The sequence below is a fragment of the Anguilla anguilla genome, chromosome 11 (genome assembly GCF_013347855.1).
Source record: "Anguilla anguilla isolate fAngAng1 chromosome 11, fAngAng1.pri, whole genome shotgun sequence".
Classification (NCBI taxonomy): Eukaryota; Metazoa; Chordata; class Actinopteri; order Anguilliformes; family Anguillidae; genus Anguilla; species Anguilla anguilla.
The window spans coordinates 1,123,677-1,194,701 of record NC_049211.1 but is presented as its reverse complement, the minus strand read 5'-3'; the positions used below and the strand labels follow the sequence as shown (position 1 = coordinate 1,194,701).

Below are 71,025 nucleotides of genomic sequence, written 5' to 3'. Positions count from 1 at the left end.
GAGAAACACCCATTCAGTATGCATGGTCACCAGCAGGTGGCGCCATTGCAACAATACAGTGGTTTTCATACAACACAAGGAATGATGAGACATTGTTTTGTTTTGAGAAAGTGTTCTTGTTGTTGTCAAATCTGACACATTCTACAGCCTTTTGGAATATAAAGAAAGCAGCGTATACTATCTTCCCTTTCATGTGACCGCTTCCTTTCCATCATGTGACTTTCCCTAGTCATGTGACCTTCCCTTGACATCAGTCAGGTTGCCGTCCATTGGACTAACTTTCAAACTGCAGTTGTGCCCAGTGTGTGGATTGAACCATGCTGCTTTTAAGCGTGTTTATCCAGCGTTTGCAAACTTACGTCTGTGATGTCTCCTGGCTCTCCTTTCTGTCCCTGTTGACAAAAGCAGAAGCACAAAATTGTTACATTTTCAAATCAAAAACATGGAAATCTTTCTCTTCACATGCTAATCCCTCAGAAATGGTAATCATGCAGTTACGTATGAACTGTACTGTTTCTGGATTGTAAATATTATAAAATATAATGAGGTGGTAAATCACAGGAGAGTTTGGTGTCTCATAAGTGTTGCCATGGCTACAGAATGTTAGGTGTAAAGTGAAGCCCAATTATACCTCATCTCTTAGAAAACACAAATTTTTGCAAGTGTTGGCACACAGAAGATTTTCCTACATTTTTACATTTAACCTTTTAACACTGGACTATTTTTGGCATAAAACATTGCTGTCCTTTGCAGCGGTGGGCACTTTTATTATAAACACGATAATTAAACAGTGCATTTAATTCAAAGTCACATGGTGAGAGTAAGAGAGGTAACTAAAGCTCTGCCTCACCTTAGCACCAAGTGGTCCTGAAGTTTCAGAGGGATTTAAAAGGTAGAGGAAAAAGTATGATTAATTTACACATAACATTGGTGATGAACATTTGTCACTTTGCTTTCTGGTGGGGGTGAGGGCAGGGGCAGGAGGGGGGGGGGACCCATAAATCAAAGGCAACTGGTAGAACACAGCTTGTGACCTACACCCGAAACAGGTGGACAGGGGACCCACGGAGCCCATTCGGATTTGGTTAGGAGGGGTGCTGTAACGTTAGGCTTGGCATGGGGGGGGCGGGGGGTTAGGAGGTAGCAACAAAAGTCACTGGAGGTTATTTGTGCCCCCAAAAGGGTGTATTTTGCCTTTTGGGGGCAAAAATAAAAAATAACTGGTGCAGATGGGTAAGTGTTTCTCTCTGTGAAACAGACATCCCAAGGGATCTCTCTGTCTCCATGGAGATAATAAATGCGTTTATTCTGGGCTGTTAGGCAGCCAGTGGCAGTGCAGGGCGCTGCAGGCGAGGGGCTGCGGCCCGCGTTGGATCCTGCTCGGTTCTGATGCGTTGCCGTGTCAACCAGAATGAGGGCATTTCAGCACAAACCCATTTCCTGCACCAGCTGTCTTTCAGCATCAAATATTATCTTCATTTCTGTGCTCAGAACCATTTTAACTGTAGACACTTTTATGACTTTAATTCAGATTTTATGCCATGCCAATGATGTATAATTTTGAAGTGAATGTTATCTCTGATTTACCAGATCTAAATCTGGAAAAATAACAGTAATAATAATTTGTAATCACTGCCTGTATTGCAGAAATTTGACCACATTGTTTTGGAAGATTCACACTTTAAATGCCAATGTCACAAGGGCTGATACAGCTGATTTTGCACTATATTCTTAAAAATGGCCTTTTCATTTCTGTCTATTTTTTCTTCTTCTGTCTGTTAGTCTGGCAGAAGGTAGCCAATTCAAAAATGGCCTGAATGTTTATTTTTGAATTCAGTTAGAAGTGTCTTTTTCCTCCGTTGTTATTTCACCTCTAATTGCATTTGTTAATCGTGCAAAGAAAGACAAAAAAAAAAAAAAACAGCAGCTGTCCAATCACCATGTGAGCCCTGGCTGGGACCGACACACCTGTTCACCTGAGCGTGTGGCAGTTACCCAGGGTGCTTTGCAATGGCCCTGCTGTTTTTTTTTTTTTTTGGTTTTTTTTTGGAGGGGGAGGGGGAAGACAGTAAAATGAGGGTCATTTATTTATGCGAGAGGGGGTAAATAAATAAATGAGCACCCGAGGGGGGGGTCTGCTGGGGGGGGCAGACGGGGCAGCACTCTCCGAATGGGATCTCGGGGTTGGGGCAGTCTCTCTGCTCCTCGCAGATGACCTCGTCGCACAGGACGGTCCCGCTGTCGCACACGCAGATCTGACACGGCTGCGGCTTCCACACGTCCTTATCACTATAGCGCTGGCCATCCTGCACGCAGCCGCCTGCCAGCTCTGCGCACGCCCGCGGGGGAGCGCACACGGGACGGGGCGCGGGTGGGGGGTTTGGGGTCAGGAAATGGGACAGGATGGAGGGAGAGAGGCACAAGTTATCAAGTCTGGACAATACTCCCTTTATTCACTGATTCATTCATTCATTCATTCACTCACTCACTCAGACTGTGCGCACTCACTCACTCAGTGTCTAAGCTCATTCACTCATTCACACAACGCTCACTCCAGTTGAACTCACCAAGTCCCATGAACACAGAAGAATAAAGCAATTTGTATTTAGTAACTACTGTGTCCTTCAATATGCACATGTAAACAGTTCAATAAATCTGTTAATCTGTGACCTTCAGGAACGCGTGACCTCCAGTGCACATCCACGACCACTCTTCAGGCCGACCAAAGATTAAATACAAGCAGCACAGTTTCTGATATTACCTTCAGAAACATGATCGCAACTACCGGTAAAGACGTTTCTCTATTGGATACCTGCAATTTCGACAGTAGACCACAGTGTGGCAGAGAAGATTCATAGATTTTAGCATCAATTGCACAGCATCACTGAAAACACGATTAGCCAGGAGCTTGAATCATTATTTTTATATTATTGCCCTCAAAAATGTTTTACATACAAATCTCCGCACGCGTTTTTTGACACAACAATTTCAGAACACACAGTCGCTCACGTTTCAGAGACGACCTATAAACGTACAGTGCGCATGGGCGTAGGTCCAGTTAATTCCATGGTTCGTTCTACAAAGAAAAGCCCTAGATCCACATCATCAAAGTAGGTACGCTGCTAATAACGGTTGAAGATCAGTTTGTATGACGTTAAGCGCTCGCGGACAGGCGCTATGTTTGCCTTGCAGGCCAGGATAGCGCGTGGTACCCTAATAGACCTGCAAATGCACATGAATGAGGGTCTCTTTCAGAGCCGGTGCAAATTGGCAGCCACTTGCCTTGTGCAAACACGAGAGCTGTATTTCCAGCTGCCCGTAGGGACCCAATGGCTCAGTCAAAGCCCGGTACAAACACAGTGAACAACTGACACTGCGCAACGTTCGTACATGGATTAGAACGAAAATGTAACATTGGTTCTTTGTTCGTTTTTCGTGCACTAGATCAGGACGTGAAAATTACCAATTGAAAACTTAGTTCAAAAATAAAAAGTCATTGATGCTTTAAAAAAAAAATAGATAGGGGTCTATGAAGGGACGTAGAATTCAGGATTGAATATTAAGACATTGTATGACAAAAATTAGGAGAGAACACATAAATCAAACACAGGTGTTCGGATATTACTCTTTAAAGGAATTTGCTGTTGGCACAGTTCCTTGCCATCTCAACTGTAAGTCACCCCCCCCCCCCAAAAAAAAAAAAAAAGTGCCTTTGATGCCAGCCGCTTCGAGCTGCCCTTTGAGCCTGCTAGTCTCGGGATCGCGCGGAACCTGCTCAGAAACAGAGCGCGCTACCTGCAAAAAAAGGAGAGCTCGACGGCTTCGCTCTGAGTCTGAATTCTTGACCCCGGGTGCGACAGCGCACAGTGAGTGTATTGTGCGTTTTTCTAGCAGGTTCGCTTGACTTTTCCCTCATCTCCAACCGCGCTGTGGACCGCGCACCTTCACTCGGGCTTCGAGTCAAATTTATTATTCGGACATTTGAACAGAGTAAAACCGTTAGGTGTTGTTTCTGCAGCAGTAGCATTTTAGTCAGTAAACTTCCTTAAGGGTGGAAAACATTGCCGAGTGTCGACAGCAGATATGGTCAGTTGTTCTCATCAGAGAAATGTCTCGATGTCTTTGCTAACATACTGCGATGGAATGTCAACATTAAACTGGGGTGTGTTGGGGGGGGGGGGGGGGGGGGGTATTTCCGGGCCCCCGAGCCTATCCTTTGTTATTGTTCGTTTTCAGGTAAACTTGTGAAAACAATTTTGGAATGCTAGCCGGCCTGTTCCCACTTTTAATTATGAAATTGAGGGGAGGGGTGAAACCGCTATCAGTAAAAAAACCGCTAATTTTCAAAACTTTGAAATCCTCGACAATGTTCCCGTTTTGACAACCTGTTACTCTGCATAATTCCCCCTGCCGACCGCGCTTCAGGACAACAGGCTCCTCTGTGTGCCATCGCAGGGGCTGCCTGTCTCGCGCAGGTATCTAACACAGCTCGTGCTGTTAGTTGGTCCACTCAATAATTCCTTATTTTCCAACAACATTTTTTACTATTAGTCTCCAAAGAATTCACAAAGTCCCCTATTTTACCTTAAATTTATTCAAAATATGACGAACCCCAGAATTTTAAGTCAGAAATGTGATTATTATTAACCATACGATTAATACTTAGGATTGATAAATACATATAATACAAACACAGAAAATAAATGCTTAATTGAATTAATCTGAAATGCTTCAATTAAAAAGCCCCTTGAGATGCTAACAATTCGAATCGAACAAGTCAAGCACAAATGATCGTAAGCCAACTAACCCACATCACCACTCTCATAGCTTTTCTGCGTTAAGCCCCTCTGTTCAAGTAATAAAAAACGTTTTTCGTGTCATATCTATACAAATACAAACTTGTTCTCAACTTCAAGAGAATGTGAGAGAAAAAATAACGGTCTAATACAAAACAAAAAAAGTTGCAACTTACGGTCATCCTCTTCCTGGCATTTGACAAAGGCTAATAAAAGGACTTGCGTTGCTGCGAGTAGCAGAAGCGTCCTGGAATCCACAAAGCTGAACATGTCTAAATATTAGACATGCAGGACCCTAGGGGGAATCTGAAGAAAAGAGTCCGCGACTGGACACAGAGCTCTGCTTTCAGTGAGTGTGTGTTCCCGGTGACAGCCGAACCATACAGACAACCTTCCGCAAGTCGATGGGGGATCCAGCGCCAGGCCGCCTCAGCTATTCGGTACCCGCCCGCTCCTCCACAAGCGCTGCGGTTTTATGTCCCGTCCTCCGGCGGGTCTTCGTATATTCCTGAGCGCCAGTCCACCCCCAGTCCAGCCCCTACCCCCCAGCCGCCCTGAAACCGGAGCCTCCCATCCCTCCCCTTCTGTCTCGCAAAAGCCATTCTCCCCAGACCCCTCCTTCAATCCAGCCATGAAACGGGGTGCCCAAAAGTGTCCTTCACCCCTCCAACACCCCCCCCCCCCCCCCCCCCTTTGCCTATCGCTATCCACTGCCATACTTCTCTCTCAGTGTCCGACGAGGCGCCTGGAAGACGCTCTTATATTTAAACTGCTAGTTTACTTATGTTTAATTGATAATCATATCATATGTAGTAAAGAAATATTGCTATATTTATTGTTGCCCTGACAAAAATAAAAAGAAACTCACCGGACTTCATAAACTTGTAAATACGCCCGTGGCATTCTTCGCAGATTTGCTACAGGCAGGTAGCTGTGACGTTACTCGGCAGGTTCTTTTTAAGTTATTAAATTAACGTTGAATGGTTGATTTGAGGAACGTTCACCGGCAGGCTCTCCGAAGCTAACGCACGGAGTCTTGCAGTTGGAAAGGTGTTGTGGTGGAAAAAAATATTTAAGCTGTATGGCTTATTATATTTTACATGTTTGGCTACATGTGCGTTTGAATACTATGATTCAGAAGCGGTAAAGCAGAAAATAAGTTGATGACAATGGTGACAACATATCTTGCTAAATCTTCCGACCACTTGGCTACCGTCGGTAATATTCTGTCTCAACGATTCCAGGATGGTGGAACATGAACAGGCGTTTATGATCGCGACTTTTGCCCTTTCCTAACTTTCTGAACATTTTTTTTTCCTAAAGCACATGCGATTTCGTACCACGTTTGCATTTGAAAATGTCTCTATTGGTAAGAAAGGTAACATGTCTCGACGGAGAATTTTGATTCCTCCTGCTAAGAAATACATGAGGGACCGGTCACTGAAATTCTGCTTTTTCTCAGCTCGTGCGTGTAATATTGCTAAGGAAAAACGTTTATATATTGAGCACTGACTTTTAAAGGGAATAGTCTTGAGACAATAGCACTTCAAACTTGTTTAAAAACATGCAAGTCGTTAAAAAACGAACGTTTAAGCTATTGATTGAAAGGTGTCTTTGAATCGAAGTATAGGATTTGCAACTGAAATACCATGAGACATAATGGTCTTGTATTGGCTACTCTATATAAATATATATTCTTTATGAAGGAACGTTACAAACGTGAGTAATAATGGCGCAATGTAAGTGTCTCGGATTTATTTGTGGCATCCATAACTACCAGGCCCCGTTAAGGCCTGTAGGATATGGCCAAAGTTTATGATTATTACACACACGCGAACGCATCCAGTCTCATTATCATTTCTGCGGGGAGGAGTGGCCAGGGGGCATCGCCGCTTGTCTGATTGGTTAAAAAAGTAATGATTGGCATGGGGCTTCGTATGATGAATGTGGAAGCCGGTGTTAATCACCTGGTTTGCCCACAGAGCTGCCACTCACGCAACGGTTGTGAGAATAAAGCCGAGTTCTATATAAATTTGGCGCGCGGATTGTCGTGTTGAGGCCATGGCCCGCGCACAGTTCTTCGCTGGAGAGGACTCGAGGTTTTTTGTGTCAAAGCGTCACGCGCGTATGAGATGCAAGCCACCACAATTTCCTCCTTTAAAAAAATCGCGGGAACCTTTGGTCTAATTTCTTGAGATGGGAGGGGCGTCCTAGAGTTTGCCATGGTCACATCATCAGCTGGACACTTGGTGGACCCTGATGCAGAATTGAAATTTTCATTTGAATGTTCTATGGAGTTTTTTTTTTATTTTATTTAATTTTATGTTTATTTTTGGGCCATGACCACTGGAAATATCATAAGACATTATTTTCATTTTTACATTTTAAGTCAGTGTTTTTTATACAAAGCATTTTTTGGTGGAAGGTCTGGCAGTAATATTATACAGAATATATGTACTAGTACAGTACTCATTGAATTGTTAACCCATTTAAATATCCATCGTCCATCAGTGGCCTATCACAGTGTGATGATGTTACAAGCTTTTGGTCATCCCTCACTAAGATGATATGGCAGAGACGGTGATGTGAGGTGGTCTGCTGGAGATGGTGAGGTAGGCTTTGCTTGGCCCTTAACGCTTGTCTGAGTGAGGCCTCCCTGCCCAGCCTGCGTCTGGCGGGCTGGTGATAGAGAGGATTACGGGCCCAAAAACAAAAACACCGCCGCACGTCTGATCTCCTGCCCCGCCCCTAACCACCCTGCATGCTCAGTCTCGATTGGCCGCAGTTCTGCTCTCTGTGATATCAGCTGAACACCAAACAAAGACCTCCATATACGAGTACGCACACTCATACAGGGCTGTGATATCAACTGAACACCACTACAAACCAATAAAAGACCATATATGGACACACATACATATACAGCTCTTGGCTAACATTTTTTTCCCATTGAAAAATGTATATGCACAACTAATGCATCCCGATTAGTAGCTGTGCTCCAGGTAACACACATCTGTTTGTAGTAGCAAATGCTCCTCCGGTGGGAGCACCATAGACCCCTGCCATAGCACTGTAGACCCCTGCCATAGCACTGTAGGCCCCTGGCATAGCACTGTAGGCCCCTGGCATAGCACTGTGGACCCCTGGCATAGCATTGCAGACCCCTGGCATAGCATTGCAGACCCCTGGCATAGCACTGTAGGCCCCTGCCATAGCACTGTAGGCCCCTGCCATAGCACTGTAGGCCCCTGGAATAGCACTGTAGGGCCCTGGCATAGCACTGTAGGGCCCTGGCATAGCATTGTAGACCCCTGGCATAGCACTGTAGGCCCCTGGCATAGCACTGTAGGCCCCTGCCATAGCACTGTAGGCCCCTGGCATAGCACTGTAGGCCCCTGGCATAGCACTGTAGACCCCTGGCATAGCATTGCAGACCCCTGCCATAGCACTGTAGGCCCCTGGCATAGCACTGTAGACCCCTGGCATAGCACTGTAGGCCCCTGGCATAGCACTGTAGGCCCCTGGCATAGCACTGTAGACCCCTGCCATAGCACTGTAGGCCCCTGCAATGGCACTGTAGACCCCTGGCATAGCACTGTAGACCCCTGCCATAGCACTGTATACCCCTGGCATAGCACTGTAGGCCCCTGCCATAGCACTGTAGGCCCCTGGCATAGCACTGTAGACCCCCGGCATAGCACTGTAGGCCCCTGCAATAGCATTGTAGACCCCTGGCATAGCACTGTAGACCCCTGCCATAGCACTGTATACCCCTGGCATAGCACTGTAGGCCCCTGGCATAGCACTGTAGACCCCTGGCATAGCGCTGTAGGCCCCTGGCATAGCACTGTAGGCCCCTGGCATAGCGCTGTAGACCCCCGGCATAGCACTGTAGACCCCTGGCATAGCACTGTAGGCCCCTGGCATAGCGCTGTAGACCCCTGGCATAGCACTGTAGACCTCTGGCAAATACAGACGACTTGCAGGAGTGGAGTGAAATATTAAGGAATAAGAAATGAATGGTGAAAGGAAGTAAATGATCTGTTTAAATAAGAGAAATGCTGCCTGGTTCTCTCAGTTCTGATGTGATCAGGAGTGGGCAGAGTGTCAGTACAGTGGGGATGAAGAGAGACACACGGGCAGTGCATGGACTGCTGTTGCCAGGCAACGTGTCCATCACACACATCTATCACCAGTTTCTGCGTCGCCATGGTGGTGGATGAGAGAAGGCCAGCTAATGTCACCTATTACTTTTGAAAGTGAAGACTGTTGTGTTCTGTGTGTGCATTCATAAAGTTGTGCTTTCAGTGTGAGAGCGTACTCTCTGTAACAGAAACTTTTACCTGGGATCTTACCTGCCATAAATAAAGCTTGGACCTCGGACCATCCAATATGGTGACCTTTCCTTTTGGTCCTGGTGAGCCGCAGGGTCAGCTGGGTTTTGTTTTCACCTTCATATCAGCAACCAGTTCGGACCCAAAAAACCTGTGGAGGTGAGTTAACTGTGTAACATACGGCTTTAATTCATCAATTAAGTACCGAGTAACTACACCAGCAGACCCTGTGGCCCGCCAGGACCAGGAATGAAGATCAGGGGTCTAAGTCAATGCCTCCTTAGCCACAGTGTCCCCATCACTATCTCTTTTTTGGATCCACAAGCATCTCTTCTTGCAACTCTTCCTGGTGATATTGGGAGAACAAGCTCCTGAGGGCCCCTGCTAGCAAATTTCCTGTGTGTATTTGTGTGTTTGCGTTTTATTGTGTGTGTTTGTGTGTTTGTATTTTATTGCGTGTGTGTGTGTGTGTGGTTAGCTGGGGGTAAGCAGGCCCTAAATTATCACGTATAGAAGCTGGACAGAAATAGATCATCAACAGAAAATGGTGAGGCAAATTAAATTGTTTGTTTCTGGGTCACATGACCGTCAGCAAAGACAGCCCAGGAAGTGAAGCCCTTTGACCCCTCAGCATTCCCTCACTATGACAACGACCCGTTATAGGACCTGAGCTCTCTCACACAAAGAATGACAAAGAGTGATCACGCACAATGACACGGAGACTGCCGGGCTCGGGGGGGGGGGGGGGGGGCTTGTGTCAGACTTCTGGGGGAGAGCTGGGTCTGAGGGTAAAGAAAGGCAAGAGGAGGCGCCCTGAAGCATTCTGGGTAAATTTGAGCTTTTGTCCTGTGTGAACAGACAGCTTCACATCCATTTCTGAATAAAAGATGGTACGTCGTCCCGTGGCTGAAGAGCTGAGGGTAACTGAATACATTTTTAGACAAATATGACTGAGAAGCATTTTTTAATAAAAAAGTAATAGAGATTTTTATTTGGAGGACAGTTTGCACACAGAAAGAGAACTGCTGTACTCCCCCTGAAGTCAGTCACTTTCAGATCCACCTGTTCTGCAGTATCAAGACATGTCACACGCCAGTTCCCCTTCTGTGCAACATTATTCCCCAGATTGGTGTTAAATTTGTCTGATGCAATCATATCAACCCAACCCATGCCTTATGGCTGTCGGATGCAGTGATACTGAATGATTTGGGTTGCATTTCATGCAGTGTGGAGTTCATTTGTTATTGAGAATAAAACAAATGTGTGTGTTTGTGAAGGTGTGTGTGCACGTGTGTGTGTGTGTGTGCGTGTGCGTGCGTGCATGTGAGTGTGTGTGCATGTGTATGTTGTGCCTTTTTGAACTTGCTGTGTGATTAGAAGAGGTGAATAAAAATAACCCAGGTATGCATTGGGGTTCTCTGACAATGACATGGTTAGCCTGCTTTACCAAACACATGGTGGTGGGCGAGGTAACAGGCAGGCTTGGTGAAAAAGCTGTCATTAACTGAGTACACCTGAGAGGGACCTCACCTTTCTGTTTTTTTAAGTTATTTTACACCGGGTGTCCAGGTGCTTAAATGAGCGTATTACACATGCAGGTCAAAAATAAATGAGAAATGCCCTGTACATGACATTATTTCACTCGTTATCGTTGTCAGTTTTTAGCGATGAAACATTTTCAGGTTCCTCTGGCCTTAAGCTCTCTCTGTTCTCAGTGGGATTGTACCTTATGAGCAGGTCCGTAAGCTCTCTCTGTTCTCAGTGAGATTGTACCTTATGAGCAGGTCCGTAAGCTCTCTCTGTTCTCAGTGAGATTGTACCTTATGAGCAGGTCCGTAAGCTCTCTCTGTTCTCAGTGAGATTGTACCTTATGAGCAGGTCCGTAAGCTCTCTCTGTTCTCAGTGAGATTGTACCTTATGAGCAGGTGAGACGATGAAAGATTCATCTGAGCGCAAAGCCCTGTGCTCGCAGGTAGTCTCACAGGTGGGTTCCGTTAAAAGTGACTTTGAGGCTTGTGCTCTTCTTGGCTGTGTCTGGGTGAACTGCTCATTCAGGCCCATTGAGACAACACAGAACATTTTTTTTTCCACGGTTTAGCCGACAGTACTTTGACGAGCTTGGGGTGATATTGTAGTATAATGGGTAAGGAACTGGGCTTGTAACCTGAAGGTCACTGGTTCGATTCCCGGCTTGGGCACTACATTGCTTCAGTATATTTCCAGCTGCATAAATGGATGCAGTGTAAATGTAAATCTTTTGTAAGTCACTCTGGATAAGAGCGTCTGCTAAATGCCTGTAATGTAATGTAATGTAATGAGCGGTGGTGAATGGTGATGTCACAGAGAAGAGAAGGTTTTGAAAGCGGTTCTGAGCGTTGGGGCTGCTGCGTTTCTGGAGTCCGGTCCGCAGCAAACACCCCTGCGCCATAAATGCCTGACCCAGCTGAACAAACGCAGAGGGGTGCGACAATGAGGGACCCCCTCACCCAACCCAAACACCACCCCAAACCTCACATCTGTCACCGGCTTAATGGCATCTGCAGCTTCTCCTAGGAAAACACGGAAGGTAATTAAGAGGGTCCTCTGGGAAAGACCTGTCTTACTCAGTCTGGCCCTCCAGCTCTGCGCTTAGGCATGTCACTGTGTGAGTGTCCAGCTGGGTTGGCCATGGAAGACTGGCTGAGTGACAGTGTAGAATAATGGGAAAGGACCTGGTCTTGTAACCTATTCCCAGGTAGGACACTGCCGTTGTACCCTTGAGCAAGGTACTTAACCTGCATTGCTTCAGTATATATCCAGCTGTATAAATGGATGCAGTGTAAATGCTACGTAAAAAAAAAAAGTTGTGTAAGTTTCTCTGGATAAGAGCTGCTAAATGTCTGTAATGTGATGATGATGTGATTGTGGAAAGTGTTGACAGGGTACGGGGCCTGTGAAGTAAAGCTGATCTCATTGCAGGTGCACTCCCTAAAGCCTGTAGAGCTCCCTAGAGCCCTATAGAGCTCCCTAAAGCCTGTAGAGCTCCCTAGAGGCCCATAGAGCTCCCTAAAGCCTGTAGAGCTCCCTAAAGCCTGTAGAGCTCCCTAAACCCTGTTGAGCTCCCTAGAGCCCCGTAGAGCTCCCTAAAGCCTGTAGAGCTCCCTAGAGCCCTGTAGAGCTCCCTAAAGCCTGTAGAGCTCCCTATAGCCACATAGAGCTCCCTAAAGCCTGTAGAGCTCCCTAGAGCCCCATAGAGCTCCCTAAAGCCTGTAGAGCTCCCTAGAGCCCCGTAGAGCTCCCTAAAGCCTGTAGAGCTCCCTAGAGCCCCGTAGAGCTCCCTAAAGCCTGTAGAGCTCCCTAGAGCCCCATAGAGCTCCCTAAAGCCTGTAGAGCTCCCTAGAGCCCTATAGAGCTCCCTAAACCCTGTTGAGCTCCCTAGAGCCCCGTAGAGCTCCCTAAAGCCTGTAGAGCTCCCTAGAGCCCTGTAGAGCTCCCTAAAGCCTGTAGAGCTCCCTACAGCCCCATAGAGCTCCCTAAAGCCTGTAGAGCTCCCTAGAGCCCCATAGAGCTCCCTAAAGCCTGTAGAGCTCCCTAGAGCCCCGTAGAGCTCCCTAAAGCCTGTAGAGCTCCCTAGAGCCCCGTAGAGCTCCCTAAAGCCTGTAGAGCTCCCTAAGGCCTGTAGAACTCCCTAGAGCCCCGTAGAGCTCCCTAAAGCCAGTAGAGCTCCCTAAAGCCCATAGAGCTCCGTAGACCCTGTGGAGCTCCCTAGAGCCCTGTAGAGCTCCCCAAAGCCTGTAGAACTCCCTAGAGCTCCCTAGAGCCCTGTAGAGCTCCCTAATGCGCCATAGAGCCCCTTAGAACCAGCCACAGGTTCTCCATGGAGAGGCAGAATTCCACTCTTTCAGCCTCCCTCTATCCCCTGCTTCCACACTCCTCCATTTCCCCCGCTAACTCCCTTCATCTCCGAAAACACCCGCTTATAGCCAAACCGTTTGGGCCGAATAGTGGAGAGGAAAAAACAGACTGTTCCTGGTCAGATAGAGCAGGGATAGAGTAAAGGGAAAGAACGGATGTATATCCCTCAGTATATTTTTCTAAAATGCTTTGACAACACGGGATATTTCCTGTCATGCAAATTAAGCCTGTTTGAATCCTGGAGAGAAGGAGGGAGTAGAGAGAGAGACTGCGTGGGAAAGGAGAGAAAGAGGAAGACTGAGAAGAAGAGAAGAATGAACAGAGAGGGAAGGGGGGGTAGAAAGAGGGGGAGGACGGATGGAGAGGTAGAGAAGGAAGTAAAGAGGGGAGAGGTCACCAGAGAGAGGTAGAGAGAGGGAGGAGAGGTGGAGAGGAAGAGGGAAAGGGAGGGGGGGTAGGGAGAGGAGATGGAGAGATGTGGTGAAAGGGGGGGGTGGAGAGAGAAAGAGATGGTGAGAGAGGTAGAGAGACAGGGGTACAGGCTCTGGGTGCTGGTGCCCTAAGAATGGAAGTTGCACTCAGTGGCAGACCGGTGTTAGTGTGTAGTGTGTTAGTATGTAGTGTGTTAGTGTGTTCTGTGTGAGTGTGTTCAGTGTAGCTGTGCTCAGTGTAAGTGTAGCTATGCGGAGCGTAGCTTTGCTCCGTGTAAGTGGCTGGTGTGTGTGCTCTCCTCCTGCCCCACACAATGGTCCTCTGTGTGCAGACCTGAGGAATTCTGCACCAGGGCAGCGGAGGGGGGTGGGGTGGGTGGGGTGGGTGGGTGTAGGGCTTGGTGGGGGGGGGGGGGGTAGATCCTTCCTGACGGAGCCACACCAGGCTCCAGGGGTCTACAAGGTGTCTGGGTTCCAGTGACACTCTGAATGGCCCAAATCACTGCTGCCTGAGAGAGAGAGGGAGAGGGAGAGAGAGAGAGAGAGAGAGCGAGAGAGAGGGAGAGAGAGAGAGAGAGGGAGGGAGAGAGGGAGAGAGAGAGAGGGAGGGAGAGGGAGAGAGAGAGAGCAGGACAGAAAGAGAGAGAGGGAGGGAGAGAGAGAGAGAGAGCAGGGGAGGGAGGGAGAGAGAGAGAGCCGGAGGGAGAGCAATAGATAGAGAGAGGGTTAAATAGAGAGAGAGAGAGAGCAGGACAGAGAGGGAGAGTGAGCAGCAGAGATAGGATTAGATAGAGAGAGTGATAGAAAGTGATTTTTCAGTTACTGACAAAAACAACTGAGAACCACCTTGACGAGGTACAGACTCAGCGAGCACCACTTAGCCATAGAAACTGGCAGGCACAGAAAATCATGGTTGCCAGAAGAAAAAAGATTGTGCAAACAATGCAAAGGCAACCAAATTTAAACTGAAAAACACTTGATGGAATGCACCAAATTTGACCAAATTCGCCAAACATTCTACCAAAAAATGATTCAGAAATGTCCCCAACTCAATGATATACCCAATGACGATAGATTACCCTACCTATTAGGAGAAGAAAAAGGTTGCTGCATACTAGCAGCACAATTTGTGTTCTCTTGCCATACTCTGAGGGACAATGTGTGACCACCTCATGCACACATTTATACACGCGTACAAGCAGACACATAATATTCACTCATGCACACAACACACAGATAGTCAGACACACACACACACCTAACATCACTTACTGATATTGTATATATTTTTATATTTTCTATATAACAAATTCAAATTCTCGGATTCATTGTATATAGTTGTATGTTGTAACCACTGCTTTGGCAACACAAGTAGAGAGAGAGAAGGGGAGGGAGAGAGAGGGATAGCGTGAGAGCAGGAGAGAGAGAGGAATAGAGAGAGATAGAGAGAACAGGAGAGGGAGAGCGAGTGATATGGAGAGTGTATAAAGCATTTGTCTCTATAATTTTCACTCTTTTCTTTTGAGAAGCCCTTTTCTGGGGTAATAGACAGCACCTGTTTGGGGGGGTGGGGTGGGTGGGGGTGCAGGGGGACGGGGGGTGGGGGGGGTGGTGGTGCAGGGGGATGGGGGGGGGGGGGGGGCTGTCTATCACTGTCACTGTTTAGCACTGCTCTTCCCACCTGGTCTGGGCCCCTAGTAGTGCAGTGATCTCCCCACTGTGGGCTGGAGGGACACGCACTGAAATCCCGCCACCACCACGGCTCCCCTGACCCGCTATATCTACCCCTGACCCGCTATAGCTACCCCTGACCCGCTATAGCTACCCCTGACCCGCTATAGCTACCCCTGACCCGCTATAGCTACCCCTGACCCGCTATAGCTACCCCTGACCCACTATTTAGCAGATGCTTTTATCCAAAGGGATGTACAAAAGTGCATATCATGGTCATGGAAAACTACAAAACACAGGTTTATTAAGGTACAATACTCATTTCGTACAGCTATTTCTAGCCAAGAACACAGTTCAGGTCATGCAGTGAATATTATTCTGACCTAATTTATGCCAAGCCAAACTAGTGAGAAGAACAAGCTACAATATTAGGACAAATACAAATTACGAAAAGTGCTGGAATGGGGGTACATCTAACGAGTGTCATGAAAGGGAGGATTTAAAGTGACATGATTCACAAAGTGGTGGCAGTTAGTCCAGGTATAGTCTGAAGAGATGCGTCTTCAGACCACGGTGGAAGATGTGCAATGAGGGTAGGGAGTTTTAATTTTTACCAGTATTTACTTTTGTTCGCGATACTAACTGTTGGGCAAACTTTAGCCTTATTGATGGATTGACAGTGAAAGGGCTGTCTGTGTGCCCTGCGAGATGTGTACTGCAATTCTCCGAGTCACGGTGGATAAGAGCATCTGCTCACTCAATGCAATGCAATGCTGTGTCATGTGATGGCATGCGCTCTGATGAAGGAGCTTTGCCCTGAAACCTGTCACTTCTTATTTTCTTCCTCATTCCCAGGAGAGAGCCGTTCTTAAGTCCTATTACTCCATGAATTTTTATCAGTTTAAACACTTTTGTTGTACTCATTTGTTTTGGGTCACTGTGTCATCGCCCATTCAGGTGACGGGCTCCTACCCCGACAATCTCTATAAAGTTCTGAATTCTTTGTTCCCTCAATGACTGCAAGCTGTTCAGGCCCTGAGGTACCAAAGCAGCCCCAAACCATGATGCTCCCTCCAGCCTGCTTCACTGTTGGGAATACATTACATTACCGACATTTAGCTCTTATCCAGAGCGACTTTCACAAGTAAGTCTGAAGCAATGCAAGTTAAGTACCTTGCTTAAGGGTACAACGATGGTGTCCTACCCAGAAATTGAACCTGCAACCTTTAGGTTGCAAGACCGGTTCCTTATCCATTATACTACACTGCCGCCCCAAGATGAGGTTTTGGTGTTGGTGACCAGTGCTTTTTGCTCCACAGTGTTGTGCATTTCTGCAAAACGGTTCAACTCTTGTCTCTTGTCCATCCATGGAACATCGTCCCAGAACACTGTGGAATGTCTGGGTGGCCTTTTGCAAATGTGAGATGTGCATCGATGTTTGTTTGGAGAGCAGTGGCTTCATCTGTGGTGTCCTCCCATGAATACCCTTCTTGTTTAGTGTTTTTCTTATAGTGGACACATGAACAGAGACTTTAGCAAGTTCTTTACTTTACCGTAGGGTTCTTTTAGACCTCCTTCAGCATTGCATGCTGCACTCTTGCCATCATGTCTGCAGGATGCCCACTCCTAGGGAGAGTAGCAACAGTTCTGAATTTCCTCCATTTGTGGACAACTTGTCTTATTGTGGATTGATGGACACCTGGGCCTTCAGACATACTTTTGTAGCCTTTTCCAGCTTTATACATCTCTACAGTTCTTCTGAAAATAGTTTTTTATCAGGGCATGGTTCACATGAACAGATGTGTCTTGAGAAGAGCAGACTCTGTCAGTAGCCAAACTTTGTGTGGCTTTTTATAGGGCAGGGCACCTCCAATCTCACGCTTTCCAACCTAGACTGTGAATGTTTAAATGATGCATGCGGCATTGACAGGAAGTAGAATTATCTGTTTGTTATTAGTTTAAGCAGATTGTGTCTGTTTATCATTGTGACTTAGATGGAGATCAGACCTCATTTAATGAGTAATTAATTCAGAAATCCAAGTAATTCCAAAAGGGTTCACAAACGTGTTCTTGCAACTGTTTTTATATACATTACATTACATTACATTACATTACTTTACATTACATTACATTACATACACACGCACAGTTCTGGAGTAAATCAAGAGAAGAGTGCTCCCAGGTGGGAATAGGACCCTTCAAGATGAATTCCAAGCAGTAGTGTGAAAAGCTGGAGCTTCTGTCTGTCGGGAGACTGTCAGTGATTCTGCCGTCCAGGAAACGGAAACAGAAAATGGAGGACATGTGGTGACTGACTCAGCCAATCATCACTTATTCCTGAACTGGCTCAGCCAATCATCACTTATTCCTGAACTGGCTCAGATAAGCATCCTTATCCATCTGAGTCTGAGTCTGAGTCTGAGTCTGAGTCTGAGCCTGAGCCTGAGCCTGAGCCTGAGCCTGAGCCTGAGCCTGAGACTGAGTCTGAGTCTGAGTCTGAGTCTGAGTCTGAGCCTGAGCCTGAGTCTGAGTCTGAGTCTGAGTCTGAGCCTGAGCCTGAGCCTGAGCCTGAGCCTGAGTCTGAGTCTGAGTCTGAGCCTGAGCCTGAGCCTGAGCCTGAGCCTGAGCCTGAGTCTGAGTCTGAGTCTGAGCCTGAGCCTGAGCCTGAGCCTGAGTCTGAGTCTGAGTCTGAGCCTGAGCCTGAGCCTGAGCCTGAGCCTGAGCCTGAGCCTGAGCCTGAGCCTGAGACTGAGTCTGAGTCTGAGTCTGAGTCTGAGTCTGAGTCTGAGTCTGAGTCTGAGCCTGAGCCTGAGCCTGAGCCTGAGCCTGAGCCTGAGTCTTACACTGACCAATTGTCTGGACAAGGATGGTGTTATTTCAAAGGCACTAGCAATAGTTTATTTGAACAGTGTAACTGTGAAGTCACTTGTGTGTGTGTGTGTGTGTGTGTAATACAAAGTGCATGTACAATGAATACTTAAAATTAAGACGTGTATGGTCATTCTGAGGATTATCTTGTACAAGCTACCGCTGGAGTCTGTTCCAGTTTTGTTTGTTCGAGGGAGTGATTCCCATGCACTGTTTGCATGTGCATGCAGTGTTTACATTAATAAAAATGTATAGCTGCATATGTAGCCAGCTAACACTGAGGTTTGGAAAAATGTATTTACTAATGTACAGAACTGCAGAAAACCTGAACACAGAAAGTTACCTCTCTCTCTCTCACACACACACACACACACACAGGAAATGCGCTCATATTTTTTGTGACTGTGTGAGATTCAGATCAGTGGGCCGTGGGCTCAGGGGTGCTGGTGCACTGGATAGCACACGTCTCTCTGTGTGCCAGGTTTCCCAGGGAAAAAGCGCCCCCTTGTGGATAACCTGTGGCACAGCCATAGGATCTGACCCAGCTAGTACATTGTAATGTAGATAGAAAAATACAAAATACAAGAAGGCAGAGACCTGGGCTCTGTGAGCATCCCCTTGTAGCTCAGGGGTGTTATTCTTTATCTTCACAGGCCCAGTTTGAGTGGCAGTGCAGTGCAGCTTCAGACACCAGCAGCACTGTGGGAAAGAGGAGCCAGAAGAGACAAAGCAGGACTTAGAGGACTGGGGGACTGGGGGGCTGGGGGACTAAGACTGGGGGGGGGTGGGTGAGGCTGGGGTTCAGAGGGACAAGACACAGAGCAAGAACCCGAGTCTGACTCCACTTTCATGCCTGAGTGTATACATGTGTCTGTGTTTGTGTGTGTGCGTGCATGTGCGTGTGTGTGTGTGTGTGTGCATGTGCGTGTGTGTGTGTGTGTGTGCGTTTGACATGGGCCTCATAGAGGTACTGTCAGGGGACCCGATGGCTGCAGAACTGAAACAGGGGGAGTGCGCCACCTACTGACAGGTAGAGAGACAGCAACTCTATGAATCCATAAAGACTCACTGAAAAAAAGACACTGTTTGTCTTTGCCCCCTATTCTAGAGTACACAAATGTAAAAAGAAAAAAGGTATTATTTTATTTTAGAAGGGTAAATTCACACAGTAAAGTAACAGTCTCAGCAGCTGTTTAATTTTCACTGACGATAACAAATATGCCTGAACTGAATTGAAAGCACACCTTTAAATTACATATCCAGAGTAAGAGCTTAGTCAGGTGCAGTATGTGTGACTGATGCAGTAGAAGGTCAGAGAGCATGTTGTCTCTTTCCAGATAATCATCCATTTCCCGCTCACTGTTCCAAACACAAAGAGGCGTGTCCAAATGCCCCTACGTAGCTCAAGCCCTTGAGCTGTCATGCCAGAGGGTGCGGACATGTGTACCTCTATCAGAGACAATGAGGCTTTCCCCAAAACTGCCAAACGATATGGGATATTCACAGCGCCAGGTTTCGGGGCACCTATCTATCCTGAATCTGTGACTGACAGGTGTCAGTCAGGGTTAGAACCTGAATGGAAAAGCAGCTGTACATGCAGCTGTACCACAGCACATGTGACCTAGCCAGCCTGTGCAAGAGACCAGCTGGAAGTTAAGCTTTCTCCTGGTAATTTTGCTGGAAATTATGATCAGCGCATGGACACCACCAGGGGGCGCTCTGTCACTGCATTTAACATTAACCACTGTCCTGACCCACTGTTGACCTCTCGTCCTGAGGGTGTCAGTGCTGACTTATCTCTGTGTGTGTGTGTGTGTGTGTGTGTGTGTGTGTGTGTGTGCGTGCTTGTGTGCCTGCGTGTGTGTGTGTGTGTTAGTAGAATGAGGAGACATAAATGGAAATTAGCAAAAGGCAAATTCCGTACAGATATTAGGAAGAATTTTTTCATGCAGAGAGTGGTCAATGTGTGGAATAGCCTGCCAGGTCACGTAGTAAAGGCAGAAATTCCGTGGATTTTCAAGACTAGGCTTGATATGGTGTTACGTACTATCTAGTCTCTGGGTAATCAGTGCACTAATTTAGCAGGAAAATGGCGAGCATTGTTGACCTGTTATGTCATGTCATGTCATGTTAACTCAGCTTAGGAAGTTTTATCACTTCTGAACAGCCTTCGTATTGCCATGTAAACTGATGCAAGAAGCAGCGGAGTTGCTGGAGCCTAAACTTGGTCTCAGGGGTGAACCCTGTGCAGGTACACTGCTCAAACACCCCCACACAGAGGCTGCTGGCAGCGACACGGTGCTTGTTTGATTACTGTGCGTCTGCAGTGGCCTCTGACTCGATGCGAAACGTGTCCGATCAAAATACAGCAGCTCGCCGAAATCCGGCTGAAACCGGCGCAAGCTGGTGGACCAATCATATCTGGATTCTATTACTGTTGCCTAGCAACCTAAAAATCACCAGACATTTAGTGGGCCCATTTGTATGTGTGAGAGAGTGGATTTCAGCAAGACATATTTATTTTAATATGGATTTTATAGGTTTTTAATGTATTTAATTGATGTTTTTCCTTTGTCACATTCTGTTTTAATTGTGTTGTTCATGTTTATCTATTTTTTTACATGTTATCTGAATGGTTTCAAATGCCAATAACATGAAGCCCTTTGTATTGAAAAGCACTATATGTAAAGTCCCTTATTGGTCTATTTAACTGACCAGAAGACCGACACTTTTGTGAGAGAAACTGTGAGGTGAGCGCCGTCACAGAAAAGCATCCTGGGAGATAAAGGGCTGAGCTCCTGCCCCCTAACCCCCCACCCAAATCACACACCTATGCAGAGGGAGAGGTGTGAGATGCCATCTGTTTGTGGCACAGTCCTGCTCTTGTTCCTGCCGCTCAGCTCGAGACTCCGAACAGTTACAGAACGCGGCCGCTCTGGCCGTTCCCTCACAGCATCGCAGGTCTTTACCCCAAACACGAGATTTTCCTCTTTAGGAAGTCAAATGTAATTTGTTTGTCCAGACGGGGGGGATTTGGTTTCTGTGTCCGAGGTCCTGTGAGGAATGTGACTGCTGCACCTATTAGCCCTATTAGCTGTTAGCCCTATTAGCCCCTGCATGCCCCTGTCCCTGTTTTGGGCCCCCCAAACCTTCAAAGGGACCTGTGCTCTGCACCTCTGCTCATTTTTTGGGGAACGGGACTGTAAACCACCCCCCCCCACACCCCACCCCACCTGGTGAGAAAGGCCGGGGCACTGGGGGGTGGGCGGGTCAGTTTTTGGTTTGAAATCAGTCTCAATCCATCATGCCTGTCAGTCAGCGGCTGTTCCCTCACACCCCATCCTGGGCCATTATACTGTACTCTCACTTAAATTAGGGCAGAGCTCCTCCCCCGCCCCCCCCCCCCCCCCCCCCCGGGATTTGAGTCTACAGAAACAGAGAGCAAGTTATTCTTCAGGGAGTCTGTCCACACGCCCGTACTTTACATCTAACTCTTATAAACTCTTACCTGTTTCTTATCCGGTTCACTCCTCCTGACACCCCGAGGCATTAGCGTTCCAGTTAGCTCGTTCTGGCTGAGTAAACTGTGCAAATGCTCTGTTTGCAGAGGAGATGGTACGCTGGCGTAGCTCAGCGTCAGAGTTCAGACTGCCTGGGACTGAGGGGAAGGGGCGACTCCCTGTCCTCAAACGTCCTTAAAACAACACATTTTGGGCAGCCCCCCACTTCTCTGACCATCTGGTTTGCCGCAGCCTGTTTCACAAGTCCTCCAGTGAGCTGAAACTTTGGCCCTGAGAGATTAGGATGGTTTGTAAATCAATCAAACTCAATCAAACTTTATTTGTACTGCACATTTCATACAACCTTTGCAACTCAGTGGGCTTTACACAAAAAAAGGGGGAAGGGATAAAACCAAAATTAGATTACTTAGTGATGGCAACAACAGCAAGAGGCAAAAACGGCAAACAAGGTCAGATAACAACTTAGTAAAGAAGGATACTAATGAGTGGATTTAAAGAAAATAAAATCAAGGGAGTAAAAAAAATTAGTGATGCTGTCGAGTGATATTGGCAATAGAAGCAATAATAGTAATAATAAAAAAGTGTAAAATGTAAATAAATAAATAAACGCTAGGTAAAAGCTCTGCCAAAAAAGTGTGTCTTCAGGTTCTTTTTAAAAATCTGTGCAGATTCAGAGACCCATAAAACACATACACGCCCTGCTCCCCACTGAGCTGGCCCAGGGGAGTCTGCACCGAGCTGGCCCAGGGGAGTCTGCACCGAGCTGGCCCAGGGGAGGGGCAGACCGAGCTGGCCCAGGGGAGGGGCAGACCGAGCTGGCCCAGGGGAGGGGCACCGAGCTGGCCCAGGGGAGTCTGCACCGAGCTGGCCCCGGGGAGTCTGCACCGAGCTGGCCCAGGGGAGTCCGCACCGAGCTGGCCCAGGGGAGGGGCAGACCAAGCTGGCCCAGGGGAGTCTGCACTGAGCTGGCCCAGGGGAGAGGCACGGAGCTGGCCCAGGGGAGTCTGCACCGAGCTGGCCCAGGGGAGTCTGCACCGAGCTGGCCCAGGGGAGAGGCACCGAGCTGGCCCAGGGGAGTCTGCACCGAGCTGGCCCAGGGGGGTCTGCACCGAGCTGGCCCAGGGGAGAGGCACCGAGCTGGCCCAGGGAAGTCTGAACCGAGCTGGCCCAGGGGGGTCTGCACCGAGCTGGCCCCGGGGAGTCTGCACCGAGCTGGCCCAGGGGAGTCTGCACCGAGCTGGCCCCGGGGAGGGGCACCGAGCTGGCCCAGGGGAGTCTGCACCGAGCTGGCCCAGGGGGGTCTGCACCGAGCTAGCCCAGGGGGGTCTGCACCCAGCTGGCCCAGGGGAGGGGCAGACCGAGCTGGCCCAGGGGAGGGGCACCGAGCTGGCCCTGGGGAGACTGCACTGAGCTAGCCCAGGGGAGTCTGCACCGAGCTGGCCCAGGGGAGTCTGCACCGAGCTGGCCCAGGGGAGGGGCACGTGGTCATTTCAGGCACCCCCGCGCTCTGGGCTCAGGATGTCCGGCTGATTCAGGATCCTGCCTGAAGCCTCAGGAGTCCTTAGGGTCTGGAGTCACAGCCCTGGAGCGGAGGCTGGTTTTGGGGCCGGAGTCACAGCCCTGGGGCGGAGGCTCATCTTCACAGAGAGAGAGGATGTCGGTTTCCTTTCTCTCCGCATCCACTGACTGTTTTCTCCTCACCTTTTTGTAGAGCTCTGCAACTTCACTCAATAAGTTTGGGATCATAGACTTCCAGCCTGGGTTTGCTGCAGCTGGGGAGCACACAAGCCTGCAGCCCTCCTATCGTCACAGTGGTAGAGCAGGGAGAGCACTCTTTCATTAAACTTACCCTGGTGCGTGTGTGTGTGCATGAGAGGGAGAGACAGAGTGTGTGTGTGCATGAGAGGGAGAGACAGAGTGTGTGTGTGCATGAGAGGGAGAGACAGAGTGTGTGTGTGTGCACGCATGTGCATGAGAGAGAGGGAGAGATGTGTGCGAGAGTGCGTGAGAGAGCCAATGTGTGTGTGTGTGTGTGTGTTTGAATGAACGTGTCTGTATGAGAGTGTGTTTGTGTGTGTGAGAGAGAGACTGTGTGTGTCAGTGTGTGTGTGTGAATGTGTGTGTGTGTGTGTGTGTGTGAGAGAGAGAGAGAGTGTGTGTCTGTGTGTGAGTGCGTGCGCGCACGCATTTCTTCTGTGAATAAATATACTGACTTTTTAGCGGTTGTTATTGTCAGTCCTGCCACAAGATGTCACTGTAAACACGAAATTGGCTATCTTTCAGCACAGGCCTGCTGAGGCAAGACTGTAAGTTCGCCGACATTCGAAGTAAAGGCCAAGCCGTATTTCGCTGTCAGAGTCGAGTTTACTGTAATTGCTTAAATATAAAAGTCGGGGAAACGTAGGCGCCTAGTTTACAGATCAGAGTGTTCTGTTCATCTCAGTTTTGTCTGCCCCCGCGTGCATACACGCTGCGTAAACTTTTGGTTGCTCAAACGATTGGCATCCCTCTCATTTTTCAAGTATTTGACGCCACTACTCGTCGATTGCCTATTCTCAGCTTGCGAAAGACTAGCATCCGAAATATGAGACATCTAAGGACATCATTCTGTATGACATCTTGGATCAAATAACTAGGCCATGGTTTCTTAAATGTGGTCGTCCGCCACCTTCACCCCCCGTGTATGCTCGTTTTGGTTCCAGCTAGTCTCTTAACCAGTGAAAAGACTATTTGAAAACTATTTCATTCCTGTTTTAACAGAACTTTGGTTTCATCAGTTATGTCTCAATTCCCGTTCTCCACTAATGTCTCGCTTTCTCCGTTCAGACGTTCACGCATCGAGAATTTAGGCTGACCGTTCTGTTTTAAATACTTAGTCTATTCGTTGGACTTATCAAAACGTCGACGCAGAAGGTGTCCGAAAACATATGCCGAAATGGAAGGAATTCCAAGCGCACCGCTCCAGGCGTTTCAATGGACTGTGAAGACAGAGAACGTTAAAGGCACCTGACTTTTAACAGACTACACGTATCTCATGCAATACAGGTATATCGGCTAGAGTGTATGCACATGAAAACGCATAGCCCTACATGCTAAAGTATGGTGTAATCCGATAACAACCTACAGACTAGGCCTAGGCTACTTTATGCAGTGGTGGACAAAGTACACAACCCCATTACTTGAGTATAGATACCCCTGGTCAAATATTACTCCACTACAAGTGAAAGTTGTTCAGTCAAATTTTTACTTGAGTTAAAGTATTGGAGTACTTGCTTTTAAAAATACTTAAGTATTCAAAAGTACATTTTATTTTTAATGTCAATGCACTGTTGTATTGTTTCTACGATGCATTTACAGAAGCTCATTTACAGATGCATTTTTACTGTTATTAGATAGCAACACATGATAGACGGGTTAAACTGGGAGGTGGGTGGACCCTGAGATCCGGTGGGAGGTGGGTGAAAAAAGGTACAAACCAATGGATGTCTCAGTTCAAAATAGTTGTATCTTTAATGTATTGTGCACACAATTGTAATTAAGGAAAACAATGTTTTAAAAAGAATGTATGCTGTTGATGCAAGCTTTTACACAATATATTTCAAGTTTATTGAGTGTCATTAATGCTGAGAATTTTTTTTTACCCACGAAAATAATCGGTCATCCTCCTCTTGTCCTCACTTTTTCCTCCTTTATCCATCTTTCTTAAACTGGTGAGGCGCAAAACTTTCCTTTAAACCTTTCATTGATCTCAGACTGTTTTCAGTGATTAACAAGCATGCAAACATCTGACTAACCAAATGGAAAGAGACACCGCTTCTTCGCACTGTGTTAGGGAGATTAAATCCGTTTTAATCGCTAAGCAGTGGCGGAATCTTCCCCTGATTTTCCTTGTGTATCAATACAATTAATTCACAAAATAGGCTACTCAATACTATCATATATAGCCAGCGCTCCCCAAATAGGCAGTTTTAGCGAGTAGCCTAGGCCGTATAGCCTATATTTATTTTCATTTGCAGTACGAAATTGTGCACATTTTCAATCAACATTATTTGCGGATACACTTCTTTCTCCGCACTCGTATTCATGGCAAATATCTGCAATGCGTAGGCTAGATTGTAAACACAAGTGAAGTGCAGGTTTTGTTTTTGTTGGTTATTCTGAGAGCTAACACAGTAGATAACAGACTGGTGTATCTTATTTGTTAAGTGTAGACTACTTGGTGATTGAAACGGATTTTAACGGATAATTTGAATTTATGATTTAATCCCCCTAACACGGTATGAAGACGCGTGTTAGGCTACTTGTAATTTGATTAATCCGATCGTTGGCACGCTTGATTATAAAGGAAAATTACTAATGAAAACAGGTTGAGATCAATGATTAGTTTAAAGTAAAGTTTTGCGCCCCACCAATTTTCAGCTCACCAGACGCCGCTGAATAAAACGTTATGTATGTGGGAAATATTCAATCCTAGCTTAGCTGCTGACCAGCAACCTGCTGATTTTGCTCAAGCAATCAAAGTTGCCGTTAATAACAGCCGGCGTTCGCGGGGGCTGTTTATTCATCTCTCTTTAAAATGTTGCATAGATGAAATTACATGTTAATGAAACTACCTACTGCGTCCGCTTCCAATCAATCAAGACAATCAACGATATTTTTTTTCTGTGCTTAACGACTGTTCCTCCTAAGTTTTTTTTTTTTTTCTTCGGATTTTTGATCGGTTGAGCGAGTAACTGCCTAGAGGGAACACATGGACTGGAGCCTAAATGGACTGGATTGTCATAGTTATTTGTAAAACTGCCGGTCAAAATTATTTATTTATTTACCAAAGGTGGGTGGACGCCGTCCACCCCCAATTTAACCCCTGATGATAGATAGCATACCTGAAATGTGAAACAGTTGGATGACCCTGCGCTCATATTCCATAAAATTTCATCTGACCAATCTTAGCATAAAAACTGCAACCACTACAACAGTGGTGTCAAACTCGTGCCATGGAGGGCCGTGTGTATGCAGGTTTTCATTCCAGCCTCAGATCTTGATTATATAATTAGTTACATTATTTGCTGAATTAGGGATGCAGGTTTGTGCACAATGGTGACCCGACGTCTATGGTGACCCGCATTGTCTAAATAAAAATTTTCTTATATTCTGTGCTTCAATGCAGTTAAACACATATGGCTGAATGAGTAATTGGACTCAATTAAGGCAGCATTAATTGGTTGGAATGAAAACCTGCATACACACGGCCCTCCATGGCACGAGTTTGACACCACTGCACTACAAGCTCAGACAACTTCATAATTAGCAAACGGGCTACACAGCGTGTGGCCAATCGCATTTTAGAAAATAAAAAAATATTCAACTGTTGACTTCAAAGCTATGCTTCAAAGTAACGAGTAACGACAACCTTCATAGAAATGAAGTGGAGTCAAAACTACAATATTTATCTTTCAAATGTAGTGGAGTAAAAGTCATAAGTTTCCAAAAAAAATAAATACTCAAGTAAATGTACTTCGTTACTGTCCACCCCTGACTTTATGTATTGCACAAACTGCACTGGACGTAAGTGAAGTAAAACTGAAATCCACACTGCAAGTGACGCATCGTGTTGCCCAGTTTTCTTAAGGTCCTGCCGACACGGCGGCGGTGTGGTGAAACTTAAACTGAAGGCAACTGCTCTTGCTTAGAATAAACCCTAAAATAAAAACCTGAGACGGTAGTACGTTGTTTAAGGCTGTATTTTGTAGGCGAATATACCGACATATAAAATATAAGACCCGCCAGTGGAAACCCTCGCGTGCACAAGTGATGCTTTATTTAGCGTATCACTGGCGTAACTGCATGAACTCTAGGAAATATAGGAACTATAGGAAATACTGTAGTGCTGCCGTTATAACAGTTCTAAATGCGTATAATATAGAAAACAGATGAGCAAACGAATAACTGATGATAAGCTTATTAATAGTAGCTTGACGCGAGTAGCAGCAAACACAACACAACCCACGTGCTCGTTTTATGCATTTAGCGTACTCCCTCCCGCTCTTAAAATAACTCCGACCCCCACCACCCCGCCCCCCCCCCCCCCCCCCCCGCCGATAACGCCCAGTCATTCATTGGCCTATTCCGCCCCCCGGCAGTAGCCGAAACCAGCCAGCCACCTCCCACAGTAGACTGCACGTAGCCTACGCGGTCATTCGTCACCGTAGCTGCCGCATATCTCGCAGTCTTGTTTTATTTTTGAACCATTGCTGTGACGCCTGTCCACACGCGTGCTCGGGTAACTCTCTACCAACGCCTGCGCTGCTTGAACCGGAGCAACACCTGTAACGGACGGGATCTCCTCGCAACTGAACGGTGGTTCTAAGATTGGCTAAGCGGGCCGGTCTCATTGAAAAGGTTGTCCTGTCACATCGACCGCTGCGCGTCTACAATGCATTGTCTGAGAACCCTGAGTGGGGCAAATGCGAGAGTTCTGCGGCTACTGGCGAAAAATGGTGCCGAAAAACCCTTGCTCGGGGGCAACAGCTGCGTCTTGGACCGGATGTGGACCCTTAATCAGCGCCTCTGTTGGGGCATCGCGTCGCAGAAACCGAAGTCCTACGTAGAACCCACGGCCATGGACTGCAAGTAAGACCAAACTGTGCCGATGTACTGTAATTCATGTTTTGGACCGTTGTTCGGGTTTCGGTGCTGTACTATAGGCAAGGACCAGTCACTGTAACCATATGGGTGTGGTATCGAATTCCAGGCGGACCGAGTTGTACTCACCCAGCAAGTTTTAGCCTAACCTGCAACACATGTAAAACGTTGGAAATGTATCTAAAACGCAGCCAGGGTAAGGGAATTCATGTAAGACAGTCTGCTAAACCAAGAAATAATGTAGGATTTATGCCAGACCTGCAGATGTCACAAATGACTAAGCTGCAACTTGCATGCCATCGAGATATTTCACAGATGGCAAACATCATCTTAATGATAATTTTCTTACAGATGCGTACGTACATATTTACATGTACACAACTGAATATTTTATTTGTTTGGTCCAGCAGATATGGAAAAAAAATCATACATGCTTCTTTAAAAAATTGATCAAATACGAAACCTAAAAAATAGTAGGCCTTGCCTTTAAATACACAGTATGCCTGGAGCATTAATTGCACATCTGTTAAATTTCTGGAGGGTGGGGCTCATTAATGAACCATAACCTGTTGGAATAAGTTTCTTCTCTGCTGTTGCAGTCAGGTGGAGGTTTTTTCGGTGACCTTACAGTAGCTTACCTGAAAAAATGTCACTTCGACTGTATAAGACTGTAAAGTTATCCTTATAAATCTGCAAGACATAGAGCAATTTTTCCCTGAATTATTGAATTGTCAATCCAAAAGGGCATGTGAGAATGTCTGTGGCATTCTTGAGAGAGAGACCTGCCCTCACCCTCCATTTGCATATCCAAATCCCCCACCCCTCACAAAAAAAGAAAAACACCCCCATGAATAATACCCAACCCCCACACTCAAACATACCTCCACCTCACCTTCACAGACAGCACCCCCAGTACATTACCCATCATGCATCGTTTCAAAACACTCAAATTCTGTGTTAATGTGCGCGGAGACGTGACCCCTAAAGACCCGCGGGCCGTGTGTGACCCCCGGCCCACGCTTTGCCCAAATCAGAGACCTCACCCTCACTGCCCTGCAGCACTACCGTGGCCTCCTGCATGTTGGTCTACAGACACACACCCCCCCCCCACAGAAAAGATCACCCCCGAACCCAAACATGCTTGTTTTCAATAAACATGACAATAGTCTTAATGACTCACATGCCATGGAGAGGTGCAACCCCTCCCCCCCCCCCTCCCCAGGATCCACACGGGCCAGTTCTACTGTACTGGTCACAGCTCCATGCAGGCTCCTGCACTGCAGATCCCCACTCCTCTTAGGGATGGGGCCTGGTGTAAGCATGAGAGTGTGTGAGCGTGTGTGTGTGTGAGCGTGTGTGTGTGTGAGCGTGTGTGTGTGTGAGTGGGCATGTTTTACTATCTTTTTGAGAACCAAATGTCCCCACAAGGATAGAAAGATGAGGAAAAGTATGCAAGGTGGGGACCTTTTGCTGGTCCCCACAAGTTCAAGAGGCTGCTTTAGGGTTAGGGTTAGTGTTACAATTAGGTTAAGGTTAGGGTTAAGGTTAGGCATGTAGTGGTTGGGGTTAGGGTTAGGGTTAGAGGTTACAGAATGAATGTAAGTCAATGGGAAGTCCTCACAAGTATAGCAATACAAACGTGTGTGTGTGTGTGTGTATGTGCATGTGTGTATGTGCGTGTGTATGCGGTTCATTGAACAGACTCTCTGTGTGTTCTGTCAGGCCACTGTCCAGTCTGGAGGACATGCTTTTTTACACCATCACAGAGGGAGAGGAGAGGATCCCCGTCTCTCGCTTCATCTCTGTAAGTACCGAGAGAGAGAACCGGCACGCGGAGAACCCGGGGGAACCCTGGAGAACCCTGGGGAACCCAACACCCACCCTCACCCACACACTCTGACCTCAGGCCACGCCTACATTCTCACGCCTCTGCCAATGAGAAGAGAGCAAACTGAGCAGCACTGAGCGTTTCACCAGGCCCCTCCCACCCAGCAGGCCCCTCCCACTCAGAAACTGCTTGTACAGTGTCACGTGGGGACATTTTCTCTTGGGCCTGCTCAGCTCAGACATGGCATTTCCCCCGTAAGCTGTGGTCTGGCAATGGGAGTTTAAAAGGGAAGAAATGGTAGGCACATTGACAGGTCCTGTAATGACCTCTTAATGTCAGTCCTGAAGTGGCTCTGTCGGTGGGAGTGAGTTGTACAGAGTGAAATATTTTTGCAGGCAGAAGAGGGCGAGGCGTCAGTCAGTATTTAACCTGCCTTCAGACCATTTCTGCCCCCTCAGGGACTCTTTGTGTGGAGCAGCCAGTCTTGGTTTCACCCTCCCCCACGTAGGTCATTATCTCTACTCTAACAGGGCATCGATCTATTATTTCCCACTTTCTGTGTCCAAATAAAGATGGTGTAATTAGAGAGGGGGTGGAGAGTAAAACAGTCATCCAGAATGTTTACATTAATTTTAAAGAACTGCGTGGCTGTCTGAAAAAAGAGCTGTAGAAAAAAGAGTTTGGCCTCTGCATATTTTGGATTTGTTCATAAATAGTTGAAGTAGCTGTTGAGGCAGTGTTGGTGGCCATTTTAGTGAGGTCTAATGACCCTGGCTATTTAGTGTCGGCCATTTTAATGAGGTCTAATGACCACAGTTCTCTCCTAGTGGTCATTCCCTCCATTGTCCACATGCTTAGGGCCTGGTATTACAGTAGAGCAAATACCCGAGGGCAGCGGTAACCAAGCCTGCTTCTGGAGATCTACCATCCTGTAGGTTTGCATTTCAACCCTAATTTGGCACACCTGACTCTTATAATAAGCAGCATGACAAGATCCCCAGCTGTTGAATGAGGTGAGTCTTGTTAGGTTTGCCTGTAATGTAGTGTTTGGAATGAAAACCTACAGGATCTCCAGGAACAGGTTTTGTTAGTATTCATGATGAATGGGGCTGAAACAGCTGAGGTGAACTGAGTTCTGCAGTCTGATGTAATTATGAGAACTACAGGACCCATAACACCCTGCTCACACTACAGGACCCATAATGCACTGCTCACACTACAGGACCCATAAAACCCTGCTCACACTACAGGACCCATAACACCCTGCTCACACTACAGGACCCATAACACACTGTTCACGCTACAGGACCCATAACACCCTACTCACACTACAGGACCCATAACACCCTGCTCACACTACAGGACCCCTAACACCCTGCTCACACTACAGAACCCATAACACACTGCTCACACTACAGAACCCATAACACACTGCTCACACTGAAGAACCCACAACACACTGCTCACACTAAAGAACCCATAACACACCTCTCACACTACAGGACCCATAACACACTGCTCACACCACAGGATCCATAACACCTTGCTCACACTACAGGGCCCATAACACACAGATAACAATACAGGACCCATAACACACTGCTCACAATACAGGACCCATAACACCCTGCTCACACTACAGGACCCATAACACCCTGCTCACACTACAGGACCCATAACACACTGCTCACAATACAGGACCCATAACACCCTGCTCACACTACAGGGCCCATAACACACTGCTCACACTACAGTACCCATAACACACTGCTCACACTACAGGACCCATAACACCCTGCTTAAAGTGCTCTGAACCAAGCATCATGGGCCTGACCAGTGATTGGCCACTGAGTGAGATTTTGTGAAGTTAATAAAAGATGAAGCTAAAATGAGTTGTCAATCACTGACTAGTTTGAACCAATGAGAAGGACTTGGTCTCACTAGTAAAGTGCTGTGATTGGTTGTCTTAACTACTGCTTGTATTTTTTCCATAGATTGCGTTGTTGCCGTTCTCGCTGTGTTAGTGTTAATCAGTTTAACCTTCAGGGTCCAAGTTGAACTATGCGGTTGTTCCCTGCACTTGGACCGGTACTTCTCTCTAGGGGTTTCGTCATACTTGTTCCTGGTTATGGTTATACACTTTGTTGTACGTCGCTCTGGATAAGAGCGTCTGCCAAATGCCTGTAATGTAATGTAATGTAATGGTTGAAATCAGTCACAGACAGAATAAAGGAGCTCTGCTTAAAGTTCGTTTTCCTAAACGTTCTTCCTTCTTCAGATCTTCAGAGTTTGCTTTAGCGGGAATAAAAGCCTTTCTTGTTTGTGTGGAAAGCATTAAACCATGAATAGTTAATTGCATGTTGTAATGCCCAAGGCTATTTTTTTAAAATGTACTTTTATTTCAGCGAGTTTAACCACTAGACTTTAAAACTGAAATGTAGCTTGAATTTTTACTAACCATCTGTTCGACTGGGTGCTTTTAATTTTTAGTCAGGGATTTATATTTGATTAAGGGACTCTCCCTCTGTGCATGAGACTTGCTCACCTGTTGTTTTGACGTGAGCATCTCTCTGTCAGGGCGTGGGGGTGTGGGGGTACAGGGAACAGGGGGCTGTGGGTTTGGTCTGTCGGGGTGTGGGGGTACAGGGAACAGGGGGCTGTGAGTTTGCTCTGTGGGGGATACAGGAAATAGGGGGCTGTGGGTTTGATCTGTGGGGGTGTGGGGTACAGGGAACAGGGGGCTGTGGGTTTGGTCTGTGGGGGTGTGGGGGTACAGGGGGCTGTGGGTTTACTCTGTGGGGGTGTGGGGGTACAGGGGGCTGTGGGTTTGGTCTGTCGGGGCATGGGGGTGTGGGGTACAGGGAAAGGGGGCTGTGGGTGTGGTCTGTCGGGGCGTGGGGGTGTGGAGTACAGGGAAAGGGGGGCTCTGGTTTGCTCTGTGGGGGTACAGGGAACAGGGGGCTGTGGGTTTGGTCTGTCGGGGCGTGGGGGTGTGGGGTACAGGGAAAGGGGGGCTGTGGGTTTGGTCTGTCGGGGCGTGGGGGTGTGGGGTACAGGGGGCTGTGGGTTTGGTCTGTCGGGGCGTGGGGGTGTGGGGTACAGGGAAAGGGGGCTGTGGGTTTGGTCTGTCGGGGCGTGGGGGTGTGGGGTACAGGGAAAGGGGGCTGTGGGTTTGGTCTGTGGGGGTGTGGGGTACAGGGAAAGGGGGCTGTGGGTTTGGTCTGTCGGGGCGTGGGGGTGTGGGGTACAGGGAAAGGGGGGCTGTGGGTTTGGTCTGTCGGGGCGTGGGGGTGTGGGGTACAGGGAAAGGGGGCTGTGGGTTTGGTCTGTCGGGGCGTGGGGGTGTGGGGTACAGGGGGCTGTGGGTTTGGTCTGTCGGGGCGTGGGGGTGTGGGGTACAGGGAAAGGGGGCTGTGGGTTTGGTCTGTCGGGGCGTGGGGGTGTGGGGTACAGGGAAAGGGGGCTGTGGGTTTGGTCTGTCGGGGCGTGGGGGTGTGGGGTACAGGGAAAGGGGGCTGTGGGTTTGGTCTGTCGGGGCGTGGGGGTGTGGGGTACAGGGAAAGGGGGGCTGTGGGTTTGGTCTGTCGGGGCGTGGTGGTGTGGGGTACAGGGAAAGGGGGGCTCTGGTTTGTGAGGCCGCAGACTGAGCTGTGAACACTGCGGCTTCTGGGGGGTGGGGGGGGTGGGGGGGGGGGTGGGGGGGGGGGGGGGGGGGGGGGGGACGTTTGAGAGGGTCTTCAAAGCGGGCCGATGTCTGAAGTGTGGAGGCAGCGACAGACTCACACTGACATAATGAGCACAGGGCCCTATACAGAATGTGTGTGTGCGTGTGTGTGTGTGTGTGTATGTTTATGAGTTTGTGTGTGTGTGTATGTATGTATACAATTGCGTGTGTGTGTGTATGTGTGAGTGAGTGTGTGTGTGTGTGTGTATGTGTGATTATGTGTGCGTGTGAGATTTTCCATAGGCAGAACTGTCCCCTTGTGACACTCAACACTGATGCCCCCCCTCCCCCCCCCTCCCCCAAATGCCCTCACACCCTGTCCTGCAGCTGTCACTGTGCTGCCACAGAGAGATGGGGGAGCAGAGCTGTCATGTGAACACACACACACACACATACACACGTACACACATACACACACACACACACACACACACGCACACACACACTCATACACACACACACACACACACACTCACACACACACTCACGCACACATGCACACACACACACACTCACACGCACACACTCATACACACACACACACACACACACACACACACACTCATGCACACACGCACACACTCACACGCACACGCACACATGCACACGCACACACTCACACACGCTTTCTCACATACATACACACACACACACGCTCTCTCTCTCACACACACACACACACACACACACACGCACACACAGTCCAGGAAGGCTCCTACCCAAACATTTTTTAACATTTATTTTGTTGTAGCTTAAAATACGCCTGAATTGGAAATCTGGAGGACAGTCATTAGTACTCACAACTTCCCCTTTGATAGACAGCCCTCTAAGCGGACTTGCGCTATGGGCAAATACGATAAACCTCCTGAAACATACAGGGACCGGGGTGAGTGTTTACGGTCCACGCTGGTCTATTTTTGGACGTTTGACATGTTGTTAAGTTATGTATCTTTGTGACACTAGCGTGTTAGTTAGCCAGGAGCACGGGTGCCGGCGTGTGGAAAAAGGTTCACACGAGGAGCCGCACGGTGTCAGGGAAATGTGACGTTTATAAATGGATCCACATGCGTGGGTCGATGCTTGGGCTTGGAGACAGGCCGCTGGGGATTTTACAGCTGATCGCTGCGTTTAATCTGTGGAGTTCTGACATTTCTGTATGACTGCATTAAATCTTAAATAGTACAAACTTTGTTCTGCAGCTACTTTTAAAATTGACAACCACCATAAAGACTAACATAACATAATATAGACTAACATAGACTAACATAACATAATATAGTGACGAAACAGGCCATTCAGCCCAACGATGCTCGCCATTTTTCTCACTAAATTAGTGCTCGGATTACCAATATACTAGATAGTATCTAACACTGTATCAAGCCCTCTATCAAGCCTACCAAAATCAGAAGATGTTCCCCCACCTAAATACTGTAGCGTCAGACTAAAACATCACAACAAACGTGTATGTAAATACAAGACGTGTCGTAACGTGAATTGACAACGGGATAACTCCTGTGAGGGCGGCTGTGTATGATTGGCTGATGATCACCATGGAGACTGGAGAGTCTAACCTACCCATCATGCTCCTGCTCAGGCGCTGAAGAGTACAGGGCTGCTGACCTCTGACCCCCGGCTGACGGACTGCATGCATCATCTGCGGCGGTCTGTCCAGGATTCCGCTGGGGGGGCCATGATGGACCGGGACCTCTTCAGGAAGTCAGTTCTGCTTTCCTTTCGTCCATTCCTCCCTGTCAGTCTGTCTCTCATTCTCTGCCCTCGTCTAGCTACTGTGTGTGTGCGGGCGTGTGTGTGTGTGTGTGCGTGTGATGGAAGGGTATGGGTGTGTGTATGTGTGTGCGTGTGCGCGTGTGTGTGTGTGTGTGCGTGTGCGTGTGCGTGTGCGTGATGGAAGGGTATGGGTGTGTGTGTGTGTGTGTGTGTGCGTGATGGAAGGGTGTGTGTGTGTGTGTGCGTGATGGAAGGGTATGGGTGTGTGTGTGTGTGTGTGTGGAAGGGGGGAGGGGGGGGGGGGTGTATGTGTGGGTGTGTGTGTAGGGAAGGGGGATGTGTGTGTGTGTATGTGTGTGGGGGGTGTGTGTGTGTTTGTGTATAAACACCGTCAGGTGTACACTGTCACTGTGAGAAGGCACATTCAGTTCATGCTTCTTCTATTTACATCATCTTTCAGGCTGAATTACAGTCAGTGGCACTGAGTCAGTACTGCTGTATGCTCAGAGTCAGTACTGCTGTAGGGCACAGAGTCAGTGCTGCTGTAGGGCACAGAGTTTGTACTACTATAGGCACAGAGTCAGTACTGCTGTAGGCATGGAGTCAGTGCTGCTGTAGGGCACAGCGTCAGTACTGCTATAGGGCACAGAGTCAGTACTGCTATAGGCACAGAGTCAGCACTGCTGTAGGGCACAGCGTCAGTACTGCTGTAGGGCACGGAGTCAGTACTGCTGTAGGGCACAGCGTCAGTACTGCTATAGGGCACAGAGTCAGTACTGCTGTAGGGCACAGAGTCAGTACTGCTATAGGCACAGCGTCAGTACTGCTGTAGAGCACAGAGTCAGTATTGTTATAGGAACAGAGTCAGTACTGCTGTAGGGCACATCGTCAGTACTGCTGTAGAGCACAGAGTCAGTACTGCTATAGGCACAGGGTCAGTACTGCTGTAGAGCACAGAGTCAGTACTGTTATAGGAACAGAGTCAGTACTGCTGTAGGGCACAGCGTCAGTACTGCTGTAGGCACAGAGTCAGTGCAGCTATAGGGCATAGTGTTCTGTGTGTTACCTGTCACAGGTGATTCACATTGTTTCGATGATGGGTACTGGGTAGTGACACAGTGCTTCACAGTGCATGTTACCTGCGTTAGGAGTGTTACCTGTGTTGTGGGTGTATTAGGAGTTTTATCAGGTGTGTTACCAGATGTACCTGTATTGCAGGTGTGTGGGCAGTAACCTCGTCCTCCTGACCCAAGCCTTCAAGAAGCAGTTCATCATCCCAGACTTTGAGGCCTTCACTTCCAACATCAATCAGCTGTACGACCAGGCTGAGAGACAGGGGGGGGGGCAGGTGAGTTTGCCCCGCCCCCGACATGCTCTCTGCCAGGGTCTCATTCATCTTGTCCGTTCTCCCAACAGAGGGGTCCTGTTTTTAACTAAAGCCACTTAGGGGTTTACAGCATGAATATTATAGCACTAAAAATGTAGCCCATTCAACCACCACCTCTCTATCTCTCTCTCTCTCTTAATAATTCAGTTATTCACACAGGGATTCTTGACACAAACGTTTAGCCAATGTTTCCCGGCTACACAAGAAAATATGGCTGACCCCGTCTCTACAGCATACCAATGAACAGAAAATAGAATTGTTTGATTGTTAAGAATGTCTCTCCCTCCTACAGGTAGCGGACTATATTCCTCAGCTGGCGAAGTTTAGTCCCTCTCTATGGGGCGTATCACTGTGTACAGTGGATGGACAGCGGTAAGAGAGTAAATCTATTATAACACGTACAAGCATACAATGACTATCACGGGATGAATGCCTACTCGATTCTGATGCGCTTATATATCGCGTACAGGCAGAGTAGAAAGCTTTATCACTTTGCAGGCAAGTTCCGTATTAATAATACTCGCAAGCATCGCGGCTATTTCAGTCGGATCGCCCATAATTCACCGCCGTTCCTTCTAATTAGTTTGAACGCGATTCCAAATTCTAAAAACAAACGGACACGGCAGCGCATCGGTATCTCTGTGGAAATCACATCTCAACGCAGCTGAGGGAGCCTTTGCAGTTTGTAAAAGCAGCAGGATTCGTTTGGCCAGTTTACGTCATATGATTACGAGAGTGAACAAAACTTAAAACCGATTCCTACTCTTTGTGCGTGGTAGCTAACCGTCACGAAGCAATTAATCGGTGATTATGACATGTATGCGGAATTCTAAAAAGATTTCTTTGGAAATGGCTTAACTAGGAGGAATCTTTAACTTATATTTAAAATATATATTTTTAATGTTTTGGGCACCATGTGTATTACCAGTGGTGGAAGAAAAGAAAATATACCTGAATATGATTTTCTAAATGAATGAATATAGTGACAAATTCCCCCCATAATGGGTCTTAATGAGGAGTTTAACAATAATATTGATATGGAAAAAAAAATTAAGCCAGCTGTTTAAGGGTGGTATAAAAAAGGTGCAAAAACAGTTGCAAATTCATCAAAAACCTCTCTCTCTCTCCATGCTCAGGCACTCTGTGGGCGATACCAAGGTGCCGTTCTGCCTGCAGTCCTGTGTGAAGCCTCTAGGGTACGCTGTGGCTGTGCACGAGGCCGGCACTGAGCATGTGCACCGCTACATCGGCAAGGAGCCCAGCGGCTTCAAGTTCAACAAGCTGTCACTCAACGAGGAAGGTGTGTGAGGCCACGCCCATTGTCCCGCCCACACCCATTCACTCTCGCACTCTGCACATTCACCTGCTCACTCCACACATTCACCCTCTCCACACATTCATCCTCTCACTCCACACATTCACCCTCTCCACACATTCATCCTCTCACTCCACACATTCACTCTCTCCACACATTCATCCTCTCACTCCACACATTCACCCTCTCCACACATTCATCCTCTCACTCCACACATTCATCCTCTCACTCCACACATTCACTCTCTCACTCCACACATTCACCTTCTCCACACATTCATCCTCTCACTCCACACATTCACCCTCTCCACATTCATCCTCTCACTCCACACATTCACCCTCACCACATTCACCCTCTCCACACATTCACCCTCTCTCTCCACACATTCACCCTCTCCACACATTCACCTGCTCACTCCACACATTCACCCTCTCCACATTCACCCTCTCCACACATTCACCTGCTCACTCCACACATTCACCCTCTCCACATTCACCCTCTCACTCCACACATTCACCCTCTCCACACATTCACTCTCTCACTTCACACATTCACCCTCTCCACATTCACCCTCTCACTCCACACATTCACCCTGACCACATTCACCCTCTCCACACATTCACCCTCTCTCTCCACACATTCACCCTCTCCACACATTCACCTGCTCACTTCACACATTCACCCTCTCCACATTCACCCTCTCACTCCACACATTCACCCTCTCCACATTCACCTGCTCACTCTACACATTCACCCGCTCACTCCACACATTCACCCTCTCTCTCCACACATTCACCCTCTCACTCCACACACATTCATCTTCTCCACACATTCACCCTCTCACTCCACACATTCACCCCCTCACTCCACACATCCATCCTCTCACTCCACACATTCACCCTCTCACTCTAACAGAAGCTGTCTGTGTGTAGGTATTGGGCTGTAGTTTCACTCCTGATTCTCCCCGTTTCTCTGCAGAAAAGCCACATAACCCCATGGTCAATGCAGGTGCCATCGTCGTCAGCTCTCTCATCAAGGTAAAGCACAAAACACCTGAAAACACTGCTCTGAGCATGCATCATTATGTGTGTGTGTGTGTGTTTGCGTGTGTGCGTGTGTGCCTGCGTGCGTGTGTGTGTGTGTGTTTGCGTGTTGTGTGTGTGCTGGCAAGTGATGCCAGATTTGTAGGTTAAATAAACATGCAACCTGCGTCACCGGCTGCTGGTTGACCTGGAGGCCAGACATGGATGCGAGTCGCGTTTTCGGGGGATTTTTGGGGGTCTTCTGTAAACTGTCAGCAAAAACATCCACATCAGCCGCCACTGAGGCAGAGACTGACTCCAGATTACAAGAAAATTAAAACTGAGAATGACTCTCATGCACAGAATTAGGTATTTAGAGCACTATTGCCATTGAGAATGACTCTCAGGTTCAGAATGAGGTTTTTAGGGCACTATTGTCATTGAGAATGACTCAGGTTCACAATTAGGTATGTAGGGCACTATCCTCAGTGTTTATTTGCAGAGCACACATAAAATCAATCATTAATTCATCTGGATTTCTTGCCTTTGAACGCAAAACACACTATTTGTGCCAAAAAATGATCTTTCAAGGCAGCTGCTCTGTGATTGGTGGAGAGCTCCTCTCCGGTTTCTTTGCAAAAGGTGGCATAATGTTGTTCCTACCGCTGTGTGTATTATCCTTGCATTAAGCCTTGCGTTGGATGCTTTCACACACGAGAGCAGTTAATCACTGATAAACAGAATGGAGTGACAGTGAAGCAGTTTGAGCAGATTTAGTCTCTCCCCTCGGCCTTTTCACAGTTCAGTCCTCAGTCTAGGTCAGGTGACCACATCAGGTCAGTCCACTCGCACCCTCAGCCAAACCTCAATATCCACACGGCAACCTGCCAGCCGCCTCACCCCACACAGGTTCGTTTGTGTTTAATGTTGTGACCTGGTTCCTGACTGGCTGTTTATTGGCTGCTTCCTGTGCGTGTCACAGGGGGAGGGGGGGGGGGCATGTGAGACGGAGTGGGTGTGTGTGTGCGGGCGTGTCGTCAGCCAGCCGATTGGACTCTTGCGGGAGGTGTGTGTGGAATTTCATCAGTAAAACATGCACAGAGGTCAGCAGAGAGAGAGGGAGAGAGGGAGAGAGAGAGAGACAGAGAGCGAGAGCGGTAGAGGGTGAGAGAGAAGGAGAGAGAGATAGAGAGCGAGAGCGGTAGAGGGTGAGAGAGAAGGAGAGAGAGACAGAGAGCAAGAGCGGTGGAGGGTGAGAGAGAAGGAGAGAGGAAATAAAGATGACATGTCTCAAGCAGGCAATATGAGGTCAGGTTTAATCTGTTGCAATCTGTGGTAATGCATTGCATTACAGTTATTTGGCTGGTGTTTCTTACCCAGAGCGACACACAGTACTGGAGAACGTCAGCAATACAAATATGCAGCATCGCCAAGAAGGCGCAATAAGTCTAATATTAACCTAACAAACAACAATTTGTATTTCAACAGCCGGAGGCTGATAACCTTTACACAGCTACGCCTGTAATCATTAATCTTGTAACGGCCCAGAATTTCTTTTTCCACATTAATGGGAGTCAGTGTAGGTCATGTTCCCCAAGAGCAGTCTGTGACCCTGTCGTAGCCTGTCCTTAGATTTGACTCTCGGGGGAATGGGCAGAATCATCCGCGTAACAGCGGGAAGGACGTAGATACTGTGTCTGATAGTGTGGGCTGACAGTGGGAAGGACGTAGATACTGTGTCTGATAGTGTGGGCTGACAGCGGGAAGGACGTAGATACTGTGTCTGATAGTGTGGGCTGACAGTGGGAAGGACGTAGATACTGTGTCTGATAGTGTGGGCTGACAGCGGGAAGGACGTAGATACTGTGTCTGATAGTGTGGGCTGACAGTGGGAAGGACGTAGATACTGTGTCTGATAGTGTGGGCTGACAGCGGGAAGGACGTAGATACTGTGTCTGATAGTGTGGGCTGACAGCGGGAAGGACGTAGATACTGTGTCTGATAGTGTGGGCTGACAGCGGGAAGGACGTAGATACTGTGTCTGATAGTGTGGGCTGACAGCGGGAAGGACGTAGATACTGTGTCTGATAGGGTGGGCTGACAGCGGGAAGGACGTAGATACTGTGTCTGATAGTGTGGGCTGACAGTGGGAAGGACGTAGATACTGTGTCTGATAGTGTGGGCTGACAGTGGGAAGGACGTAGATACTGTGTCTGATAGTGTGGGCTGACAGCGGGAAGGACGTAGATACTGTGTCTGATAGTGTGGGCTGACAGCGGGAAGGACGTAGATACTGTGTCTGATAGTGTGGGCTGACAGCGGGAAGGACGTAGATACTGTGTCTGATAGTGTGGGCTGACAGCGGGAAGGACGTAGATACTGTGTCTGATAGTGTGGGCTGACAGTGGGAAGGACGTAGATACTGTGTCTGATAGGGTGGGCTGACAGCGGGAAGGACGTAGATACTGTGTCTGATAGGGTGGGAAGGCCTAGCATTACCGGAGTCCCATGTTTACATGTATCTAACATAACATGATACTTAATCTGATTGTTAATATTACAAAATGGCCAGAATATGTGAAACCTTTTTTTTTTTTTTTTACTGTAACAAAAGATCCACGATGGCTTATTAAATGAAAGCTCTTATTTTATTTGTTCATTTTCTTTGAGGGGACTCTACCACAGACTCTGTGTCCTACACAGCTCTTTATTAAACTGAAAACATTTCAGAATCTGTCCACATTGATTCAGTGAGTTTTTGACATCAGATAAACCGAAGTCTGTTTGGCAGTTGGGGACGTGCATTCACAGGGGGACTGATTGACCGTAGACGGTCTTGGTTGAACGGACTGGGACGGAAATTGGGGTTGAGGTTTTAGACCCTGAAGACTCCCCTAGGGAACCTCAGGGGTTTTTAAAAAGCCAAGACACAACCCGGACATTATAACCCCAGTGAGATGCTCACTCCAGCCACATTCAACATGACCTCTGACCTTTCAGGAGAATATAAGCCCCAGCAGTTGGGGAAGCATGTGTGTTTGGCAGGGTCGTTATGACCCATCTGTGATCTTAGAGGACACTGAAACCCAATCATGACTTGAGGCCTAGGACACCCTGAATGCGGCTTCATATTACCATCCCGGGACAAATTCATTAATAACTAAACCGCCCCAGCCAATGAAAGACCTCACCACGGCATCTGCAGCACTTAAATGAGACTACATTGCCATCTTGTGGCAGAAGGGTTTATTGCACCTTATTGCTGTTCACACTCGATCGCTTAAATCAGGGATTGACGAAATGGGAAATTGGAAGAGTGTATTTTAGAACATTTGGTTTCTTATGATAAAATATTGTAATTATTTGTAAATTAATATATTTGATTTTAAGATAAAACCAACCTTGTCTTTAGTCATTCTTGTAAATCTTATTGTTATTTTTCACTATGTTTACCCCTGATATTGATTGATAGTATATGACATCACATCTTAGATGTACATCTGTTTACTCATGAGTTAAATAGTCGCTGCAGGGCCTGCTGTACTGATGTTGGGGTCCCCAATCAGAGGGGTGCTACTCTAGGGGGCTTTGAGAAAGGCTTGGAACCCTTAACCTTTTTCTGTTCTTTTACTTCCAGCCTGGATCCAATAAAGCAGAGAAGTTTGACCTTGTGAGTATTTCTTTAAAGTCCTAACGATCATAAGTCTCTTGTGCTAAACCCCCTTCTCAATCTTTGCCTGATATGGTGTTTCTTTTTTGTTTTTTTGCTATTACGCTGGCATTCATTTGGAAATGGTATGTCCCTGAATTATGGTAGAATTACATTTTACATTCAGCATGTTTGAGTGTAGTGATTCCACACACACAGAACCTGTATCATTAGTTTAATGGACCTGTGACTGGACACATTGGGACCCATTTTAGGTTTGCTAGACCCAACCGGAATTTCTACACACAGGATCGACTGATGGCTACAGCCATATCGTTCTGAGGATTAATAAAGAAAGGATACCTCTCACATGAGCGGTTCTCTGGGCATCAGATTCACTGTCACCTCTCTGTTCACAGATGATGGACTTCCTCAAAGGCATGGCCGGCGGAGAGTATGTGGGCTTCAGCAATGCAACGTGAGTCTCCCAGAGCATGGACAGCTGCACTGTGGTACAGCAGAGAAGTGTGGTACAGCAGCAGTGTGGTACAGCAGAGAAGTGTGGTACAGCAGCAGTGTGGTACAGCAGAGAAGTGTGGTACAGCAGCAGCGTGGTACAGCAGAGAAGTGTGGTACAGCAGCAGTGTGGTGCAGCAGTGTGGTACAGCAGAGCAGCAGTGTGGTACAGTACAGCAGCAGTGTGCTATAGCAGAGCTGCAGTGTGGTACAGTACAGCAGCAGTGTGGTACAGCGGAGCAGTGTGGTACAGCAGAGCAGTGTGGTACAGCAGCAGTGTGGTTCAGTAGGGAGCAGTGTGATATATTAGAACAGCAGTGTGATACAGCAGAGCAGCAGTGTGGTATAGCAGAGCAGCAGTGTGGTACAGTACAGCAGCAGTGTGGTACAGCAGAGCAGCAGTGTGGTACAGCAGAACAGTGTGGTACAGCAGAGCAGCAATGTGGTGCAGCCATGGTGTGGCACAGCAGAGCAGCCATGTGGTACAGTAGAGCAGTAGTGTGGTACAGGAGAGCAGTGTGGTACAGCAGCAGTGTGGTTCAGTAGGGAGCAGTGTGGTATAGCAGAGCAGCAGTGTGGTATAGCAGAGCAGATGTGAGGTACAGTAGAGCAGCAGTGTGGTACAGCAGAGCAGCAGTGAGGTACAGTAGAGCAGCAGTGTGGTACAGCAGAGCAGCAGTGTGGTATAGCAGAGCAGCAGTGTGGTACAGTAGGGAGCAGTGTGGTTCAGTAGGGAGCAGTGTGGTACAGTAGAGCAGTGTGGTACAGCAGCAGTGTGGTATAGTAGGGAGCAGTGTGGTATATTAGGACACTCATATGAACATAAGGTCACATCTGTGTGGTTTGACAGGTTCCAGTCAGAGAAAGAAACTGGGGACAGGAATTTTGCCATTGGATACTACCTCAAAGAGAAACGTGTGAGTTGAGACTTCTTCTTTTGCTTCTTTTTCTTCTTCTTTCGTTTTTGGATGTTGTCATCCAGAGCACTGTGGTATTATTATTATTATGACTAGTATTATTTTAGCCCGTGCATGTCTCTTATATCTCTCTCTCTCTCTCTCTCTCTCTCTCTCTCATATCTCTCTTTCTCTCCTGCAGTGCTTTCCCCGAGGAGCAGATATGATTGCTGCGCTGGACTTCTATTTCCAGGTACCCTGCAGATCTCTGTGCTCCTGCACACCTGGACAGGACTATGTTTGACTGTGTTTCTGGGCACACCTGAGCTCACCTGTGCTGTTCCTCTACCTGCAGCTCTGCTCCATAGAAACCACCTGTGAGTCGGGCAGTGTCATGGCCGCCACCCTGGCCAATGGGGGTATCTGTCCAATCACAGGCGAGCGCGTGCTGAGCGGAGAGGCCGTGCGTAACACGCTCAGCCTCATGCACTCCTGCGGCATGTACGACTTCTCCGGCCAGTTCGCCTTTCACGTGAGTTACACACACTATACACACACACTATACACGCACTATACACACACACACTATACACACACTATACACGCACTATACACACACACACACTATACACACACACACACACACACTATACACATGTACGACTTCTCCGGCCAGTTCGCCTTCCACGTGAGTTACACACACTATACACACACTATACACACACACTACACACACACACACACACACACACACACACTATACACATGTACGACTTCTCCGGCCAGTTCGCCTTCCACGTGAGTTACACACACTATACACGCACTATACACGCACTATACACACACACTACACACACACTATACACGCACTATACACACACACTATACACGCACTATACACACACACTACACACACACTATACACGCACTATACACACACACTATACACGCACTATACACACACACACTATACACGCACTATACACACACACTACACACACACTATACACGCACTATACACACACACTATACACGCACTATACACACACACTATACACGCACTATACACACACACTATACACGCACTATACACGCACACTACACACACACTATACACGCACACTACACACACACTATACACACACTATACACGCACTATACACACACACACTACACACACACTATACACGCACTATACACACACTATACACGCACTATACACACACACTATACACGCACTATACACACACACTATACACGCACTATACACGCACAATACACACACACTATACACACACTATACACACACACTACACACACACTATACACGCACACTATACACGCACTATACACACACACTACACACACACTATACACGCACTATACACACACACTACACACACACTATACACGCACTATACACACACACTATACACGCACTATACACGCACACTACACACACACTATACACGCACTATACACGCACACTACACACACACTACACACACACTATACATGCACACTACACACACACTATACACGCACTATACACACACACAATACACGTTATACACACACACACGCACAGGCACACGCACACAGTATACACACACGCACTATACACACACTATACACACACACTACACACGCACTATACACACACACTATACACGCACTATACACACACACACTACACACACACTATACACACACTATACATGCACTATACACACACACACACACACACTATACACATGTACGACTTCTCCGGCCAGTTCGCCTTCCACGTGAGTTACACACACTACACACACACTATACACGCACTATACACACACACTACACACACACTATACACGCACTATACACACACACTATACACGCACACTATACACGCACTATACACACACACTATACACGCACTATACACACACACTACACACACACTATACACGCACTATACATGCACACTACACACACACTACACACACATTATACACGCACACTACACACACACTATACACGCACTATACACGCACACTACACACACACTATACACGCACTATACACACACTATACACGCACACTACGCACACACTACACACACACTATACACGCACTATACACACACACAATACACGTTATACACACACACACGCACAGGCACACGCACACACTATACACACACGCACTACACACACACTATACACGCACTATACACGCACACTACACACACACTATACACGCACTATACACGCACACTACACACACACACTATACACGCACTATACACACACACAATACACACGCACAGGCACACGCGCACACGCACACACTATACACACACGCACTATACACACACTATACACACACACTACACACGCACTATACACACACACTATACACGCACTATACACACACACTACACACACACTATACACGCACTATACACACACACACACTATACACGCACTATACACACACACTATACACGCACTATACACACACACACACACACACACACACACACACACACTATACACATGTATGACTTCTCCGGCCAGTTCGCCTTCAACGTGAGTTACACACACACACACACACACACACAGTACACACACCGACACACTATACACACACGCACATGCTCTCACACGCACACACACGTGTGCGCACAAACACATGCACACATATACACACTCTCACACATACACAAACACACATGCTTTCTCGCGCATACAAACACACATACACTCACACATGCACATCAGTCAACCAAATATACTTGCACCATGGAAACGCACACACTTAAAAGCTTTCATGTCTCTCTCTCGCTCCCCCCTTACCCCCCTCTCTCACTCTCTCAGGTGGGCTTACCTGCAAAGTCTGGAGTTTCAGGTGCAGTGTTACTGGTGGTTCCCAACATCATGGGGTTAATGTGTTGGTCGCCCCCTCTGGACAAGGTTGGGAATAGCATCCGGGGGATTCACTTCTGCCAGGTAGGCATGAGACTGAAGCAATCACCTCCTCCCAGAAAAGCTGCAGTTTGCCATCGGTCCTGGTTCCAGTTTTAAAGACCATTAAGAACATAAGAATGGGTGGAGCAGTGGCAGAATGGTTAGGGAACTGGACTTGTAACTGAGGTTGAAGGTTTGATTACTGGGTGGGGTGCTGCCAGTGTGCCCTTGAGAAAGATACTTAACCTGCAGTTCTTTGGTAAATGTGCAGCTGTATAATTGGATCATGTATAAAGATTGTAATCTGTGTAAATCTCTCTGGATAACAGCAACTACAAGAATATCTAGTTTTGCTTCCTCTACTCAATAGCTAACCCTAACCCTAACACTCCAAATTTCAATCAAAAGTTTAGACAAAAGATTCAGAATGTTTCATTTTCTTAATGGGGATGTGAGTGTTTGGTCAGGTGTTCCAGGTTGTAGAGTGAGGGGAAGAATATGGGGATTATTAGCGATGTTCGCGCAGCTCATTCTGGCAGTAAAGCTGTGCTCCTGGTGTAAACCTCTGCTGTAGAACAGAGGGAAATATACTGTGGGGTGCTGGGGTGCTGTGAGTCTAAGTGCCAGTTTGTGTGTTAAATCGGAAGCTGACCTGGGTTCTCTGGTGTAATTTGTCTGAATCTCAGGAGTTGGTGTCCCTATTCAACTTCCACAACTATGACAACCTGAGACACTTCGCCAAAAAACTGGACCCGCGCAGGCCGGCCGGGGATGACAGGGTAAGACTGATGCACACACATGCAAGATTCACACACGCTTGTATCTCATGCACATCTATGCAAGCTTCATGTATCTTAGCTTCACTTATATGTGTTTGCCTCCCAGACACACACAAGGAAAGCTCTGAAAAGCTACAAGAACTGTGAAATATCTGTTGATTTAAATGCAGGGTTCTTTGTTTAACGCATTCACTCCCTCTTTCAGAACATATCTGTGATCAACGTGATGTTTGCGGCCTACAGCGGGGACGTCTCAGCCCTCAGGAGGTACGATGGCCATCCGTAACTGAGCTCAGATTGACAAACAGGCCGAACCAGGCCTGAGACCAGACCCAGAGCAGCCAAACCAGGCCCAGAGCAGCCAAACCAGGCCCAGAGCAGCCAAACCAGACCCAGAGCAGCCAAACCAGGCCCAGAGCAGCCAAACCAGACCCAGAGCAGCCAAACCAGGCCCAGAGCAGCCAAACCAGACCCAGAGCAGCCAAACCAGACCCAGAGCAGCCAAACCAGATCCAGAGCAGCCAAACCAGGCCCAGAGCAGCCAAACCAGACCCAGAGCAGCCAAACCAGGCCCAGAGCAGCCAAACCAGACCCAGAGCAGCCAAACCAGGCCCAGAGCAGCCAAACCAGACCCAGAGCAGCCAAACCAGGCCCAGAGCAGCCAAACCAGACCCAGAGCAGCCAAACCAGGCCCAGAGCAGCCAAACCAGACCCAGAGCAGCCAAACCAGGCCCAGAGCAGCCAAACCAGATCCAGAGCAGCCAAACCAGACCCAGAGCAGCCAAACCAGGCACAGAGCAGCCAAACCAGGCACAGAGCAGCCAAACCAGACCCAGAGCAGCCAAACCAGACCCAGAGCAGCCAAACCAGACCCAGAGCAGCCAAACCAGGCACTGAGCAGCCAAACCAGACCCAGAGCAGCCAAACCAGGCCCAGAGCAGCCAAACCAGGTCCAGAGCAGCCAAACCAGACCCAGAGCAGCCAACCCAGGCACAGAGCAGCCAACCCAGGCACAGAGCAGCCAAACCAGACCCAGAGCAGCCAAACCAGACCCAGAGCAGCCAAACCAGGCCCAGAGCAGCCAAACCAGACCCAGAGCAGCCAAACCAGACCCAGGGCAGCCAAACCAGGCCCAGAGCAGCCAAACCAGACCCAAAGCAGCCAACCCAGGCACAGAGCAGCCAAACCAGGCACAGAGCAGCCAGACCAGACCCAGAACAGCCAAACCAGATCCAGAGCAGCCAAACCAGACCCAGAGCAGCCAAACCAGACCCAGAACAGCCAAACCAGGCTCAGAGCAGCCAAACCTGATAAACTAAGCCAGGCCAATCAGGAAGAGAATGATGGGCTCACAGAATTAAGACGAACATATTTAACCCAACAACCCAATATTTCCTTTTCCTTGTTTACATGCTCATAATAATTCCTCTCCCCCCCTCACCTCCTCCCCCTCTCCCCCCACCCCTCTTTCCCTCCCTCTCTCTCCCCCTCCCCCCCCCGCCCCTCTCCCTCCCTCTCTCTCCCCCTCCCTCCCCCTCCCCCCCCCGCCCCCCCCCCAGGTTTGCTCTGTCTGCGATGAACATGGAGCAGCAGGACTATGACTCCCGCACGCCTCTGCATGTGGCCGCCGCTGAAGGTCAGTGTCTACAGGGCTCTGATTGGGACACACCTGCTCCCTTATCCAATTAAAAGCTCTGTTTGAGACACACCTCTTCTCTTATCCAATGAGTGACGTCCTCTGCACTGTTCTTGAGCGAGTGGATTACCTGTTTGCACTTTGCATTATTTCTCATTGTAAATCATCCTGGATAAGAGCGTTTGCTAAACTCCAGTGATTGATAAATACAGGTGATTGTTGTGCCTTTATGCCCATGTTAGCTGTTTAGAGCATGCTGGGAAATGTGTCTACAGCTCTGACACCTGACTGTGAAGTGACAGCATGGCAACTGTGTCAGTCATACGGGAGGATTTGGCATTTTTATTATTTTTGAGAGATTTACTGTGAGCTTAAAGTGCTAAATGAATGAAGCTTACCCACTTATTTCTGTTCCGCCTGCGTGTCTGTGTGCGTGTCTGTGTGTGCAGGACATGTGGACGCTGTGGTGTTTCTGACTGAGCACTGCAGAGTTAACCCTTTCATCAAGGACAGGTAAGAGTCGTGACTTCCTCCTTCAGTTTCTCTCTCACAGTCACATTCAGTTTGAATCTGGCCTTTTTCAGCTCAGGCTTGTAGCAGAGTCAAACCTGTTCTATCAGGCCGAAGGCCTTCTGGGTTTGTCTCTACAGTCATGCGATGAATACAGATTTCACATTTTCCTTGACTCTCTGCTGCCCCCTTCTGTCAGGTGGGGGAACAGTGCACTGGATGATGCCATGCAGTTTGGGCAGGAGAGCGTGGTGAAAGTTCTGCAGGAGTACCAGCGCACTCACCTGCTGCTGGAGTCGCAGTCAGACTCCGAGGACCATGGGAAGCTGAAGGCTGTGGACAGCGTGGTTTAGCCAATCCCGGGCCTCGCTCTCCTACGACCACAACCCAGAGGCGGGATTGGCCCGGCTACGTTTCGCTTCTCTCTGCGGAGTTTCTGAGCGAGGACGACGGACTCAAACCAACAGGAGCGCAGGCCCCACCATAGGCTCCAGCGCAGAGCTGTCAGGTTGGGCTGAGCTCTGCTGGGCCAATGACAAGTCAACGACTCGCCTTCACTTCTGCAGAGAGAGAGATCTGTCTGTATGCACACACACACGCACGCACCACACAAACACATGAACACACATGCACACACCACACACACACATGAACACGCACACATACACGCACGCACGCACAACACAAGCACATGAACGCGCATGCACACACGCAGGCACTCTCACACACGCACGCACAACACAAACACATTAACACGCACACACAACACACAACACAAACACATGAACATGCATGCACAACACAAACACATGAATGCGCACGCACATGCACACACACACACACACACACAGACGCTAGCATGTATCTCTATGTACCAGTGTTTTTCCAACAACTGGTGTTGCACACGTTGTATTCATACTTTCCTGTTGTTCCTGAGTGCGTTTAGTCTGGGGTTTTGTAAAATAATTTACTGTTGTGTAAATCTGATATTCATAGCTTTATTTCAAATCCAATGTGCTGGAGTACAGAGCCAAAACAGGAAGAATTGTGACATTGTCCCAATACTTTCGTATTTAACTGTATATTTAATGCAAGATGGTCTATGAATGTATGTAATATTGCCGATGTGAAAACCAGTGAGTGCCTTCCAAACAAAAAAACTGCCAAGAGCAAATGCTGATAGTCCCAAAAGTCTTACGTTGAACCTTTGATTACCTCGGATACACCTGCGGCCAGTACAGCTTTCATCTGGATGTCCCCCCAGTCAGGTTTCCCAAGCGTACATGGGCCACCTGTCTGGGTCACAAAGCCTTTCACATTTTTGTAAATCACTTGTACTCAAAGACTTGTGCCTTTTTGCCGGACGTCTTCACTCGTATGAATTTGGGCTGCTGAGATGCCCTGCTGTGCCAGGCTGGTCTGGCTCGCACAGGACAAGCAGTTCTGCACTCATCCCTCCTGATGAAAGGTCTGGTGGTGATATGGGAATTTAAACGCTGCCTGTTGTAATGAGCAGGGCGCTATGCTAACATTTTTTCCAGGGAGCACATGAGTTTGAAAAAGCTTGGAGCACACTAATGCATTAGTTAGTTGATGTGCTCCGAAATTATTTTTCCAGTTAGCACATCAAATTTCAGGAGAAAATTCTCTTGAAATGGGAGCAACTTTTAGAAGCCTGATGTGTGCTGCTCAATCACCATTAATGCGTCCCTGAGGACAGTGCAGGATTGTTGGAAATGGTTTTGATGTCTTAGCCCTACAGAGCGAACAGCTTTGGAGGTCACTTGCCAAAACAGGAGAAAACTCACTGCAATGTGTATGGATGTAAGTCTGAGCTACATACCGCTCTACTGTAAATAAAGATGAACAACTGAACAAGTAGTGCACTTTATTTTATTATGTAAATGTTTCTGGTAACAGGTCCAAGCAAGGTCCTAATTAATACATTGTGAAATGCTTTAAATTTGCTTTAACAAAATGATGTAAAAAAAAAAAAACTGGTTAAACTTTTTATGGCTTTTCTCATAACTGCCTGGAGGCAACTCCCGTAATGCACATCTTTTAACACGATGTAAAGTTTATTGCAAAGACACCCTGACAAGATGAGGCAGAAAATGAGCTTTGGGTGACGGAGTTTGACTCGGGCATTATAACCTGAAAACATGCAAAATGGACACGCCACACTTAGTCCCTGCTCGCCACTGCGCCAGAACTGAGGAGGGAACCTGCGTGCAGCACTAAGAACAGCACTAAGAAACCGCTCTGCACGTGCACGGTGACCGCAGTGCGAGATCCTCGAGTCTTCCTTTCCTCACCGCCGATGACATCACAACCCCCGGTTCCCACAGTTTTGGGTGCAAATCTGAATGTGTATCAGTCTCACTCCAGACCCGGGGGCACCTCCACGTCCGAGTGGGTGAGCAGTTCCCCGTCCCACAGGGCGAAGGCGGGACACAGCGGACCCCTGAACGGGGCCCTGATTCGGTGGATCACCAGGGGCTCCTGAATATCCACCAGCCCCAGCCAGCCTGCCTCATAGTCCAGCAGCAGCCCCACCCTGTCCGGCTTGCCCGCCAGGGACACGGGCACCATCTCGTTGGTGGTCATGGCGAACCACTTGCGCTGCACGTAGGCGAACACCCAGGAGCAGCTGTTGGTGCCCACGCAGTCGTCCCGGGACATGCTGGCCTCCGCCACGCCGACGCGGAACTCCTGGGACTTGCGCACGGTCACCTCCCAGTAGTGGCGCCCGCCGTCCACGCGCCCGTCCCCGAACACCACCGCCCAGTCCCGGAACCGCTCGGGGTTGTCCAGAACCAGGCTGGGGTCCAGACCCAGAATTCGGTAAATGACGCCCGTGTTCTTCTTGAAGAGGTCCAGGCTGCTGTGGGCAGTTCGCTCGTCCAGTTTAAATTGCAGACCTGGTTTGAGGGGTGGGGTGTAAACATGAGCGCCTGATGTTGCACTTGCATATCACACTGCATTTACACGACAGTGAAACACATTAATAGTTATACTTGGAGTGAAATTTGTGCAAGTGTGTTGTGGTATTACAGCAACACATTTACACAAATTTCGCTCCACGTATGGCTATTCACCAACCATTCGCCATTGCAATCGCTCCTTCTTTTATTGCATCATTTAGGGGCTTTTCATCTGGTTAAAGCTATACCTCTTGGTTAACTATGAGTTAGCTAGTTATGTAAGTTATGCCCCATATCTAAGTTAGCTAACACGCCAAGTCAAACTCCACACAAAAAACACGAATGGTCAGCCCCGTTTACCCTCAAAACCTTAGTCTACGGACATATAATTGTAGAGTTAAATGAGACTCAAGAGAGTGAACTACAATGTTTAAAACGTCTACCCAGTCGTATCACTTTGAACAAAGAGTAGAGTTCCTGGCTGAAGTTGCACGTGAGCTAACTCAAGCTACCAAATGAACGAGGTGAGACGAAGAGAGTGGTAAACAGCCTGGAATTAGCATGCTAGCTACGTACGCACACCCAATCTGACCTCTAGATAGCATATGACTGTCTGGAGTCATGCTAAAGGAACGAATAAACGAAATAGCATCGGCTACTCACAGTTCCCCGCTGTGTTGCTGACGTACCGCCGCTGCGGCGACAGACACAGCACGCGAGACTGGCTGTGCAGGACCGCGTTAAGGGCTCGTGGCCCCGCGCGCCTGCACAGCGCTAGGCTCCGGGGCGCTGCCATCTTTCCCCGATCTTGAACAACACTGCGAGTATATCACTTACCGTACGCATGCGCGCAATTCAGAACCGGAAGGCTGGTTTTCCCATTGTCATGGATACACAGAAATGTTCTGTGGATGGACCTCATTGTCGCAAACAGGTCTGTAATTGCTCTCTTTTTGTGGAGTCGCAATATCTTTGGCGCTTCTCGTTGTTAAAAAAAAGTGGAAATCAAGGATTCCATTGAACTGTCCCGACACGTGTTATTTGAACAATGTTTGTACAAAACATAAGCAGCGGTTGTGCATATAGAATGTTTCCACACTAGATGGCGCTCACAGCTCTTTGAAAAAGTTTTCACGACCATTATGAGCAGATGAGACGGAATGTGAAGCATCCACAGACTGTTCTGGGCACCCAGAACACCCGTTTCGTCTGTACACTGCGTCACCAATGAAGGAGCTGTTGACTGTATCACCCCGTTCAAAACGAAGAATCCACAGATACCAAATGTTGTTTCACGTACACCAAGTTAAGTGAAGTATCCCATGTCGTAACAGAATGAGACACTTGTCACTTTTAAGAATATACATAGTGCATCAGTATGGGTATTTAAAATCATATGGTTTACATAACATCCAAAATACATGCTGTGGACATATTAATTTCCATTGCTGGGCAGGTCCACGGTAACTGATGGTACAACTGCAGGATATTCACCAGGTGAAGCTCAATACGGATACATAATAGAGACTGATACAGTGCAGTCCTCCAGCTCTCTGGATGTCAAATGAAACTATGGACATGAGGTCACAGTGCAGACCTGCTGCTTTAATTTGAGCGTATTTGCACCCGTATCGGGTGATCCGTGTGGGAATTACAGCTTGTTGTTATACATAGTCCCCCTATTTTGAGCGACCAAAAGTGATTGTGCAATCAGCTTCTCAGCTGTTTCTAGGCCAGTGGTGTGTTGTTGCATCATAGTTCATGCACCAGAAAGCTAAGAAAAGGTCTAGAGTTGATTCCAGGTGTGGAATTTGGAGTCTGTTGTTGTTGTCTTTCAACACGAGGACCAAAGAAGTGTCAGTGGCAGCAAAGCAGGCCATTGCAAGGTGGAAAAATCTGTATAAATCCATCAGAAACCGCCAAAACATTGGGTGTGTCTATCGACTGTTTGGCACGTTAAGAAGCAAGAACACACGTAATGAGCAATAGCAAGCTACTTGGTAGACCATGGGAGATCACTGTAGTGGATGACCAAAGAATACTTTCAATTGTGAGAAAAAAAACCCATTTTCAGCTGCTGAACTGATCAGGACCTCTCTCCAGGATCCAGGCACAGGTGTGTGAAAGACTAAAATAAAGAGAAGACTACACCAGCATGACCTCAGAGGGGTCCTGCAAGACGCAAATCACTGGTGAACATCAAGAACAGAAAGGCCAGGTTAGAGAGAGTTAAAAATGACATTAAAAAAAAACTAGTTCTGGAGTAAACTCTTATAGACGGATGAGAAGAGTATTAAATATTACTAAATATGATGACTTTATTTAAGATGATCTTCATTTGTCAAATAACCTTTGGTCCCTTAAAATAAGGAGACTATGTATAAAAAGGGCTGTAATTCCAACATGGATCACTGCATATAGATGTAAACACATTTAAATTAAACCCATCTGCACTTTAACCCCATAGTCGTTGTTTTATGTCATATCCAATGTGCTGTAGTACAGAGCCAAAACAACAAAACTTGTGTCACTGTCCACATACGTACGTGCGGCGCTGTATCAGTCTTTATTATGTCGCTGAATTTGATTTTACCACAAATATCCGGCAGTTGTAACATCAGTTACTATGCAACTGCCGAGCTGCATTTGCTTTGTATGCAAATCTGCATCAACAAAACATTTGGCTGGAAATGCAATTTGCTTGTATAAAAAATAATGAACCAGAAAATGATCAAACAGATTAATTTTTCTCTCTAAACAGTCATTTTAACAAGCACATGGAACGTTCATTTGGAATGCAAATTTGTTCAATGCAGGTTCTAATTAGTTCCAGCAATACCCTTTGAAAATGAAAAAAGAGAAAGAAAACGCTGTCTGTTGTTTAGAGTTGGGGTTAGGGGTGCCCTAGCAGTCTCAGCTGGAGGCTGCTGCTCTGTGGATGCCAGTCTGTTCTTTAATGATGAAAACAAAGCCCACCCTGGAAGCGCCTGTTTGTGATCATCTTCAACGCCTGCAGTTTGCGCAGCGCGCTCGTGTGATCTCTTTGTGCTGGTCCCCGTGTCGTCTACGTCCAAGAGAACATTCGCGACAAATATGTCGATGCCCCGACACCGGCCACTGCACAAACGTAAGGCTGTGAAGAACTGCTTCGTGTGTCCCTCATCAAAAAAAAAAAAAAAAAAAAACTGTCTGGGCCAATCAAAAACTAATAAATCAAAATAATGTCATAAAGTCCCATTATCATGTCCCTTTAAAACCTGTCACTGTGCACTGCTTAAAAACCGAGCAATGAAACATTTATTAATAAACAAAACTACAACCTTGTTGTCAATACACCTAAACTTGCTTTGCATTTGACTGGTCAATAGCCTTTTTTGACCGCATCCAGATCGTCTGCAGGGTGTAAAGTACTGTCATTGTCTTATTCCACAGTTCTTCCGTCGCTGAATGGAAACCGTAGCTCGCGGTTAGTACAGTTCGTGCAGGTGTCCAAATCAAAGTGAGAGAACTTTTAACGGCGTTGTCTAAAGAAAACAAACGTCGCGATTACGCGCGCTAACCGCCGCTGGGCCACGCGGACGCACTGGGGCTGTGATCAATAGTGCAATTTGTTTGCACCTTCAGAATGAATTAGATTTTCTCCTTGCCCTGTGCCGCTAATGAAACAATAGCGTCCCTGCCTTTTCCCATTTTGTTCCGTCTGAATTGTTTGCTTTTTTACCCCTGGCTCTATTTTTCACAATGGCAGGCCTTTTTAAACTGGATACGTTGCCGCGGGCGAACCGTTCCCCGCGTTAGCTCATCTGCAATACCAGGACCTGAGGGTGCCAGCTCTTATTTTAGCAGCTGGGCTCGCTCTTCTGGGCAGGCTAACGGTTCCAGCGCGAAATGTGAGTTTAGAAGGTTGCGGGTCCGTGATGAGTGACGCTGGTGTTCATTCCCTGGATTAAGTAGCATAAATACGCCATTGTAACCGAAGCCCGCTGGTGTGTGTCAACAGCGACGCCGATCCTGATATGGCTATTTGCAATATTTAATTGCAATTAAACCGCAGTGGAAGCAATCAATACAGCAGCTCAGCTCTCTTCTTGCGGCCGGTTTTCTGGAAGGTAACGAATGGGGCGGAGGGGGAGGGGGGGCGGGGTGGAGACTCGGGAGGGTGGCGGGGGGGTTCTTGGGGAAAGGTGATCCGGAGAGGCTCGCTAGCGCCTGATCGATCCGTGGGGAGTGCTGTCCATCGATCTCTGTCGTGCTCGCCGGGAGCATCTTCTCTCGGGCGTCGGCTGCGGTACCATCCTCATGCGCCCTGTTCCTCCGAGCTGGGGGGGGGGGGGGGGGGGGTGACAGGTGCATAAACAGGATAATTTGGGATCAGCACAGATTGTCAGTGTGAGACTGCAGTGGTAGGGGAGATGAGTGCAGTGGAGTAAAGGGTACTGCTGCTCTCCCCGAAACAGGCCATTTCAGACCATCCCCACCCTCTCTCAATCTGTACGTACATATATACTGTTTTTGTATATGCGTGCATGTATGTGTGTATCTGTGAGTGTGTATATATATATATATATATCATGCATGTCTGACTTGGTGAGAGGCAGTATTAGTGAAAGGTTAAGGACTGTAATGCCCTAATGTGTTTACTTTAAGATTAAAGTTGAGTAATTGCTTCTGTTATGATTTCAGTTCTGTCACGTGACAAGCAGTACAGGCGGGTGCTTCTCGTCAAAATGAGAAAGCCCTTCTTGTGGGGAATTAAAAGCACTTTGCTGGCAAAGAGGACGCAGGTTTTCCTGCTGCCAGAAGCGTGACATCACCGCTCACACTGCAGAAACCTCGTATTTCTGAGCACCCAGCAGTGTGCCTTTCCTCTTCATGTGGAACTGGAATGCGGATCTTACCTGCAGACCTGGAATGCTATAGGATCGGGCTAAAGACTCTGTTAAAGGAACGGTAATAACAGAGCTGTACAGGGAGGGGAACAGGGCTGTACAGGGACGGGAACAGGGCTGTACAGGGAGGGGAACAGGGCTGTACAGGGACGGGAACAGGGCTGTACAGGGAGGGGAACAGGGCTGTACAGGGACGGGAAATAGGGCTGTACAGAGAGGGGAACAGGGCTGTACAGAGAGGGGAACAGGGCTGTACAGAGAGGGGAACAGGGCTGTACAGAGAGGGGAACAGGGCTGTACAGGGAGGGGAACAGGGCTGTACAGAGAGGGGAACAGGGCTGTACAGAGAGGGGAACAGGGCTGTACAGAGAGGGGAACAGGGCTGTACAGGGACGGGAACAGGGCTGTACAGGGACGGGAACAGGGCTGTACAGAGAGGGGAACAGGGCTGTATAGAGAGGGGAACAGGGCTGTATAGAGAGGGGAACAGGGCTGTATAGAGAGTGGAACAGGGCTGTACAGGGAGGAACAGGGCTGTACAGGGAGGGGAACAGGGCTGTACAGAGAGGGGAACAGGGCTGTACAGAGAGGGGAACAGGGCTGTACAGAGAGTGGAACAGGGCTGTACAGGGAGGGGAACAGGGCTGTACAGGGACGGGAACAGGGCTGTACAGGGAGGGGAACAGGGCTGTACAGAGAGTGGAACAGGGCTGTACAGAGAGTGGAACAGGGCTGTACAGAGAGGGGAACAGGGCTGTACAGAGAGGGGAACAGGGCTGTACAGGGAGGAACAGGGCTGTACAGAGAGGGGAACAGGGGTGTACAGAGAGGGGAACAGGGCTGTACAGAGAGTGGAACAGGGCTGTACAGAGAGGGGAACAGGGCTGTACAGGGAGGGGAACAGGGCTGTACAGGGAGGAACAGGGCTGTACAGAGAGGGGAACAGGGGTGTACAGAGAGGGGAACAGGGCTGTACAGGGACGGGAACAGGGCTGTACAGGGACGGGAACAGGGCTGTACAGAGAGGGGAACAGGGCTGTACAGGGACGGGAACAGGGCTGTACAGAGAGGGGAACAGGGCTGTGCAGAGAGGGGAAAAGGGCTGTACAGGGACGGGAACAGGGCTGTGTGTGTGTGCGTGTGTGTGTGAGAGAGAGCTAATGTGTGTGTGTGCATTTCACATCTCACCATCAGAATCTGGGAAATGTCAAAGATGCTCAAATGTAATTTTCTCACGGCTAATTAAATGCAGACACCGTTCCCCTTGTCTAGCAGAGATTAACTAAACTTAATCAGATTTTAAACTGGCAGTGTGATAGAGTCAAGTCTGGAATACTGTATTAATCTTATTTCTTCTGCCAGTGGCAGCTCTGAGCCAAAACACACACACACACATGCACAGACACACACACACGCACGCATCACACACACACACACACACACCCATACACACACACGCACACGCACACATTACACACACACACACCCATACACATACACATATACACACACGCGTGCGCACAGACACGCATGCACAGATGCACGCACACTCACGCACAGACACACACGCAGTACACACACAGACAGACACACAAACACACACATTACACACACACACATATACATACACTCACACACTCACGCACAGATGCACATGCACATACACACACACACACGCACAGACACGCATTACACAGACAGACAGTCACACAAACACACACACATACACATACACTCACACACTCACACACAGATGCACACACACACACACACACACACACTCACGCACAGATGCACACACACACACACACATACACACACACACTCACACGCGCACACACACGCACACACACTCACACACTCACTCACACACACACGCGCACACACACACACACATACACATACACTCACACACTCACGCACAGATGCACACACACACACACACACACATACACACACACACATGCACACACACACACGTGCACACACTCACACACTCACACTCACACACACACGCGCACACACACACACACACACTCACACACACTCACACACACACACACACACATATGTATTCTTATATAAGGGGAAAGCAGTAGTGGGAAAAGGCGGGGTGTTGGAGGTTATTCTGCAGAGCGCGCTGATCGGGGCCAAATGGAGCTGCTGCCATTGCTCACAGTTCTTAGCCTCCCCTCCCTGCCTTTTTGCTATAATCTGCAGATTAGAGTGACTTAATTGCAATTTATTTCCAGTTTAATTGCAACCAGGAGTCTCATTGTTCAGTTCTTTTGTCACTGAGACATTCCCACACCCCCCCCCCCCCCCCCCACTCTGAATATGGTCTTTGAAATTCAGGATATTTTTTGTCTTCCAAAACTTGAGTCTCAGGGCCTGTGCTGATGTGTATTAAATGGAAAGATAACGGTTTAAAAAGTTTTATTTTTTATTTTAATTTGAGAGGTTATCATCTAGTTCAGCTTCTGCAGGAGCCTGAAACTGCTGGATCGGCAGGTTCTTTTATGAAAGCACACCTTTAAATTCATGTTTAATCTCACATGCTCACAGGCCTGGATGTCTTTAACTCAAGAGAGCAGCAGTTTTTACATTTATTTTTTACTCTGGGAACCCAATAAAAGTTCAGTGCCTCTTGCAAACTTTCAAAAACTGCAGATGAAATGAAGGATGAAGTGGAAAGCCAGACATGCACGCAGTATGTACTGCTGCATTTGAAAGGTTTTTTTAAATTGACATCTTTAGTTATATCTTATTCTCAAATGCCTGAAACAAATGGTTACTGATGAAATAAGCAGACATTATGAAACCATTTACCTCGTCTCTCCAAAGATCCATGAATCTGATACATTATGTTATATATGATACCTAACAGTCAGCCATCTTGGGACTTCTCAGTTTTAAAAATTAAAACGAACAGTAATTCTTATCCTTTTTCTTCTTGAAAAGAAGCTGCTGCTCATTTTTTCCTACATTTGTATTAATGTGTGTTCTGTGCCGTTGATCTGGTGGGTCTTTTTTGTTCAATGGTCAGGGAACAAATATTTTTTGTGTTAGTGTGTTTGTTTGTGTAGTGTATGTGGTGTGTATTGTGTATGTGTGTAGTATATGTGGTGTGTATTGTGTATGTGTGTGTGTAGTGTATGTGGTGTGTATTGTGTATGTGTGTGTGTAGTGTATGTGGTGTGTAATGTGTGTGTTTGTGTAGTGTATGTGGTGTGTAATGTGTGTGTGTGTGCGTGTGTTTGTGTAGTGTATGTGGTGCGTATTGTGTGTGTGTGTGGTGTGTATGTGTGTTTGTACTGTGTGTGTATGGTGTATGTGTGTTTGTGTGTGTATGCGTGTGTATTGTGTATGTGCTTGTGTAGTGTATGTGGTGTGTAGTGTGTGTGTGTGTGTGTGGTGAGTGTGTGTGTGTGTGTGTGTGTGGTGTGTGTGTGTGTGTATGCATGTGTTTGTGCTGTGTTTGGGGGAGATCTAATCACTCTGTAGAACATTTTGTGTGAAACGGTTCTGTTTTCACAACTAGATTATAAATGATGCTATTGATCTGCATCAACTGGGAGAGGGAGAATTCAATAACTAGCTAACAGATGCCGTTATGTGTGTCATACTTGTAATTCATAAAATAATCATCATATCACCCTCCCCTTCTGTAAAAAGTGTAGAATCCCCACTGTCTCGGGTGAATTATATCTAAGAATTTTATCTACCCAAGATTAAATAATAATATTAATAATAATAATAATAAAAAAATATTTTGCAGTTTACTGTGTTGTATTAGCTGTATAGCTAGTTACTAACTTTTGCACCGTTACCTAGCAACAAATAACTTTTGTTCAGGGAAGGTAAAAGGACGCTGAAACTGGCAGATGGCACTGGACTGCTGTTTAATTTCTGTCCCGTGGAGCTGCAGCAACATTCAAGAGTACCCTTCACTGCCAGGGGACAGGAACGCCATCTTGGCTCAGAGACAGGAGCCATTTTGGTTCTGTGGTTCTGCAGGAATCCCCCTGTGGCCTAATCAGGAGCTCCAGATGAGGCAGGAGTGGGCAGTTTTTGGGGTCTAATTGCCCACTACATTCGGGCCGAGAGGAACCGAGCCGCAGAGGCAGATAGCCTTTTCCTGGATTCCCCCCAGGCCTGCATGGGTAGAACAGAAAGCTCACCTCCACCTGCGTTTAAATAAAAAGGTTTGGGTCAAACCGTTCCATTTTATTCAGCACCCCTCAGCGCTTTCTGAATGCTTTAATCTGTTTAGGGACAAATTCAAAGCACCGTAACATTTACAGAATAACCTTATTAGTGGTATTTAAAATTCTAACTGGCCAGCTGCTTATGTTTTTGTTTCAGTCTCTTTATGCCCCACTCGTTGGCTCAGTTTGTTTACAAGAGTTCATTTTTACATTGCAAAAAATGTAGGCTTTGAGTGCATGTGTACAGTTGGATATTTTACTTTATTTTAGTGTGCTCAGGGGGGAATCAAACCTGCAACCTCTAGGTTTCAAGCCAACATTTGTTTCTGCTCATTTTGCTATTGTAATGGGTGAAGGCATTGTGTGCTACCCTGTTTACCTGATGTGAACTGCAGGTAGTTCTCCTGTTCTCTGATTGGTTAAATTGTCCTGCTCTCTCATTGGTTAAGTTCTCCTGCTCTCTCATTGGTTAAATTGGTTAAAACCTCTTTCAGAGGCTAAATACTGATTGCATTTGCTCACCTTGATTCTTCTTGTATAAGAGGTGAGGATTTCTGTATGTGGCGTAAAACTCCTTTCTCGACTGACTACAACGCTGGAGTGAGAGTGGTCTCATCTTGCTCTGCTTAAAGATAAAAATAAAAATAAACACTCTCGCGATGGCAAGATAAAGATGTGATTTGAAAAGAGGACGCATTTCTTGGTCTTTGAAACAGGGGTTTTTCTGTGAGCCTTCAGGCACAGGTGATCCGTAGGGTTCGTGCGGCTTGTCTGCAGGTGTAGCGCAGGTTTGGCGCAGGTGTGGAGCAGGTGTGGCGCAGGTTTGGTGCAGGTGTGGAGCAGGTTTGGTGCAGGTTTGGTGCAGGTGTGGAGCAGGTTTGGTGCAGGTGTGGCGCAGGTGTGGCGCAGGTTTGGTGCAGGTGTGGAGCAGGTGTGGTGCAGGTGTGGAGCAGGTTTGGTGCAGGTGTGGCGCAGGTTTGGTGCAGGTGTGGCGCAGGTTTGGTGCAGGTGTGGAGCAGGTTTTGCGCAGGTTTAGTGCAGGTGTGGAGCAGGTGTGGAGCAGGTTTGGTGCAGGTGTGGCGCAGGTTTGGTGCAGGTGTGGCGCAGGTTTGGTGCAGGTGTGGAGCAGGTTTTGCGCAGGTTTAGTGCAGGTGTGGAGCAGGTTTTGCGCAGGTTTAGTGCAGGTGTGGAGCAGGTGTGGAGCAGGTTTGGTGCAGGTGTGGCGCAGGTTTGGTGCAGGTGTGGCGCAGGCTTGGTGCAGGTGTGGAGCAGGTTTGGTGCAGGTGTGGAGCAGGTTTGGTGCAGGTGTGGCGCAGGTGTGGCGCAGGTGTGTCGCAGGTTTGGTGCAGGTGTGTCGCAGGTTTGGTGCAGGTGTGGCACAGGTTTGGCGCAGGTGTGGAGCAGGTTTGGTGCAGGTGTGGCGCAGGTTTGGTGCAGGTGTGGTGCAGGTGTGGCGCAGGTGTGGCACAGGTGTGGCGCGGGTGCGATCCACTTGCGTTGGCAGGTGGCGTCAGGGCCAGCAGCTGTCTGTCAAACCGCTGCCAATCTGAGGGGGGGCGGGGTCAGACTCATTTAGCTTTTGGAAGGGCCCCAGCTGTCCTTCCCCCTGACAGTGGAGTGACCTTCCCCAGTCAGTCAGGAAGGCAGATTCACTGGCTGTTCTCCACAAACCTCTCAGAACTCATCTATTCAGAGCACACATCAGTGCTTCTGTTTAAAAAAAATTAAACAAACCCTTTTTTCCCCTTCATCGCACTGGTCTTGTGGCAGTACTTTTACTGTGGCACTAATATGACTGTACATGGCACTTATAGATTTTTGTGTGTTACAAGGATGGTTGGTCAGCAGATTTTACTGTGAACATGGTGATGAGACTCAAACTTGTGCAACCCAAGTGCGGTGTTTTATTTACAGAAGTGCCCCCAATTATACAAATATTTATATACATATACAAAACGCACACAAAAAAAATCAGCACTTCATTTATACACATTATGCCCACACTACTGACAGCAAATTACCTGCTTATATACTACACGTTATCGGTTTATACCATTTCCATACAATATTCAATTATCTCATAGAAGAAATGACAGTATATTTTTACATATAGAAATCTTTATAGATGTATTATCAGTTGCTACTTTATATATAATAATAACATGTGTAATTGGGTACGAGAAAATATTACCGAATACACTTTACGGTCTCCCCCCGTCTAAAATAGGCAATTCTTCTTGTCCAGCGCTTCCAATAAAATTGCCCAGAATCGTGACTTTCGGATTACGTCATTCCAGTTTGAACATGGAAAAAATGGAACAAACAACGGTTAGTAGCAACTCCTAACATTGCACTGATCGAACATGGTATACTAAAATTAATAAATGTAATGTTTGAAACAAGATGTGTATGTTTAACGTATTTGCAGTACATTATGGTGGTGAACAGATGTACAATAGCGAATGTGGTTGAGTTGGCAAACCGGCAAACGAATTGTGCGTATTACATTTATGAGAGCAACGTACTCGCCAAACACTCGCTACCATAAGCAGATACACAGTTAAAACCCGATCGTTTAAAAAAAAAAAAAAAAAAAAAAAATTGTGTCCCGGCAGGAACGGGAGGGTTCGCTCCGTTACATGGTGTTTGCCTACCATGAGAAATGCAACTTTGTTTTGGCTAAAAGCACCTGCTAAATCACAAAATGGTCAAGTGTAAATTGTAACTGTGCCAGAAAGAGCATTTTAAGGTCAGGGTTTGAGTGTTTTTTCCCCCTTGAAGTTTCCACAGTCCCAGACTGTTTTTCGTTTATAGCCACTCTCGAAAAGGATGTCAATATCCAACGCTCTTTTTGTGTTACTACTCATTTAGTTTCATAGTTACTACTTTTGTGTTACATAAATATAATTTATGAGCTCCCGAGGGACGCTTTCTGAAAGACTGTGTTGAAAGTAGCACAATGTGTTCTCCTAGTCTAGACATGGAGGTGTGGTAAAACGAATTATACATTTAAAAAAATTTTTTTTTACATGTTTTGAACACAGTCATGTTACTCAGTAAAAACGCACAGGCCTGTAAGATTAGCCTCAGACAAGCCTGCAGAAACGGCAGGGGGCTCAGCTGGGGAATTTGTGGTTGTGATAAAGTGATGGATTAAAAAAAAAATCTTATTACTGTTATTATTTGTCATGATAACATGGTTACCCATGCTTGTTTATTTCACTGGTGAATTACTGTGGCGAGAGAAAATGGCTACACATCCCGTTGTTTAAGTCCTTAATGTGTAAAACCACACAGTCTGTTCACGGGGGTGTAGCCAGGACCTCAGAAATACTGTACTCCAGAGATTCGGTGAGGGTGGTGTGTGTAGGGGAGGGGAGGGGGATCAGGCTGGGCATGTTATTTTTTCCCCTTTAATTTGTTCATTTAATTGAGGAAACATTGTATGGTGTAAATTCTGTACATGCACCTCTAGATTAAGCTTAAATTAGAGAAAATATTGAAGACCATTCAGTTGCCTCCTAACTGAATTGTGACTGGTGCTCTCACTAAAGAATGAGATTAAATGTAGGGTTTGGAAATGGACCTGGGCGGGGGGGGCGGGGGGGGGGGACAAACCTGGCTGGACATGGCGTGGGTGTCCTCAGCGGTGGGTACGGCTCGTTCTGTGAAAGCTGGGAGAGAGGGACATTAGCTGGCCGCACGCTCTCCGGTAATTTACCCAGAAGTCAGTGCCCCTCGGGCGCGTAAGAGCCGGCGATGTGCTTTCAGGGGGTCAGAGGTCATTTCTCTTCCCGCTGCCTCCTTCGCTCGCCTGCACTGGAGATATGAATATATGAGATATGAATAATTGCGAATGCTGTGAAAACGTAAACGGGAGATGTGTGTGATCTGTTCCCTAGCCCCCACCCCCCCGTGCCCCCAAAATATTCCCTTTTTCCCCGCCTTCCTGATGCCGCTAATGAAGCATCTGGGAAAGGCTGCGCTCTCCATGCTCCACAGCTGTCCTGGTGCTCTGCTCCTCTCTCGCTCTGCTCCTCTCTCTGCTCCTCTCTCTCTCCGCTCCTCTCTCTCTCTGCTCCTCTCTCTGCTCCTCTCTCCTCTCTCTCTGCTCCTCTCTCTCTCTGCTCCTCTCTCTCTCCGCTCCTCTCTCTGCTCCTCTCTCTCTCCGCTCCTCTCTCTCCTCTCTCTCTCTGCTTCTCTCTCTGCTCCTCTCTCTCTCTGCTCCTCTCTCTCTCCGCTCCTCTCTCTCCTCTCTCTCTCTGCTTCTCTCTCTTCTCCTCTTTCTCTCTGCTCCTCTCTCTGCTCCTCTCTCTCTCTGCTCCTCTCTCTCTCCGCTCCTCTCTCTGCTCCTCTCTCTGCTCCTCTCTCTCTCTGCTCCTCTCTCTCTCCGCTCCTCTCTCTGCTCCTTTCTCCCCTCTCTCTGCTCCTCTCTCTCCTCTCTCTCTCTCCTCTCTCTCTCTCCTCTCTCTCTCCGCTCCTCTCTCTGCTCCTCTCTCTCCTCTCTCTCTCTGCTTCTCTCTCTTCTCCTCTTTCTCTCTGCTCCTCTCTCTCTCCACTCCTCTCTCTGCTCCTTTCTCCCCTCTCTCTGCTCCTCTCTCCCCTCTCTCTGCTCCTCTCTCTCTCTGCTTCTCTCTTCTCCTCTCTCTCTCTGCTTCTCTCTCTCTCTGCTCCTCTCTCTCTCCTCTCTCTCTCTGCTCCTCTCTCTCCTCTCTCTCTCTGCTCCTCTCTCTCTCCGCTCCTCTCTCTGCTCCTCTCTCTCTCCGCTCCTCTCTCTGCTCCTCTCTCTCTCCGCTCCTCTCTGCTCCTCTCTCTCCTCTTTCTCTCTGCTCCTCTCTCTGCTTCTCTCTCTGCTCCTCTCTCTCTCCGCTCCTCTCTCTGCTCCTCTCTCTCTCCGCTCCTCTCTCTGCTCCTCTCTCTCTCCCCGCTCCTCTCTCTGCTTCTCTCTCCCCTCTCTCTGCTCCTCTCTCTCTCCGCTCCTCTCTCTGCTCCTCTCTCTCTCTGCTCCTCTCTCTCCTCTCTCTCTCTGCTCCTCTCTCTCCTCTCTCTGCTCCTCTCTCCCCTCTCTCTGCTCCTCTCTCTCTCTGCTCCTCTCTCTCCTCTCTCTCTCTGCTTCTCTCTCTTCTCCTCTTTCTCTCTGCTCCTCTCTCTCTCTGCTTCTCTCTCTGCTCCTCTCTCTCTCCTCTCTCTCTCTGCTTCTCTCTCTGCTCCTCTCTCTCTCCGCTCCTCTCTCTTCTCCTCTTTCTCTCTGCTCCTCTCTCTCTCCGCTCCTCTCTCTGCTCCTCTCTCTCCTCTCTCTCTCTGCTTCTCTCTCTTCTCCTCTCTCTCTGCTTCTCTCTCTTCTCCTCTTTCTCTCTGCTCCTCTCTCTCTCCTCTCTCTCTCTGCTTCTCTCTCTGCTCCTCTCTCTCTCCGCTCCTCTCTCTTCTCCTCTTTCTCTCTGCTCCTCTCTCTCTCCGCTCCTCTCTCTGCTCCTCTCTCTCTCCTCTCTCTCTCTGCTTCTCTCTCTGCTCCTCTCTCTCTGCTCCTCTCTCTCTCCGCTCCTCTCTCTCCTCTCTCTCTCTGCTTCTCTCTCTTCTCCTCTTTCTCTCTGCTCCTCTCTCTCTCCGCTCCTCTCTCTGCTCCTCTCTCTCCTCTCTCTCTCTGCTTCTCTCTCTTCTCCTCTCTCTCTGCTTCTCTCTCTTCTCCTCTTTCTTTCTGCTCCTCTCTCTCTCTGCTTCTCTCTCTGCTCCTCTCTCTCTCCTCTCTCTCTTTGCTTCTCTCTCTGCTCCTTGTTTGTGTGACGTGTGCAGAATAACTTGATGGGCGGTGTGCAAAACGCAGTCACCGGTCAGGCCAGAGTGTACCGGCGTCCATCAGTCAGGCCAGAGTGTACCGGCGTCCATCAGTCAGGCCAGAGTGTACCGGCGTCCATCACTCAGGCCGGAGTGTACCTGCGTCCATCACTCAGGCCGGAGTGTACCTGCGTCCATCACTCAGGCCGGAGTGTACCTGCGTCCATCACTCAGGCCGGAGTGTACCTGCGTCCATCACTCAGGCCGGAGTGTACCTGCGTCCATCACTCAGGCCGGAGTGTACCTGCGTCCATCACTCAGGCCGGAGTGTACCTGCGTCCATCACTCAGGCCGGAGTGTACCGGCGTCCACCGGCTGGGGCGTTTGAGGATGTTTGCCCGGGCTGGTGATCCATGATGGACAGGGTAGTAGACGGGGTCGTGTCCTTATCATGTGGTCACGCGGGGGGAGTCCTCTGTCTCTCACTAGACCTGTCCTCAGGGCAACATCACCCTTCCAAACGGTGGCCTTTACCAGGGAGAAATGGCCACTTCATTATTAATAACTCATCTGATAGGTTCAGCGGCAAACCTCTCAGGACAGGCCGTATACACCGGCTCCTCCTGCTGGTTACTGACCCAGCCGAACTGCAGGAACGGGAGCTCAGAGGAGCCTCTGTTTGTGTAACGGGGAGAATCATGTCGTGTTGGGACAGGGAGTACCTCAGAATCAGGGGGAACACCCCCCCCCCCCGATACAGCTTCAGCTGTTCCCCTCCGGCCCAAAGATGCCTTCTGTCACACACAATCATCTCATTCAGTCGTCTCCTGATTTCCTTTCCTGTGCAGTTTAGTGCTCTGTCTTTCTTGATCAGCCTGGCCACCCCCCCCCCCCCCCCCCCACCCAAAGCTCTAACTTCCTCCAAAAGGACACACAGGCCCAAATCCTCTGCTCTGTATTAACACTCTGCCATACGCCACCATCCCAAACAATCCTGCCACAGCTGCAGGTGGCACCCATGGCCCAGTGATTAACATGGAATAGATCTGTTATCTAGAGAGAGAGAGAGAGAGAGTGTGTGTGTGTGTGTTTTAGGGAGAGAGAGGCAGCGGAGGACATTTTGCCCACACCCGTATTGTCACGGGCTTATCTCACGGGGATAAGACCTGCGTCGTCTTCCTTCATTCTTATAATATATATATACGCGGGATGACGGCACGTCTGTCTTCCTGCCGTCTCCAGTGCGCGTGCGTGACGTCACACAGCGCTCATATCCCCTCGCTGCGGTGTCATGTTAAACTCGCTTTCATCAAACGCCGTCCAAGTCCCGCTGCCCCGCTGCACTTAGCTATGCGTGGTGCATTTTTAATGCACAGTAATAAATATTTTGTTATGACAGTTGTAATTATGTATTAATGTCCTATTAATAGCAGAGTATTAATACCCTGCCTTATATCAGTCCTGATGGGGGCTGGACGGTATACACACGTTCTAATTTCAGCAGTCCGGCAGCACCGTATCCCCCAGAGGTATTATAAATATTAATGTGTGCTCAAGGCGTTGATGGAGCACTGAGCCTCGGTATGGGAACTCCCGCTCGCGGGTCATGTTCTTCATAAATCCTGTAGCCTCGGCGAGCAGACTGCCCTGCGTGTGTACAGCGGCGAGGCTCTCCTTATTAAATTCACACCAATCGCAGTCGTTTCGTCGCGAGAAGTCAGAGAATTGAGGAAAACAAAAAACTTATCTCTACAGGTGGGGGGGGCCAAAAAAAAAAACGTGACAGAACCACCGGCATTTACAGTCAATCTTTAATTGCTATCGATTGTCCTGACAGCGGCAGGACGCTGCCGTCGATGCGATGACAAATGAGGGTTAAGGACGACGTACTGAGCAATTTCATGGGTGGGTTACCTTCGCCCGCAGGCGGTAGGTTTCTCAAGGCACATTCGATAGCCCCCCCCCCCCCCCCCCCCCCATCTCTCCTAAATCAGAACACGTACAACAAATTTTCTATTTTTCAAATGGGCCGGCGGTACGCTGCCAAAGACGTTACGGTGCCAATAAGGTACTGCTCCGCATCCCGGCGAACCTCGCGTTCAGTGATGTTTTTATTTTATTACGTGTGCACGTGGGGAGAGGGGGGAGGTCACGCTGGGTTAAGTGAGTCGTCGCTGCGTATCTAACCTGCGGAACTATTTTAAGGCTCACATCAGCCTGAGGAATCGCCGTGTTTCAGTGGTGCTGCGTCTCCACCCTCGCATCCAGTCGCCCTCCCCCTTATCACCCCCTCCCCCTCCTACTCCCCCTCCGCGCGCATAAAGTAGGGTCGCAGCGCGTGGAAGTCTTCCCTCTGCTCCCTTCGCTTTAACACCTCCCTCCCCGCGTTTGACTGTCAAGTTCAATCTGGAAACCGCGACCGCTTAACGAACGCCGGAAAGGCGAGCGACGCGTATGACCTCACCATCATAGCAAAACCGACCTGTGGGTAGGGTCTTTTGATTAGGGGGTTTCGGCGCACCTCCCTTCTCCTCCACACACACACCGGTTTCGTAAACATGCACACCCACCAATCACGCGCTCCTCTCGGTTCGTGGCAGAATTAACAAACCGCAGCCAGATAGCCTACCTTTCCTCCCGCCACATCCGAAGGCTCGCAGTCATTGTTCTGCCGCTTGTCATCTCATCTCGCTTCGTGTAGCCTATTTTGCGCCTCGCTGAACGAGACCGTGGTGAAGTGGTTGTGATAAAACGACATTACCGGACCATCCCTGTCGCTCTTCGGTCACCGGACTGCGCGAGCGGAATGTTGCGGCTTTCTGGGGACTGAATCTCCTGACTCATCGGAGGTGGAAATAAACGCCACCGGTGCTCCGTGGCTATTTCCTCTCCTGGCGGCTCACTGTTCTCCACGTTGCGGTTTGATTTTTCACAGGACGGCGAGCTTGGCTTGATTAGCGACACCAAGGTCAGCAAGTTATTGTTATTGGCATACTTGTGGCTTCGATTATTTAGTGTGTACTATAGGTGGACTGTTATTACAATTGTATTGTTGTTGTTGTTGTTGATATTATTATGATTATTATTTTTACTGTTATGTACTGTTTTCTTATATTTGTATTGTATATGTGTGA

The 71,025-nt window shown here is 48.0% G+C and overlaps 4 protein-coding genes and 3 long non-coding RNA genes across 9 annotated transcripts in view; 3 read left to right on the top strand and 4 right to left on the bottom strand.

The window, feature by feature from the left end:
- Window positions 1-5,273, bottom strand: part of LOC118207188 (collagen alpha-1(II) chain) — a 38,911-nt gene extending 33,638 nt beyond the window's left edge. The window contains exons 1-4 of one of the 2 annotated variants that reach the window (XM_035380525.1): window positions 4,973-5,273; window positions 2,123-2,329; window positions 851-867; window positions 360-392 (exon numbers count right to left, since the gene is read on the bottom strand). In XM_035380525.1, coding sequence (XP_035236416.1) covers window positions 360-392; window positions 851-867; window positions 2,123-2,329; window positions 4,973-5,066 — 351 coding nt within the window. In that variant the 5' untranslated portion in view covers window positions 5,067-5,273. The remainder of the gene's footprint in view (window positions 1-359; window positions 393-850; window positions 868-2,122; window positions 2,330-4,972) is intronic. The other variant, XM_035380524.1, reaches the window with a different exon arrangement.
- LOC118207189 overlaps window positions 1-18,761 on the top strand; it is a 33,418-nt gene extending 14,657 nt beyond the window's left edge. Inside the window, exon 3 of the long non-coding RNA XR_004761330.1 lies at window positions 18,648-18,761. This is a non-coding gene — a long non-coding RNA (uncharacterized LOC118207189). The remainder of the gene's footprint in view (window positions 1-18,647) is intronic.
- On the bottom strand, window positions 17,270-21,759 carry LOC118207191. The gene is made up of 3 exons (XR_004761331.1): window positions 21,503-21,759; window positions 18,592-18,693; window positions 17,270-17,392 (listed from the first exon to the last, which is right to left on the bottom strand). It is a non-coding gene; the product is annotated as an uncharacterized LOC118207191 (long non-coding RNA).
- A 5,896-nt stretch (window positions 21,760-27,655) lies between these two features.
- LOC118208244 (glutaminase kidney isoform, mitochondrial-like) lies at window positions 27,656-50,783 on the top strand. The gene is made up of 18 exons (XM_035382731.1): window positions 27,656-28,145; window positions 29,880-29,961; window positions 35,304-35,425; window positions 36,656-36,785; window positions 37,117-37,196; window positions 37,961-38,124; window positions 39,118-39,176; window positions 42,799-42,831; window positions 43,230-43,288; window positions 44,177-44,243; window positions 44,425-44,475; window positions 44,578-44,754; window positions 47,084-47,215; window positions 47,860-47,952; window positions 48,158-48,219; window positions 49,512-49,588; window positions 50,038-50,101; window positions 50,298-50,783. Exons 1-18 carry the CDS (start codon window positions 27,949-27,951, stop codon window positions 50,449-50,451), a joined length of 1,803 nt encoding a protein of 600 aa, XP_035238622.1. The 5' UTR covers window positions 27,656-27,948; the 3' UTR covers window positions 50,452-50,783.
- Window positions 50,784-51,969: 1,186 nt separating this feature from the next.
- spryd4 (SPRY domain containing 4) lies at window positions 51,970-53,855 on the bottom strand. The gene is made up of 2 exons (XM_035382732.1): window positions 53,686-53,855; window positions 51,970-53,019 (listed from the first exon to the last, which is right to left on the bottom strand). The coding sequence occupies exons 1-2, from the start codon at window positions 53,816-53,818 to the stop codon at window positions 52,478-52,480; spliced, it is 675 nt and encodes a 224-aa protein (XP_035238623.1). The 5' UTR covers window positions 53,819-53,855; the 3' UTR covers window positions 51,970-52,477.
- Window positions 53,856-64,036: 10,181 nt separating this feature from the next.
- Window positions 64,037-70,646, bottom strand: LOC118208285. Its single transcript, XR_004761543.1, has 3 exons — window positions 70,521-70,646; window positions 65,738-65,938; window positions 64,037-64,394 (listed from the first exon to the last, which is right to left on the bottom strand). It is a non-coding gene; the product is annotated as an uncharacterized LOC118208285 (long non-coding RNA).
- A 74-nt stretch (window positions 70,647-70,720) lies between these two features.
- Window positions 70,721-71,025, top strand: part of LOC118208281 (acid-sensing ion channel 1-like) — a 98,860-nt gene continuing 98,555 nt past the window's right edge. For both annotated transcript variants that reach the window (XM_035382799.1, XM_035382798.1), the window contains exon 1: window positions 70,721-70,859. The gene's annotated coding sequence lies outside the window, so the exon portion shown is untranslated. The remainder of the gene's footprint in view (window positions 70,860-71,025) is intronic.

Excerpts from the sequence above, each read along its gene's own strand:
- spryd4 (XM_035382732.1), bottom strand. The coding sequence starts at position 53,818 with ATGGCAGCGCCCCGGAGCCTAGCGCTGTGCAGGCGCGCGGGGCCACGA. Across the intron at positions 53,020-53,685 it reads CAGCAACACAGCGGGGAACT|GTCTGCAATTTAAACTGGAC; the intron begins GTGAGTAGCCGA and ends CCCTCAAACCAG.
- LOC118208244 (XM_035382731.1), top strand. The coding sequence starts at position 27,949 with ATGCATTGTCTGAGAACCCTGAGTGGGGCAAATGCGAGAGTTCTGCGG. Across the intron at positions 47,216-47,859 it reads GGGGGATTCACTTCTGCCAG|GAGTTGGTGTCCCTATTCAA; the intron begins GTAGGCATGAGA and ends TCTGAATCTCAG. Across the intron at positions 49,589-50,037 it reads GCATGTGGCCGCCGCTGAAG|GACATGTGGACGCTGTGGTG; the intron begins GTCAGTGTCTAC and ends CTGTGTGTGCAG.